The 72,089-nt window shown below is 41.6% G+C and overlaps 3 protein-coding genes across 12 annotated transcripts in view; 2 read left to right on the top strand and 1 right to left on the bottom strand.

Moving 5' to 3' along the window:
- LOC307021466 (uncharacterized protein) overlaps positions 1 to 6,182 on the top strand; it is a 13,062-nt gene extending 6,880 nt beyond the window's left edge. For 6 of the 10 annotated variants that reach the window (XR_013803159.1, XM_079653600.1, XM_079653598.1 and 3 more), the window contains 3 exons: positions 692 to 820; positions 3,863 to 3,981; positions 4,978 to 6,182. Coding sequence is in view for 1 of the 10 variants with exons in the window: in XM_079653602.1 (XP_079509728.1) it covers positions 722 to 820; positions 3,863 to 3,981; positions 5,682 to 5,727 (264 nt within the window). In the remaining 9 variants the exon portion in view is untranslated. Of the gene's footprint in view, positions 1 to 691; positions 821 to 3,862; positions 3,988 to 4,977 lie in introns of all 10 variants that reach the window. The other 4 variants (XM_079653602.1, XM_079653597.1, XM_079653601.1 and 1 more) reach the window with 3 other exon arrangements.
- Positions 6,183 to 14,635: 8,453 nt separating this feature from the next.
- LOC307022235 (uncharacterized protein) lies at positions 14,636 to 65,369 on the top strand. Its single transcript, XM_079654924.1, has 4 exons — positions 14,636 to 15,198; positions 62,823 to 62,951; positions 63,044 to 63,237; positions 63,573 to 65,369. Exons 2-4 carry the CDS (start codon positions 62,847 to 62,849, stop codon positions 63,604 to 63,606), a joined length of 333 nt encoding a protein of 110 aa, XP_079511050.1. The 5' UTR covers positions 14,636 to 15,198; positions 62,823 to 62,846; the 3' UTR covers positions 63,607 to 65,369.
- LOC307022359 (uncharacterized protein) lies at positions 50,464 to 59,228 on the bottom strand. The gene is made up of 5 exons (XM_079655142.1): positions 52,236 to 59,228; positions 51,969 to 52,135; positions 51,745 to 51,835; positions 51,045 to 51,217; positions 50,464 to 50,818 (listed from the first exon to the last, which is right to left on the bottom strand). Exon 1 carries the CDS (start codon positions 59,223 to 59,225, stop codon positions 58,074 to 58,076), a length of 1,152 nt encoding a protein of 383 aa, XP_079511268.1. The 5' UTR covers positions 59,226 to 59,228; the 3' UTR covers positions 50,464 to 50,818; positions 51,045 to 51,217; positions 51,745 to 51,835; positions 51,969 to 52,135; positions 52,236 to 58,073.
- Positions 65,370 to 72,089: the final 6,720 nt, after the last annotated feature.

Here is a 72,089-nt window from a genome sequence, read left to right as displayed (position 1 = left end):
TAAGTTTTAACTGCAATTTGCATGTCAGCACAGCTTGTCAAAGTCACACGTGCTAATACATATTAGATTGATATTAATGCTGTAAAAGGGAAATTTTTCTACTAAAATAACACCTGTCCGGTTTGATTATATTCATAATCTTGGACATTTGACATCATGTAAGTTTAAAGCACCTTTGTGGTTTTCCAACTCCTCATAGCTCTTGAACACCACGTTCACATTCACCCATTCATACACTGATGGACCGTGCCACCTGCTCATCAGGAATAACTAAAGCATAGCATCGGAATTTGGATTTTTAGTAATTTTCCCAAGTATACACACAACATGTATATGTAAAAAGTAGTCCTAGCATGTTTAAAAAAAAAAAATACTCTTTGTTGAATTCTACACATGTTAACACAAAACACAGAACAATGCATGACAACCCCCCCACAGACAGCCACACAGCAAATCCACAATTTGACAACAATTGAATGATATTAATCCTTCTCAACATAATCGCAATAATACAGATGGGTCAGATGAGATAAATGAATTAAATATTAGGTTCTGATCATGTGAGTCGTCAGAATAATCAGTGAGTAATCACAGAGTACGACTCCGGCCATTGATATTATTGTCCCATATAAATTGCATATTAGTGCAAAGTGATGCCAGTGATGTTTGTTGTCATTTACTCCTACTCTAGGACTCCAGAACAGATGATCTTCAGAAGGAGATGGAGGAGCTCACAATGGGTGTGTTTGTGATACGGAAGGAGGAGGAAGGACTGCAGGAGCCACCAGCAGACATCGGCATCATCATCGAGGGCGTGGAGGTGCTGAATGAACTGCCTTCCGTTGCCTCAGCTTGTGCCCTCCTTCTGGGTTTGCTATATGCACTCAACATAGCATATCCAAAACCCCTTCATTTCACTTTTGAAGTACTTCAGAAAATAATCATGCAGCTTGACCAACACAAGTTGTCCGCCAAAGTGCAAAGTCTGTAAGGCAGACTTCAAAGCTCAAAGTAACGACAAACAAAACAATGTTTTCCTCCTCTGGGCCAAAACATGGCCTAGTGCTGTATTAGCACAATGGCGTCTTGACATCGGATATTGCACATGTAAAAGAAAATGTTGTGGGTGCGGTAGGTTTTTGTTTCACCATTTTAGTTTAGATTCCAAGAAACGGTTATGTATTCAGAAGAACAGAAACGTTGTTAATATTGAAATATTTCTTTCTAATAGCTTTCATGCAGTGGTTTACTTAAAGAGCCTGTGACACGATTTTACCCCATCATCCAAACCCATCAATTTGAGTAAATATTGTCCCCTTGAAAACCGTTACTGAACTGATTTTGGATATTTGTACTTTGATAACCATTAATCTGCCCTTCAATGTTGACTATTTCCTGGATCTTCTCGGGGATTCTTCAAGTCCCGCCAAATTATGGGTGACGTCAATGCGGGCACAGCGCTCCAGCTGCACCGTTCAGGATCGCAGCATCTGCATGTAAACGCACGATGGCGCACACAGCAGCAAGCTCAGACAGCGATGACAGTTTAATTTTGAACGTGTCTGAGAGCTCATATGAGGCTGAAGGATCGGTTTATTTTGTATCTGTTAGAAGTTTAGGAATTAGGTGCGTCAATATGGGCGATCATACAGTCATGTAGCCAGTGGTGGACTGGGACTAAAAATCAGCCCGGGACTCTCGACCGGCCCACTTCGGTACAACTAGTAAATTGTCAACGGGGGGAGTGGGGGATGTGCTAGTGACTTATCCGACCGGCCCACTTCGGTACCGGCCCATCGGGATTCGTCCTGATGGCCAGTCCGCCACTGCACCCAGCCCAGCCCACGTAAACTGTCAACGGGGGGAGCCTCGCAGCGGGGAAACGGTGGACCTAGTGTCCCGATCGGAGTGGGAATAATAATAATAATAATAATAATAATAATAATCCGTGCATTTTATCCATTAATTTCCCCAACATTGTGGGAAAAAAAACACGTTTAATCCATGTTGGTGTACTACTGCAACCAGTGGTGTAGTGGGGATGTTTTTACTGGGTGGACGGGAGACACTATGGACGCGCTCGTGAACTATCAACGGGGGGGGGGGGGGTCTTGGGGACCTCTGTGTCGCCTGTCAGCGCAATTTACATGATGCCGTTTAGACAATATAATAATAAAGGGCGGTGCCAGCTGTCAGCGAACCGATCCGGCCTTTCTGCGCGACTATCACTCAAATGCGGGACATAATCTCAATGTGTGGGACGCGGGACAAATAATAAAAATGTTGTGTGTGCAGTCCTGCACAGTGCGGTACACCTGGTCACCCTACACACACAGTTCTGCCCCTCACACATCCATCCATCCATCTTCTCCCGCTTATCCGTGGTCGGGTCGCGGAGGTAACAGTTCCAGCAGAGAGCCCCAAACTTTCTTTTCCCTGGCCACATCAACCAGCTCTGACTGGGGGATCCCAAGGCGCTCCCAGGCCAGCGAAGAGATATAATCCCTCCATCTGGTTCTAGGTCTACCCCTTGGTCTCTTCCCAGCTGGACGTGCCTGGAACACCTCCCTAGGGAGGCGCCCAGGTGGCATCCTAACTAGGTGCCCGAACCACCTCAACTGGCTCCTTTCGACGCGAAGGAGGAGCGGTTCAACTCCGAGTCCCTCCCGGATGACCGAACTTCTCACCTTATCCCTAAGGGAGACACCAGCCACCCTGCGGAGAAAACCCATCTCGGCCGCTTGTACCCGCAATGATTTTAGATGTATTAGACTATTAAAAAAAGAAATCATGCTTCAAATAAGTGGGGGTACGGCGTACCCCCGCGTCCAACGCCCACTACACCACTGACTGCAACTACAAAAAGCTAAGGTTTGTTTTCTCCTCAGGAAATGCAGACCGGCTCAAACAAAAGATTTTTAAATCATACGCTTCAAGATCATTTAATGTATCATATGTTCGCCGAATTGACATGAAAGCACTAATAAATGTAGTTTCATCCACTTGAGTTTATAACTACAAAAATAATCGATTTGTTTTTATATCACATCCGACGGGAGGAAATTCAGCAGCTCTCACTACCGATTTTTAATCCTAATTTAATCATCATCTTCACCACGATCATTTATGTTTATGTTCGCCGAATTGACATGAAATCACTGACAAATATGAATATACTGTAGTCAACTTCATTAAAACGTTATTAACGTGCCTAAACTCAGTAATTCACCATTTCTACGCATGACAACACACTTTGTCCGTGTTTGGTTCTCTCGCCGCACAGTGAAGCGTTCCCGCATTGACGTCACTTCCGGCTTCCCCCAAAACCTCAAAATGAGTCGAAGGAATTTTCCCGCGATGTTCGAAATTATTGATATTTATCGGAACGGTATCACTTTTTCTTTTTTAAACTGACGGTTCGAGATTACTAGTAGCCCACTATTTCATTGCACAACAGTTGTTGGGTTCGTGTCACAGGCTCTTTAAGTAAAATCTCTCTGTACTTAATGTATTTCACCATTGCTTCAATGTCTTGTTAATGTCAATAAGCACTACACTGAAGTTAATGTGTTTTTCGAATGTGTTTTTGGTTATCAGCCTGAAATAGAGAGGTGCAGTGATGACGTATTTTTGTAGGACGACCCTGAAGTAAGCCGCTGGTTCCCTTGACAAAAAGCAACTGAATTTCTCCATAGGATTTTGGAATATTGTAAAAATTGGCGTCAAACCAGAGAATGATTAGATAAATAGAGAAAACGGATATAATTTGTAAGTGAATTTATTAATGTGTTTAATAAATTCTGGCTAGGACAACCACACAAACGGCAGCAACTTTCCCTCATTCTTTTCTCCTATTCAACAGGCTTATGATCTGATTACCAGCTCTGCACAGCGGACTTGTAAGACTAGCAGCAGTGGAGATGGAGCATCAGAACCTGGAGAATACAGCAACAACAACAACACGGATCCATTTGAAGATAGGTAAATGTAAATATTACATTAATAGTGTACTTTCATTGTGTGGGTGTAACATAGTTAAATAGGTTGTAAGAGAGAGAGAGAGAGAGAGAGACTCCTGTCCCACCTCCCCATTTTATTTTGAGTTGTGCATTGTTATTTGTGCTTGAGGAACATTCCACTTGAACTTTATATTTTAATGAACTTAGTAGCAGTGTTGGGCAAGTTAATTCCAAAATGTAATATATTACATATGACTTATTACTCTCTTTTGAAAGTAATAAGTTACATTACACTATTACTGTCTCTGAAATGTAATGAGTTACACTACTTTAGTTACTTTTGAGTTACTTTCACCAAAATAACCGCAAAAGAATAGCTAGGTATTTTAAATGCTAAAATGTAGTTTAGCGCAGCTCATTATGCATCCAGTGAAGGGCAATGTGGTATATTATAACAACTGTGTAGGCCCTTAAGGCTACTAACAACTTGTATTACACGGCTTAGTTGAATACTCAATTCTGATTGTAAATTCTTAACATGTGACACGTTGTTAATACAGCAGTACAGACCCCTGTCAAGGACTATAATGAAGGTTAACATATTGTAAATCAAGGCAAATATTATTTAAACCATGCTCATGGTTTGAAATGGCAAACATTGAAAGGCAAAAGTATTATTAAAACCATGTAGCCTACTACATCATCACCTTGGTCTCACCATATACGCTGGGAAGAGAATATTTACTGTGCTTGAAAACTGGTATCACATCATCATGTGAGGTTGACTTTGTGACTTGGAGAACATTTCACCTGCAACATCAGCTCGTTGATAATAAGCTTGGGATATGAGATATTTTTGAAGCCATTCGTGGTGAAGGCATCTGTGCTATTGTATGCATTATTTCTGACCCAACATTTCTACAGGCATGTCGGAATATGGTACTATTTTCACATGAATATTCCATTGTCTATTTGTATACCACGAGCTGCAAAATGACCGCCTTACCCCACTATACAGGCGGGTAGTTGTTTCGATATACCTGGCACCTGCGGGCCACAGAGGGGCGGCGTAGTTTCGGGCGACGAAGACTGCTGCTCCGGGGCCGGCGAGTCAGGCGGGAGTAAGCTAGTGTCCACAACGGAGGGTAACGTGATGTCCGCCTCTGACCTGTTGCTACTGTCTGCAGTAGATGCAGTGTTGCTGGCGTTTAGTGATGGTTGCTTTAACCATTTTCGTATAAATGATTATCCACAGATCAGGTGTGTGTCACTGCTGTGGAAGCACTTGGGAAATGATACACGCGCAGCGGAGCAGGTCACGTGCACCTGACACAATTTGTTGTTTGTATTTTTGGCTACGTTCTCTTTTTTGAATGGTTGCATAACGTTCAACTTCCCCGAAGATCTTGACGCGAAGCCTGAAGGGTAAACACCAGGTTTACTAATCTACCCGCACAATTTGTCCGGTGTCGGAATGTCTCGCTATGTTAGTACATTCTTAAAAAACAAAACACCATTTAATTTCGGGTTAAAATGTGTTGTAACTGCGTTACTGAGAATTGTAACGGGTAATATATTACCCACATTTCAATAGTAATGCGTTACATTACTTCGTTACAGCAAAAAGTAATATATTACTGTAACTCCGTTACTTTTTTAACGCGTGACAACCAACACTGCTTAGTAGTAATTATTGTCCTATATTTCTTTCGGATTTCACAGCTGCCTGGGCCTAGCAGCAAGAACCTCCGTCTGTGCCTGCCCCTAGGTCAAGATCTACCGTGGCTCAAGGGCCTTCACCAGAGCCATCACCAAGGACCAGAGGACCAGCATCACTACAGCGGCCTCCACCTCCATCTGTGCCTGCCACAAGATTAAGATACACCTCGGTACAAAGGCCTTCACCACAGCCATCACGATCAACCCAGCCAGCAAAGAAGTCTCTCCTAGCAGACGTACCTCCCACACAGCCGCCAGCATCAACCTGGGACAATCACACCTACCTCCCTCCGACACAGCCACCAGCAGCCCATGCACCATCACCCCCACCTACACAGCAGCCAGACCCACTGTCCTGGAAGACAGACCATTACACTGCTCCCCCTGTCTTCACATTTATAATGAATAGTTGGTTGAGAAAGTTCTGATATTGTAAATATGGAGATTTTACAGTTTCTTATGTTAACATAAATAGTTTGTTGAATAAAAATGTTTAATGCTCAATTTGTATTTGTACACATCACATGAACCTTGGTATGGAATATGAATCAGGCCTGATGTAACTTTTCTGTGGTGAAAGTAGAGGGATGGAACATAAACAGTTTTGAAGTTTTCCAAAAATCGGATTTCTAAGCTTAGTATCTCATAAGGTGAGTGGCTTTGCATTTCTAGCAAGACCAGAGACTACTGAAAATGTTGACATGTAACACCATGCCATGTTATAGAGAGGCGAAGTCCCTCCCCTTCCGGGAGCCTCCATGGGACACCGGAAGCGGAAAATTATACATTAAAGTCAATGGAGAGAGAAAAGTTATCTTTTGATCCTGTTTGAATTGTGCCACGAATGACACATATGCTGTTTTTCAATCTTAAACAATCATTTCCATGTAAAAAAAGTCACAGTTTGTTGTAAAACTGTTGAAATATAAGACTATGAAAAATACGCAACTAGAAAGACTACAAATCCCAAATGCATTCTGGGTCGCGTAAGTGATGTCATAGGCGATAATGCTCCAAGACTGGTTGCGAAACGCAAAGCAAAGAAGAAGAAGAAGATCTCGCAATTAAAGCAAAGAAGAAGAAGAAGACTGATTTATTCCCTCCAATAAATATAAGAGATTGCTCCAATAAATTCACTTTCACAAGATGCCTGTGTGCTTTGTACCAGGTTGTAATCGCAAAAGTGATCATACCACTTGCTCGTTCTATCGCTTCCCGTCTGATGAAAGGACCAGGAGTCGTTGGACCAAACATATCAGGTAATATACATGTTTTGCATGGAACATAGTCAAGTTAGCTACCTAGCTAGTAGCGAGCATGTTAGTTAGCATTACATTACATTACTTAGCCTTGTCTTTTGTATTAGCCTTAACATGAAGTAAACCAAAATGTTAAACAGTAAGAGTAGTCATGATGGTAAGTATTTTGTGAAACATTTGAAGAGTAGCCTATCCCCCCCTCCACCAGGTGCTAAGGGGGCAGGAGGTAGGCTAACGCCACATTAGCATCAGCGATCTTTTCTACTTAATGCTATCTGCACTAGGGATGTGCATCTCCATCACTGAGGCCGATGCGATGCGCATCTCGATACGTTGCCACGATACGATACATTAACGATACCTTTGAAACACCAGGCGATGCGATACGATACGATTCACCCCTGTTGCGATACAGTTCGATACGATTTGATTCAACATTATGCGATTCGGGGAGATACGATGCGATTCAAAATGATGCAAAAATAATGATACTTCAATATGGTACGACAGAGGATTTTTGTTTTATTCCTTATATGCAGCACATCATACATTAACAAAAAAGTGCTTTACATATTTGGTACTGCACATGCCATCATGCCGCTTATTTGTTTACCTTTAAAAGCTCTCCAGAGTACAATTGTATAACACCTCACAGTTAAACAATGTAAGGATGCATTGCTCATGATTAACAATGTGCAAATAACAGCTACCATAGAGCAATGCCCATACAGCTGCCAGCCTGATGTGCTTAACACTCAGAGGCTAACTCACCAGTGAGCAGAAAGCAGTGGTTTCTATCTGAACAATAAAGAAAACAAATAACCTTTCACAAACAGGTATTTCATAACTGCTTACAGTAAGGAAGACATTTAAATTATTATTGGCCACAGGCTGCTGTAAGCTAAACACCTCTCTCTGACAGAACACCTCACTGAGTGATTTAACTCGTATGTCTCACTTTCAGGTTTCTCTTTTCAGCCACAGACCCCACGTCGCCTCTTTATGTGCGTCGCTAAGTTCCTCGTACTACTTGTGTACTTTAATGCGGCTCGGCATCGTTAACAATTTGCGAGTGATTTTTCAAGTTGTCCGTCTGTAGTAATAGTGCCGCGCACATATACCATCAGGACGTTACTGATGGGGTGCGGCTGCGGAGTGATACTGTGTGTATGCAAGTCCGCATCTAGGACGGATCTATGTATCATGGCTGTAGACCTGTTAAGTAATAAAGATACCTCATACAAAGGTCTACGGATACCTTATTACTCTCCATGACCTGCGGTCAACTATATAGCATAAATGACTATCACACCGTCTTTCTTGAACAATCCGAAGTGTTGCCAAACGTTTGATTTGTAGGTATTTTTCGGTGCGCTGTGTTTCTCTTTCTCCTCAACTTCCGTGTGTGTTGATAACTGAGACTCTCGTTCTCCGTAGTGGCGAAGCAAATATCAAAGATCGTCTCTGCTGAGCGTTGACAAGATGAGGGGATTTTATATGAATGAATCGTTTTTTTACCGATGCAAAGACGCTACGCAATCGATGCATCGCGAGTTCAACCTGGTTGAACCCAAACTGTAGCCGATGTGCACTCTTTCAACCGGTGCACTCGCATCTTGAACGTTTATGCTGGTGCACCGATGCGAATCGGTGAATCTTAACATCTCTAATCTACACAAATGGTTAACATTGAACATTAAAAGATCAGGCAGTTCAGGGAGAGTCGAAGGAAGGAAGGCAGGCAGCTTTGCTTGACATTCTTCTGGACGTTGATGGAGATAGAGGATGTTTAAAACCAACCTCGGCTCCGCGTGTTGTTTTAGTGAGCTGGGTAAAATTATAAAAGAAGGGATTAAGAAACACCAGGATACAAGTTAAATAATAATCTGCTTTAATGATAACAGGTAACAATACAATTACAAAGGAAGTACTTCCTGCTCTTTCTCCTGTCCTACTCTCTGGTCAGCCTGAAGAAAAAAGAGACCGGTCTAAAGAAAACACAGGCTTACATCCAAAAAACCCCAGGAGGAGCTAGGCTGCTCCTCCCCGAGGGGTCATCCCTTGGAAAAGACAGCCAATCAGCGCGAGCCAAAGGGGACCCTTACATTTGAGATAACAACCCCCTCCTTGCAAGTTTCACATACTTTTGGCATTTATAAAAATAGGTTTAAGATATAGGTTGTTATAGTTGGATTATACAAATAACACATGTGAGTTACCTTAATATCAAATAATAATAACGAGAGGAAAAACTCTCAAGCAGTGAAAAAGTACCGCACACTTGAAATAATAAAACCAAGAAATCAAATAAAACACACAGTTATAATTTGAGCAGCAATCCCCTTCTAGCTGCTGCAACAGCCCTAAAGCATCTTTCACGCACACACATGGCAATAGGAACAAAAGCAAACTGTGGCCTAATTGCCAAGGCCTCTTTTATGGGTCTACAGGAAATGAATCATTAATTTAACAAGACTTTAACTACATTATCTGAAAATGTATCTGGGAACTCCCCTGTTAATTGCACAGTCTATTGATAATTAACAGAGAGACTCAAGGAGCCTCTGTTGATATCTGGAAATTGCAACAGGACTTTCTGAAGAATACTCAAAGGTAATCTTTTCACTCAAGGCAGAAGTCCGGTTATATTAAAAATGGGACATTTGTTTGAAGAGTATATATAAAAAAACCTCTCTATATCTGAGAGGAAAAATTTACTTTGTCCCTTCAAATTTAACACACACAAATATATAAGGTGACATTAAAATAAATATATCACAACGTGTTTCATTGTGATGATAGTGAGAGTGAGTCAATCTGTTTGTTGGAAAGACAGTAGTTGAGTGATTACTGAGAGAAAATTATTAAAAGAGATAATTATTCAGTGTTGTTACTTTAAAGTGTTGTTACTGACCTTTTTCTCTTTTATTTTCTTTACCTCACCTGTAACTGCTGAGACCCTGAGGTACATGCACACTGACCTGCTCTGGCAACCTGATTTCCACTGTACGTAATAGTATTTGGTTATGGTATATTATTTATATACATCAAAGGCACAATGCACCCCCCAGAGACACACATGTATTGAGTGTGATATTTTGCATTGGTCATGTGAAATCATCTTTTCATACTAGAAAAATGTAGGAGCGGCAACTTGTTTTGAATTTTTTATTTCCGATAATAAAGTCGATATGTTTTCTTTATTCTTCTCTCTTCCCAGCTCCATCCATCACCGTTCTCTGTTCCTGCAGGTCCTGCTTGCTAATCAATGCTCATATGTTTTTACACAATTACAAATAAAGTCAATGTATTGTATGACATGAAGTTGTGCTTCATTCTGAGTCAATAATGAATTCATTCTGCCTTCAACTGCAAAATTATTGTGGACTGCACCGACATCCATGTAGCTGCCCCCCAGTAAGATGAACCAAGCAAAGTTAGCACTCAACATACAGCTGTGCTCTTAAGTTTACATAAAGAATTTGTGAAATATTGGTAATAACAGGTTTAAATTATTATTAGTAATTAGTTATATAATTTTCTCATTGTAGACGAGCAGACAGGGAGCCAGATGAGAAAAGCAGAATATGCAGCTGCCATTTTCCACATGGAAAAGAGAAAGGGCCAAGTGTATTTGAGTGGACAAAAGAGAAATCCCAAATATGAAAAATAAAATTATACAATTTACAGATATGTATACAAATATATATATCCTATATACACCATGTATAATGATGGTGTATGATGTAGAAGGAAGTGTGGTAGATAACAAGTAAATATAGAGTTACATACAGATCCATGTTACAGCAAAAGATGGAATAACTAAGAAGCACGCAGTATAATAATAATTACATGCAACAATTAAATAACTGCTCAGCATCTCCACCACAATCCCAATCTGCTGTGTCCTGTGTTTCCTCCCCTCTGCATAACACCCCATCACACATACGAAACACAACACAGAGTCCGAGGGTGTTAAGAGTATGTTTATTTAAATGTCCTCCTCCCTACTGGCCAACACAGGGAGCATATGCTGGGTAGAATTGTTCCAGGAGGAGGAGATTTCCATGCCATGCAGGGTCTTTGGGGATGGGGATGATGATCGCCTCCTTCGTGGTCCACAGTAGCAGAGACTCCGGTCTGTGATTTGCAGCTGTTATATAATATACAATACATTTTTGAAAAACATTTGATCAACAAAAAAAAAGGATTTGGTCAGGATCTAGAGTCAGTGTGTAGTTTATTAATTAATCAATGCTCTCTACATTAGGAAAACACATACCAGTGTACCAGAGGGAGTCACACACAGCTGTGCCTAGATAACCAAACAAATTGACAAGATAACCAAAATCCTTGAATCTACACACAGCAAATAAACTCAAATGACACAACGAAATGTAAAAAGGAGATTACACCATATAGTCGATATAAAACTGGCCACTTCAATCTGAAGAGCAACTAAAACAAAACACGGGAGTGTATCTTGTTCTTGTGAACACTAATGTTATCCACAGCATACACAGAGACCGCAAAGTTCTTAAGGAGAAAACTAGTTGCTAAAACAAAACACGTTAGTGTACCTTGTTAGCTAATGTTAGCTAGCTGACATTAACGTTAAACATTGCACTCATATTACTCACTGAAACCTTGTAAAGCCGGTCCCACATGCTGGCTCTTACAGAACCGACTAACTCCCCTTTCGTGTATGTACAGCTCTCAACATGCCCAGACTTGTAGTGATTTTCACCTCGTTTTATACTTTTTCGAAACAGGTGAAATTTGCTAACGTGACGGCCATCTTTGTGATGGTGACGTGTATTGTGCGAGACCAGAGACCTGTAGTTCACTGAGCAGTTTCACACGACACATTTTTATTTTTTTGACTTGCAAAATGTTCTTTTAATTTGACAAACATCATATGTGTCATTCGTGGCACAATTCAAACGGGATCGAAAGATGACTTTTCTCTCTTCATTGACTTCAGTGTATAATTTTCCGCTTCCGGGGTCCCATGGGTCGGAAGTAGATGGGCGGGACTTCGCCTCTCTATAAGAAGAATATTTAAAAGTTGATTTAAGGAGACATCTAAAAATTGAGAAAATAACCTTCACTTCACACTCCAGAGGGTTAAGGAAAAGGGTAAGGCGATTTTATTTTAAAAGACAATGAAGGCAGGTTATATCGATTGATATATTTATTATATTGAAAGACAAATGAATACATAGTCCCATGAATCTGGAATAATGTACAATTCACAGCCTCACAATGTCAAGAACTTTTCATCTACAGATTGCTTTGGTCTGGCTTTACTCTTCACTGATTGGTTACAGAAACTTTGAACTCATTGGCCATGGAAATCAGAAGGAGGGGCTCATTATCATACGAAAAACCGCGTGAAAATACGCCCGTATGTCCTCTGTCATCATCCTTCTGGACCTGTCTGCTGCATTCGACACGGTGAACCATCGGATCCTCCTTCGCACTGTCCAAGAACTTGGAGTTTCAGGCACTGCACTTTCCCTCCTCACCTCATACCTCAACGACCGCACCTACAGGGTTACTTGGAGAGGGTCCGAGTCCGACCCTTGTCAATTAACTACAGGGGTCCCTCAGGGCTCGGTTCTTGGTCCCCTCCTCTTCTCCCTGTACACAAACTCGCTCGGGTCTGTCATTAGCCCGCATGGTTTTTCATACCACTGCTACGCTGACGACACCCAACTAATTCTGTCCTTTCCCCGCTCAGAGACCCAGGTCGTCGCACGCATCTCTGCTTGCCTAGCAGACATCTCTCGGTGGATGTCTGCTCATCACCTCAAGCTCAACCTTGACAAGACTGAACTGCTCTTCCTTCCGGGAAAAGATTGTCCCACTCTTGACCTAACAATCAACATCGGCACCTCTGTTGTTTCCCCGACTCAGACTGCAAGGAATCTGGGTGTGGTCCTAGATAACAAACTGTCCTTCACTGCAAACATCGCTGCTACAACCCGCTGCTGCAGATACACGCTTTACAACATCAGGAGGATACGTCCCCAGCTGACCCAGACATCAGCGCAGATTCTGGTCCAGGCTCTCGTCATCTCACGCCTAGACTACTGCAACTCCCTCCTGGCTGGTCTACCTGCATGTGCCATCCGACCTCTGCAGCTCATCCAGAATGCAGCGGCTCGTCTGGTCTTCAACCTTCCCAAATTCTCCCACACCACACCGCTCCTCCGCTCCCTTCACTGGCTTCCAGTAACTGCTAGAATCCACTTCAAGACACTGGTACTTGCGTACCATGCTGCGAATGGATCTGGCCCTTCCTACATCCAGGACATGGTTAAACCGTACACCCCAGCACGTGCACTCCGCTCTGCATCAGCCAAACAGCTCGCTGCACCCGCACTGCGAGGGGGACCCAAGTTCCCGTCAGCAAAAACACGTGGGTTTGCTATCCTGGCTCCAAAATGGTGGAATGAGCTCCCCATTGAAATCAGGACAGCAGATAGCTTACACATCTTCCGACGCAAACTGAAAACTCATCTCTTTAGACTCCACTTCGAGCGATAAAATTACTAACAAAGCACTTATATACTAATAAAGGGCTGGCTTTCTAAATGCCAGTTGAGTAGCACTTGAAATGTTTGGCTCTATGAAACCTGATGTACTTATATGATTCTGTTTTCTTAAAGGTTGTATCTTCCTGGTCGAATGCACTTATTGTAAGTCGCTTTGGATAAAAGCGTCAGCTAAATGCAATGTAATAAGTAATAATAATAATAAGTATGTTCGCCTGTTTTACAAACATACAGGTGTATTATGGCACCTTTGGCTTTCCATACTCCCCACACGCAAGCACACCCGCGACTGTTACAATGAAGGTCGATAATCAGCTCACGGTATATAGGCAGGGGTAGAGTGCTATTTTTTACGAGTGGGGAGCGGACCTCACCTTCTCTAGGGGGGTCCGGGGGGATGCTCCCCCGGGAAGATTTTTTTTAAATATTGAAGTTAAAAGCATCAATCTGGTGCACTTTGAGAGCAACATTAAGAGATCTATGGATAGCCTACATCTCTCAGCATCCATATGAAACACAACTGTAATCAGATGTTCTTTTTCTTTATAGATATTTTACAAATCACTCCCCTTTCAAACTGTATTCTTGTTTTACTGCCATATAGTATTTCATAACTGTTTTTCCTTTATTCTCTTTTTATAACGATAATGATCATATGAAGGTGTGCCATGGAAATAATCTTTTGAATAATTTGTGACCAAACCGTTTGAGACCCACTGAGATAACTATCTAAACCCTCAGAGAGTCCTTTAGCTAACCTGAGCATCTCAGTCTGAGAGGAGAGGACTCCTCCAGCTTGTTGTGGAACAAACAGCTCCTTATGTCCGTTAGTGCAGCTAGCTAACCAGATGCTAACAACACGATCCCTGCTGGCACCTCTCTCTCTCTCTCTCTCTCTCTCACACACACTAAATGCGCTATTTACACACACACACACACACACACACACACACACACACACACACACACACACACACACACACACACACACACACACACACACACACACACACACACACACACACGCACGCACGCACGCACACACACACACACACACACACACACACACACACACACACACACACACACACACACACACACACACACACACACACACACACACACACGCACACATGGGCGCGGGAAGGGGGGTGCTGAGGGCGATGCAGCACCCCCTAGCGGCAGGCAGGGGGTGCGGAGCTCCCCTGTCTGAATTATTATTTGACGGTTATTGCTGCTCCCGCTGTGCATAATCTGTGTAATATGTAGCCAATAAATTCCACATTGTTGGTAAAATAATATTTTGGCCTGCCCCGAATGTTTTTCTGTAGCCCCGGACAATTCTACCTCAATAATATAATACATTAACCGTGCTTTACGTGAACCTCATCAAGACACTAGAAAGGACGGCAGGACTGTAATTTCCCGTGTTCAGTGAATGCAACAGAGGCAAGACACCAGACCAATCAGAGAGTTGCATGGAAATAAAAGTGTGCTTGTGTCATTCAAGCTCGCGGCTCTGTGTGTGTGCGGAAATAGCGCATTTAGTGTGTATGAGAGAGGGGGAGAGAGAGGGACCGGTGCCAGCAGCAGGGACCGTGTTGTTAGCATCTGGTTAGCTAGCTGCACTAACGGACATACGGAGCTGTTTGTTCCACAACAAGCTGGAGGAGAGCTCTCCTCTCAGACTGAGAGGCTCAGGTGAGCTAAAGGACTCTCTGAGTGTTTAGATAGTTAACTTTAGTCTAAGTGATCTCAGTGGGTCTCAAACGGTTTGGTCAAAAATTATTCAAAAGATTATTTCCGCGGCACACCCTCACATGATCATTATAGTTATAAAAAAAATAAGAGAATAAAGGAAAAACAGTTATGAAATACTATATGGCAGTAAAACAAGAATACAGTTTGAAAGGGGAGTGATTTGTAAAATATCCATAAAGAAAAAGAACATCTGCTTACAGTTGTGTTTCATCTGGGTGTTGAGAGATGTATCCATAGATCTCTTAATGTTGCTCTCAAAGTGCACCAGATTGATGCTTTTAACTTCAATATTTAAAAAAAATCTTCCCGGGGGAGCATCCCCCCGGACCCCCCTAGAGGAGGTGAGGTCCGCTCCCCATTCGTAAAAAAATAGCACTTTACCCCTGCCTATATGCCGTGAGCTGATTATCGAGCCTTCATTGTAACAGTCGCGGGTTTACTGTGTGTTTGCGTGTGGGGAGTTTTTTTGTGCGTGCTCTATGGTGCCCGTAATACTGTTCACTGGAGTCCAGCACCTCAGCACCCCCACTCAAAATACCTTCCCGCGCCTCTGCACACACACACACACACACACACACACACACACACACACACACACACACACACACACACACACACACACACACACACACACACACACACACACACACACACACACACACACACACACACACACACACACACACACACACACACACACACACACACACACACACACACACACACACACACAGAGCCAGGCTTGAATGACACAAGCACACTTTTATTTCCATGCAACTCTCTGATTGGTCTGCTGTCTTGCCTCTGTTGCATTCACTGAACACGGGGCATTACAATCCTGCCGTCCTCTCTAGTGTCATGATGAGGTTCACGTAAAGCACGGTTAATGTATTATATTATTGAGGTAGAATTGTCTGGGGCTACAGAAAAAACATTCGGGGCAGGCCAAAATATTATTTTACCAACAATGTGGAATTTATTGGCCACATATTACACAGATTATGCACAGCGGGAGCAGCAATAACCGTCAAATAATAATTCAGACAGGGGAGCTCCGCACCTCCTGCCTACCGCTAAGGGGTGCTGCAGCGCCCTCAGCAATGAATATCTTAAGTGCTTTGACAAAAAATTCATAACAAAATGTCCTCTGTCGAAGCCGTAGTACTGTAAAAACAAGACCAATCATTTTTGCCAGCCCGACTTATCTCATGCCCTCATTGGTCATGTGCGTGTGTGTGTGTTGGAGGAGGCGCTCTGTAAGGAAGTGGCAGATTTTTTCCGGCTGTGTATTTTCAAATTCTAGCGCACTCGAGCTGGTTTCTCCAAAATTACCTACCCCACCTTTAAAGTACTGGATCGATAAGCAGTAATTGTAATTGTTTCATTAGGCCTCATAATTTCACAGTGGCACAGGATCATCTGCCAATAAAAGCAATTTTGTTCATGTTCAATCCGTAATAAAATATAAAATTATAGTTGGATCTTTTTGTCAGAGAGAGTCAAAAGAGGAGAGAAGAGCGTTTTTGGAAGAGTTGGGACTCATGGTTGAAAACGAATCAGCAGCAGGGAGGGCTGAGAGCACAGCACAGAGGAGAGAGCGAAGGTTGCGTGTTAGAAGAGAGAGGTTTGTTGTGTTTAGAAAGGGGAAGAGAAAAGGATATGTAGTAGCCACCGGAAACGTGAAGCGGGGTTACAGTGAGATTAGAGGTAGAGCACGGGTGAATACTAGATCAAGGAGGTTGCCAGCTCTGTCAGTAGGTGGAGAAGGAGAAAGTGAGAGAGCAAAGGAGTTCAGCATGAGCAGTAGGTCTGACGACTTCTTTCTTGGGATGTTAAAGTCACCTAGTAAAGGACCAGTATCAGGGATGTTAGAAAAGACGGCATCTAATTCCTCCAAGAAGTCACCAATGTGTCCTGGTGGGCAGGAGAGAACAACAATGATTAATTGAATGGGCTGAGTTATTGTAACAGCATGAAATTCGAGTGATGTAGGAGTAAAGTGTGGGAATAGGTAGGGTGAAAAGCTCCATTTGGGGTAGATAAGAAGTCCAGTGCCGCCCCCTCTCCCGGAGGGTCTGGGTGTATGGGTGAAGCACTGCAGTAGCTTGTTTGGGAGGCGTAGCCTGAAATTGACTCAGTTTTTTTTAGTGGCAGACTGGCAATTCCACAGGCCGCCTGTGAAAATATATTGTGTGTGAGAGGAGCTAGGTGGAGGATAGAGAGAGAAAAATTGCGGTGATATGAATCAATGGGAGGCCTATAATAACTACCAGAAGATCCTTGTCACCTTTTTTCATACCTGATGAGTTTGCATCCCTGTATCTGCACAATCTCACTTGGAACCACACAATGCAGGCTCACTGTGTTTCACCCTGAGAGGGAGTTTTACTGCCAGCCAGACATTCTGAAGGGATGAAAAGGGGAATGACAAATCCTGGTTGAAGAAACATATGAAAAATGCACTTGAACATAATACGGTCGACTATATGTCTGCTCAATACAATGGGTGTATTGGCAGGGAGCTTTTACTGCAGGGACATTAGCTTTCCTTAAAGTGTTCACCTCTACCTCAGAGTGGAGTGGAATGTTTTCAGGAGTTTGCATGCCACAAGTGACCACAGAAAGCTTGACCTTTGTATGAGGAAGAAAATATCCAGATTGCAGTTCAGTTGCCTGTCCTCTTTGTTTGTCTCAACTAAATCCTATGAATGTCACTGAGAAACTTTTTGCTGAAAGATTTCTTTATATTGTAAATCCAGGTATGATGTGCCTGAAATCACAACACATTTGATAAGCAAGGGACGTGTAATGAAATACATTGTTGAAGAATTGCAGATTATTTTATATTTGACCTGTTCCAGGTCTTATCCTATCTCAGCAATCTCTTACACTTCAAAAGCTCCCCAGTCCCAATATTCTTTCTGATTGCAGACTCATATTTCATTTAAATGCTGATGGGTTTAAGGATCAGTGTAAATTGAAAATCCAAACCCATTTTACTTTTTCTTGTGTGTTTGTGGAGGAGAGTAATTGCAAGAATTGTTGTTCTCTGTGATTGTTGTTGGCACCCGATTGCCATGAATTTAAAGAAGGTCTGAAATTGCACTGCCCAGCATTAAAGTGCATCATATTAGTTCAGAGGTCAAATTAAAGTACTGCACTGGACAACCCATAAATCAGGGTGAAACTGTCATTTAAAAATGTGCTTCTTGGTGTGACATACTGTCACCTGTGTGACCTGCGTGACCCGTCGTCCGTCAAATTAAAAGTTGTTATCATTAACATTTTTCTGAGAAAGAGCAGCTCTGGAGACAGGAGTAATTAGGTAAACTCAGTGGGCAGGGACAAAAAGAATAACTTGTTAACGCAGGTTAGGAGAATCACAAAACGGCCGGTAGTCCAGGGCTGCTGACGGCCGGCATGCATGAAGTTATAATTATGTTTTTTCCCTTTAAACGTCATCATATAACATACATATATACTGAAAGGTGACAGCGCTTGGCAAATGTTTGGTTCTTACTTGCCAAGCAAAGACATCTTCGATACGAGGTTAAGATTTATGGCATTGTGACGCGGCTGCTGCAGGCTCCTTCGTTTCCGTGTGTAATGCTGCCAGAGCGCACCAGAATAAAACGTTTTCTTTCTGAGTAAAATCACAAGCAGTCGTACACATGCTTGTTCTTTTACGTGCTGAAGTCCACTGTTGTCAATGTATACATGCCTATTTTGACCAAAAATCAATTGATGTAACACTTTACAATAAGGTACACAAAATGTGCTTAGTTACTGCGTAGTGAATAAGGAACGACTAGATAGTTAATGAGGAGTTCCTGAGTGACGGCGATTGAAGAACTGATGGTTAGTTACCGTTTAACAGACTGGGGGGTACTGTATTAATGAATAATTTGTTAATGTTTAGTTAATGAGTTCCTGGGTGACTTTGATTGAAGCAATGGTCCGCTGCAGCAGGGCACTTTTAAACCTGTTAAAGGTCCCATGTTTTGGCCATTTCTACTGATCATAATTCCATGTTCCATGTTCAAAAATCACATTGGTTTCTCATACAGCATCTCTGTATAGTATGTGTATTCACTCTTTGTCCTACACAACTTGTTGGAGCTCCTGTCCCCCCTCCCTATGAGCCCACTGTGCTCTGATTGGTCAGATCGCTGTAAGAAATTAAAATCAATATTGAATGACGTAATTAAGCTTAAAACTGTTTTTTTCTGAAAACATTTCCGGTTACGTTTACTTTGAAAAGCTGTATTGAAAGGATCTGCCGTTGTCAACAATGACGACTTCCGGTTTTACGTTAACAACGATTGCAGCCGTTAAAATGTATTAAATAAAAAGTCAAGACTGAATGTATGAAGAGAAAAGGCGTGTGGAGTATTACCATGAACACACTACGTCTAAATCCTCTGTTATGCGCGATATCGGACACAGAAGAAAGAGATGGGAGGATCCCCGTCAGCACGGCCGCCATGGAGAGGAGGAGCGCTGGATGAGATACGGAGGAAGGATCAACGCGATCTCGCTCTTCCCACTGGATCAACTTCGAGACAACAGCTGATTGTGTCCACTACTCCCTCTGTTTGTTTCATTACCAAGCTACTTAATTAAAGTAACCAATTTGCCCCTTTTCAGAGACTCCATTGTCTCTTATTTATTTTTAACTTACTCCTGGACGTGAGAGAATCAACACAAATCAACATCGCCCACTCTGTTCTGATAAGTTACATCTGTTACAGCTGAACATCAGTGTTTATGTTTTACAATGGCGTTTGACCAGAAAATGACACCAGTTATGACAAACAGATGAGAATGCTGCGTGGGGCCTGGGTGCCGTGTTAGCGGGATGTTGCTTGGCTCGCTGGTCCACCCTGTGGGGCTCGAGGAGCGACCAGAGTCCAAGTCAGAGTCACCTAGGGTGAGTCGGAGTCAAGTCCAAGTCCGAGTCACCCAAGGAGTGTCCGAGTGGAGTCCGAGTCATCATTACCTGTGTTCGTATCCGAGTCCAAGTCCGAGCCACCCAAGGAGTGTCCGAGTCGAGTCGAGTCTGAGTCATCATTACCTGTGTTCGAGTCCAAGTCCAAGTACGAGTCACCCAAGAAGTGTCCGAGTCGAGTCCGAGTCATCATTACCTGTGTTCGAGTCCGAGTCCAAGTCCGAGTCACCTAAGAAGAGTCCAAGTCAAGTCCGAGTCACAAGTCTTCATGTATTAATCTTCGTGGATATATGTGTTGAAATGTAGCTGCTCCTCTACATTGCTTTTATCCTGTCATGTTATACTAATGTGTCTATTGACCTGCTGTGAAGCCAGTTTGGCTACAATTCTTGTATAAAACCTGCTATACAAATATAAAGCTCATTACTAATATTAATATTATTATTATTATTATTATTATTATTATTATTGTAAATGAACTTTAATATGTCTAACTATATTTAAAATTTGTTACCTTTTAGAGAAGTGATTATATGTGTATGCCAATATTTTTCTATGTTAAAGTTTTCGTTTTACACTTTTATTTTGATAGTAATAAGATCGGGAACCTTTTACCGGAATTTGACGGACAACGGAGCAGTGTAAACATACATGTATAATGACGGATAAATGAACATATACTTAATAGTTGCGTTCGGTTTTTAGCACCTGGCTGATAAGGGCACAAGCTCTTACGTTGGTAATGAACAAGCAAGGGTGTGCAATAAACAGATACCATCAGTTGGAGAGTCTAACCATCATTCAGCCGGGGACGCTACAATTATTATAGTGAATGTTTAAATGATATCAATAAAGATGAAGCCCCAGAAAGCACATGGCTATTTAGCATGCAAAATGACGACATTCTGTATTATAAGTTGCACTGTGCTTTTGGCTGAATCTTTATTTATTGATTTGATCAAGGGCTGTCAAGGCAAAAAAAAAAGAACGCCACTAATTATTTTAACGCGATTAACGCATGTGTATTTTTTGTCCTCGGCCGCCCCGTAGTTTCAGAGCGCATCGAGTTTAAAATACCATCTACAAGCTGATGCTGACAGCCCCGCTCCTGCCGTCCGCTTGCGGCAGACCACACTTCCACGCTCACCGGCAGGCACCGACTGGCCATCGGGAGGACCGGGAGGGTATGTGTATATGTGGCGCGAGAGACAAACCTTACGTGTATTGTTGTTGTTGTTAGCATCTGGTCATAGCTAGCTGCGCTAACGGATATAAGGAGCTGTTTCAATGAAAACAGAGGAGTGACATTTCGCCGACAACTGCGCCGAGCACTTCACTTTATGCAGGTAGCCAGACAGTGGGACATAGTACGAAAAGACACACACACACACTTTGTATTGTATTATTTTATGAGAGAGGTTCCAGATTGAATTGAGGCGAATATTTTGAATGTTCAGAGGTTGTTGTGTTTAATATTCATGAGAATATTTGTCATTGTTCAAATGATAATAAACATTTTCATAAAGCATATTTGTCCACTCATATGTTGATAAGAGTATTAAAAACTTGAAAAATATTCCTCTAAGGAACTTTTAGAACAGATAAAAAATGTGCGATTAATTTGCGATTAATCGCGATTAACTATGGACAATCATGCGATTAAATATTTTAATCGACTGACAGCCCACATTACTCTGATGATAGTGTTCAAGACAGCCTATATGTCTGAACTCGATCCTTAGAGTAATGTGTTATGGAGCCTTCTCTTCAATCTTTTTTCCACATAACGAGCATTTTGCGCTGCTCTTTTCCAATGTGGAAGCAGAATGTGTGAAAGCATACAGCCCGATGCGGGGTGTGTCTCTGGACATCTTTAGACTGGAATAGCAGGGACGCGAACTCACCTCACAGGTGCACATGCCAGAACAGAGTACAGCTGACTTGAGACAAGACTTGCTCGAATCCGAGTCCAAGTCGGAGCGTCAATGTACTAGTCGAGTCCGAGTCATCGTGGGTGAAAAATTCACGAGTCCGAGACGAGTCCGCGTCAATCAGTGTGCGAGTCCGAGTCGAGGACTCAAGTACTCCATCTCAGGCACTCAACTAAAATGTAATTAAAGTCAGATCCACTCGTGTCTTAGATGGGGCAGTGATATCATAAACCTGTTGTACGCTTTCAAACACTCTGTAGTTTATTTATTTTTTAACCAGTTGTTCTATATTCACCTTGCAGGTGCAACTATGTGGCTTGTATCCTGGATTATATGTTTAAATCATGGATGTTTAAAGTCCATATTTGTCTAATATTTATTTACTTTTCATTAATGAAGTATGACGCTGCGCTGTCAGTACACTTGTCCCTGTATGTGATTGGTCAAATGTAGCTAACCCCGCCCCTTTCACGTGAACGCGCTCTCAGCTGGAGAGAGAAACCCTGGCTTGATTTACCGAGTTGAAAACCAGCGTCCTAGGACCGCTTAGCGAGATCTCGTTTGTTAGGGTTAGTTAAGATAACTCAAACATATCCAGGGTATGTTGAACTGGCTTCGTAGTACAGGGCACAGGTGGCTGCATAGCAGCGCTAATGTCAAAGACACAAACATTATATATTATATTTTTATTTTACCAGGATGCGACAAAAATATTTGGGAAGGCTTAGCTTTGATAGATTCCGCTGCTGGCAGGGAACTGCTGCGCGCAGTTCCCTCCCCCTCCTCCCTACGAGGGAACTCCACACGCGTCAATGAAATGCGCGCAGCGGAATCACAGAGTTATCCCAGAGTGACACAGAATGGAAGAAGGAAATGCCAGAAGTGGGAGACTAAATATAGTACAGGGGAAACGCAACGTGCCTTATATGCACAGAGAATATCGCCGTATACAAGGAGTTTAACGTCAAACGTCACTACTCAACTAAACATGTAGAGTATGCAAAACACCTGGGGGACGAGAGAGAGAAAAGAGTCACAGAGCTAAACAAAAATTCTATGGAAGCAACAAAATCTCTTCAAGAAAGGAAGCAATGAGGCTGATTTAGCAGTTGAAACTAGCCAGATCCAGGGGCTTAAAGCACCGCCAGTTCCGTGCTTTTTTGGAGGAAATTGAGTCAGAATATGAGGATGTGCTAGTTCACCGAGGTACGTTGGCTCCGCAGGGTAAATGTCCTGAAGAGGTTTTTTGAGTTGAGAACAGAACTGAAAGCCTTCATGCTGGAGAAGGGTGGGATGGCTGTTCCCGAGCTGAGTGATCCCAAATGGCTCATGGACTTAGCTTTTCTTGTTGACATCACGCAGGAGCTGAATGCTCTGAATAAGAAGTTGCAGGGCCAGGGCCAGGGCCAGCTTGTCAGTGTAGCATATGACAATGTCAAAGCATTCTCTACGAAACTGGTGTTATGGAAAGCCCAGCTCTCTCAGAAAAACCTCTGCCATTTCCTAGCATGCAAGGCTCTCATGGACAGGGGCACAGCATTCAGTGGTGAGAAGTATGTTGATGCCATTGTGAAGCTACAGGAGGAATTTGATCAGCGGTTTGCAGACTTCAAGACACACAGAGCCACTTTCCAAATATTTGCAGACCCCTTCTCCTTTGATGTGGAAAATGCCCCTGGTGTGCTTCAAATGGAGCTCATTGAACTGCAGTGCAATTCTGAGCTCAAAGCCAAGTTCAGGGAAGTGAATGGGAAAGCAGACAAGCTTGGGCAGTTCATGAGAGAATGGCCCCCTTCCTTCCATAAGCTTTCCAGGATATTCAAGCAGACCAAGTGCCTTTTTGGGAGCACATATACAGTATGTGTGAAAAAGCTCTTCTCCACCATGAACTTCAATAAGTCAAAGTACAGGTCCAGACATACTGATGAACATATTCAAGCCATACTAAGGGTTTCAACTACTTCCTCCCTCAAACCAAATGTGGCTCAGCTGTTTGAGAGGAAGCACCGCAAGGTAGGACTAGGCAAGAGCAACTGTAAATAGTTATGTTGTGAAGAACCGTTCATGTTCACTCCACCTGCACACTTGACCCAATGCCCTCCAAATTTGTTAAAGAGAGCCTCCCTGCCATCTCCCAGCTCATCGCCACCATCATTAACTCCTCCCTCAGATCTGGATCAGTTCACCCCTCTCTCAAACTGGCTGCTGTCACACCCATTCTCAAAAGACCTGGACTCACACCTGACATCATGTCCAATTTCCGGCCCATCTCAAATCTCCCCTTTCTGTCAAAAATACTTGAACGTGTCATTGCCTCACAACTAAAATCCCACCTCAGCTCCAATGACCTCTTTGAGCCATTTCAATCCGGTTTCTGATCAAAACACAGAACAGAAACAGCTCTTCTGAAAATCACAAACGACCTCCTCCTCTCCTCTGACTCCGGCAACCTGAACATCCTCATCCTCCTCGACCTCACGGCAGTATTCGACACCATCAACCACACCATCCTGCTGTCCCTCCTCGAATCATCACTCAACATCACTGACACTGCACTCTCCTGGCTGAAATCCTACCTCACCGACAGACATCAGTTTATCAACATCAACAACTGCACCTCCTCCACTGCTCCTCTGTCCCAAGGCGTCCCCCAGGGTTCGGTGCTTGGCCCCCTCCTCTTCATCCTTTGCATGCTCCACCTTGGCAAAATAATTTGTCGCCACAACCTTCAATTTCACTGCTACGCCGATGACATCCAACTTTATATCTCAACAAAAACCATCACCCCCACAACACACACCACTCTCCCCAACTGTCTCTAAGAAATAAAAGCATGGATGCAAACAAACTATCTCCAACTGAACAGTGCCAAATCAGACATCATCATCATCGCCCCCCCATCCCGTATCAAAGACATCCAGAATTTCAACTTCACCATTGACAGCCACACTCTATCTCCCCCCCTCACATCCGCAACCTCGGAGTCATTTTCGACAGTCAGCTCAAATTCAACCACCACATAAATCACATCACCAGGACCACCTTTTTCCACCTCAAAAACATTGCCCGTCTCCGCCCATCACTCTGCTGCTGAAACCCTGATTCATGCATTCATCACTTCATGACTTGACTACTGGAATACCATCCTCTATGGCAGGGGTCAGCAACCTTTTGGACCAAAAGACCCATTTTGCTCCTTTTTCCAAAACATTTTTTTGTCTGGAGCCGCAAAACATATTTCATAGCTTGATAGCTAATAAAGTTGTATTTATTGTTATATCAGACAAAAACTACAGTTTTTTTGCATTTATTAAGCTATTTATTACATTATATAAAACTGTTAACCTCTAATAAGAAACAAAGAACCCCTATAAGGAGAATTAAAAATAATACACAAGCCTACTTTAAAATAAATTAAACACAGCACTTGGGGAGTCCTCTGCACATTTGAAGGAAATATTATAAAAATGGGCCCACTTTGAAATAAATAAAACATATAGCTCCACCCTAAAAATAGTTAAAGGTAGGGTAGGTAAGAATGGAGAAACCAGCTTGAGTGCGCTAGAATTTGAAAATACAGACTTCGAAATCAGACTTCCTCACAGAGCCCCTCCTCCAACACACACGAACGCGCACATGACCAATGAGGGCACGAGATAAATGTGTGCACAGATGGAAGGCTGACAGGCCGACAGGCAGGTAGGCCATCCAGTTATTTTAGCCGGGCCGGCTCAGATGATTGGTCGTGCTTTTTACAGCGCTACGGCTTCCAGAGATTAATTTTTGTATGTATTTATTGTCAAAGCATTTAATATATTCATTGCTATCGGGATGTTAAGAGCATTCCATGGAATATAAAAAAAAGTGTTTTCTGAAATAAATTACATACCCCATTGAATTATGACTGAAGATCGTCAGCTGTCTGCCTCTCCGTGTTGTTCCCGTTGTTTCTCGATACGTAAAGGTTGCAGTGCAGCACCTTTGACAACTTCTCTCTACCATACCGGTAAACCAGTATCGTTTGCTGTGAAAGCATATAACTCTGTCCACACAGAATTAAATCCTGTGTTCCTCCGGTACATTTATTTGATTAATCCATAGTTCGCTCATCGAGCCGGGGGTCAGGTTATTCACCCGCAGGAAAAGACGCTCGCGCGGGACCGTAGCAGAATGTGACGCATATTTTAGTTGACCTAATTAAAACCGTTTTGTTTTTTATTTATGTGTCACAGTATCACCTCAAAATACAAGATACGAAACATTTTCAACCATGCAACAAAATATAAATAGTCCTACAAATACTTTTATTTTATTTCCTTCTTATTTTTCGTCTAAACTCAAGGGAGCCAGAGCAGAGGGCTTAAAGGGTTGCCGACCCCTGCTCTATGGCATACCATCCAACCTCCTCAATAAACTCCAACATATCCAGAACTCTGCTGCCCGCCTCCTCACCCACACCCGTTCCCGAGACCACATCACTCCCATCCTCCAGAACCTCCGCTAGCTCCCCGTACGTCAAAGAATCCACTTCAAAGTCCTCCTCATTACTTACAAAGCCCTCAACAACCAAGCCCCCCTACCTCACAGACCTGCTGCACCACCACACCCCTTCCCGCTGCCTCCGCTCATCAGAAGCCAACCTCCTATCCATCCCCGCCCGCACCAATCACCGGACCTGGGGGGACAGAGCCTTCTCCGTCGCTGCCCCCTCCCTCTGGAACTCACTCCCACAACCCATCAGAGACTGCACCGACCTCACCACCTTCAAAAAACTCACAAAAACTCACCTCTTCAATCTGGCTTTTCATGTGTGATTGTTTTTGTATTATTTGACTTTAACTTTAACTATATATTTATTTGTTGTTCCTTTCTTCTCTTTTCTTTTTTCTTCACTATTATCTGTAAAGCATCTTTGAGCACCTGTAAAAGCGCTAACAAATTAAATCTATTATTATTATTATTATGTTGAGAAGATGTTAAAGAACTGTTAATGTTGTATTTTTTTATAAATTTTTTGTGGAATACTTGAAGCGGCCCAGACTTTCCCAGACTCTACGTCTAGCAGCCCCCAGGTAAATGGAGTCTGAGACCCCTGCTCTAGATAGACCTTTTAACTAGTTTAGCGAGAGTAATCAACATTCTTGGGCCAGATAGACTAAACAGCCGGGGACACTGAATTACTTAGGTCTGGCGCTTATGGCCTTGAAGATTTAAGCCCTTGAAGTCCACAAACCCCAAGAAGGAAGTGTTCCAGTGTACCCACAACAATAAACCATTTGAGACAGAGAGTTGCCCGGTCATAAACTGGTAACAACAACATATGGCTGAAGCAGCCCCTTCCTTAAGGGAGATAACAGACGTCATGGTTGGTCATAAAACGTCACAGGGCAAAAGGTGGATATCTATAAGAATTATTCCCCAACACTTATTATATGTTATAGTTTGGATTCCTAAAGGTTTTTGTCTACTATCCCATCATTCAAGGGTGGTTTTCACTATAAGTAATGTTTTTTTTTAAAGACAGAACCTATCATTTACCTTTCTTTATTATGTTCAATCTGAATTTAATTTAAAATAAAAACATCTATATTGATTTTGACACTTCTACAGCCAACTGACAGGTGTATCATTGCTTTAAGAAAAAAGATTATTCATTTACCCCTTTTAGAAGTGAATATATAGTCCTTTGTTCTGGGCATGTCATTTTCGTGCCTGAGGCCTGAAAAACAGGCTCAGGGCTTAACAGGTTAATGGGTAACTACTGTTTTTGATGCATTACTTTAATTTGGGGGTCATAAACTGCTTAAGTAACTGTAAGGTAATCATTAGGTAATTGGTAACTAGATAAGATAAGTATTTATACATAAATCAAATATTGCACCTTCCCTACTGCATTCATACACAAATCAATATTGCATGTTCCCTATTGCACCTATGCATAGTGTCCATCAAATTGCACATATCCCTATTTTGTCCATACCTATTTACTAGGGCTGTCAGTCGATTAAAATATTTAATTGCGATTAATCGCAAATTAATCGCACATTTTCGATCTGTTCTAAATTTACCTTAGAGGAATATTTTTCAAGTTTTTAATACTCTTATCAACATATGAGTGGACAAATATGCTTTATGCAAATGTTTATTATCATTTGAACAATTACAAATATTCCCATGAATATTAAACACAACAACCTCTGAACAATAAAAATATTCGCCTCAATTCAACCTGGAACCTCTCTCATACAATAATACAACACAAATGGTGTGTGTGTGTGTGTGTGTGTGTGTGTGTGTGTGTGTGTGTGTGTGTGTGTGTGTGTGTGTGTGTGTGTGTGTGTGTGTGTGTGTGTGTGTGTGTGTGTGTGTGTGTGTGTGTGTGTGTGTGTGTGTGTGTGTGTGTGTGTGTGTGTGTGTGTGTGTGTGTGTGTGTGTGTGTGTGTGTGTGTGTGTGTGTGTGTGTGTGTGTGTGTGTTGTGATGCCATAACGAATACTATACTAAATTGCTGCCCTGTAGAACATTAACATGATACATTTATTGTTACGCAGAGTGAAGCAGGTAGGACCCAAACGCAGATTACACTTGATGATACCTTTATTTCAAGGACTTTAAATAAACTTGGACAAACAAAACACTCTTCGGTGAACTGGGTCACATACAAAAGAAGCACCAACACTGAACACAGGAGGAGACAAGACTAAATACAGGGAGGGATAATCACAAGACGAGAAACAGCCGGGCAGGGGAGGAGAAACACAAGGGCCACAGGTGAACACAATCAAACAACTAGACACACCAGGGAAACTAACGACGGGAGGAAAAATACAGGGAAAAGGACCAGACAATAACCCAGGAGGAAAACATGACAGCAAAACACCCAAACCTAGACAGACAACACTAAAACCGTGACATAAACGTGGGAGTGTGACAGAACCCCCCCATCAAGGGACGGATCCCAGATGTCCCAAAAAACAAAGTCCAGCAGGGTGGGTGGAGGGGGTCCGGAGGATGGGTCTCGGGCGGACGGCCCGGGGGCAAGGCAGAGTTTGAGGAGGGGGTCTCGGGCGGACGGCCCGGGGGCAAGACAGAGTTTGAGGAGGGGGTCTTGGGCGAACGGCCCGAGGGCAAGACAGGGTTCGAGGAGGGGCGAAGACCTCCGGCAGAAGAGTAGTCGGCGGGGCCTCCAACGGCACAGAACATAGGATTGGCAGGACCCCCGGCAGAAGAGTAGTCGGCGGGGCCTCCAACGGCACAGAACATAGGATTGGCAGGACCCCCGGCAGAAGAGTAGTCGGCGGGGCCTCCAACGGCACAGAACATAGGATTGGCAGGACCCCCGGCAGAAGAGTAGTCGGCGGGGCCTCCAACGGCACAGGGCATAGGGTTGGCAGGACCCCCGGCAGAAGAGTAGTCGGCGGGGCCTCCAACGGCACAGGACATAGGATTGGCAGGACCCCCGGCAGAAGAGTAGTCGGTGGGGCCTCCAACGGCACAGGGCATAGGATTAGCAGGACCTCCGGCAGAGGAGTAGTCTGCGGGACCTCCAACGGCACAGGACATGTGGTTGGCAGGACCCCCAGCGGAACCTCAAACGGCACAGGACATTGGGTAGGGACTTGAGAGGGAACTCGAGAGGAGCCTCGAGAGGGAACTCGAGAGGAGACTTGAGAGGTGACTTGAGAGGGAACTCGAGAGGAGACTTGAGAGGTGACTTGAGAGGGAACTCTAGAGGAGACTTGAAAGGTGACTCAAGAGGTGACTCGAGAGGTGACTTGAGAGGTGACTTGAGAGGCAGGGTTCGTACGGGTGCTTGAAATCCTTGAAAATGCTTGAATTTTTACGAGGTGTTTTCATGACTTGAAAAGTGCTTGAATTTTGGGAATGGTGCTTGGATTTGAGATAAAGTGCTTGAAATTGTAAATGCTTTACTTTTACAATAAATTGCTGTCTGACTGAATAGTTCGCTTTTTAGATTAAAAGAAAATAAAGAAGTCGGAGCGAGCTTAGTTGCTTCGCTTCTACATAAAACAGCTCCGCTCCGGCCTTCCCGCGCTATGCGCGCGACCTGCAAGTGTTTTATTTTGTGGGACCTGGGCATTCTAATGAGAAAATGATAGTATGCCACGAGGTTACCGTTTTAACGAGCGTTGGCTATCCGAAAAGAAATACAAGCTGTGGCTAAAACGAGGATCAACCCAACGATTCGCCTTCTGCACAGTTTGCCACCAAGAATTTCAATTATTCGCGATGGGAGAGTCTGCGCTGACGAGCCATATGAAAGGTAAGCCGTAGTAGAGCATTTTGGATTAGGCTAACGTTGCATGTTACGTTTGTTTAAGCTAGTAACGTTAGCGAACTCGATGTGGGATAATTGCTTATACAGGTGACAATAATAAAAAGGAGCGTACCTATGTCAGTATGTGCGACAGTCGCCATCCTGTGGTTTTCAGAGGATGAAGCACATAAAAGCAATGTATTTCTACTGGTAGTATTTTTCGTGCCTAAACTTGCTCCATCGAAATCAGTCACATTGACCCGAAGACACATTTTGAGTTATACACTGTTGGAAAGAGGATATTCCTAGCTTTCTAACGGAGGAAACATAGTTTCGTTTGTATTACTGGTCTGGGGGAAGCTCGCGAGTGTGTCAGGGTGTCTGCGGGGTCTTAAAAAGTATTAAAAGTTGATAAATCAATTTAGCGAAAATTAAGGCTATTAAAAAGTATTAAACGGCATTTTCCAAGGTATTAAGAAGTCCCACAGCAACGACAACATGAAACACCCTTTAATTTACTGAAACGACATGTCGGGAAACCCCCTCAAGGCGGCCCCATGCATAGCGCGCCGTAAAAATGCTGCTTCTTATTTTAAGTTTCGTTGCCTTGCTCCGATCTGTGGGGGGGGGTCCCAAGGTGGGGTCCCAAGGTGGGGTCCCAAGGTGGGTAGACCAGCATACGCAATGCTCTGGGGGTCCAACGGCTCCGTGTGTAAGCCCTATATGATCATTTTCTGATAACGATGAAATAGCCCGCCTCCCTCTCCCCACGTCTCCTGCTGCTGCTGGGCTGTCAGAAGAGGGGGAGGAAAAGAGAGGCAGGCACCGTTTATTAAATATTATTATACAGAGAACAGAGTCGTTATCAATTTGTTTTAAAGCTCAATAAATAACAAAGAAGACCTCAGATCGGCACTTTTCTAATTTTGTACGGAAGATTTAAACTTTAACAGACATGTTGACCGGCGGAACATTTTTTTTAACGGAAACTCTGCCGCACGGTTCCCTCGTCCCTTGGAAGAGGCCGAGAGGTGGGTGTTTTTCATCTGCTGGTCGACTACCTGAGAGATATACAGCAGGAGAACACGCCGTCCACCGCGGAGAATAAACAGAAGGGCAACCATGGCAACCATGCTCCGGGGTCTTCTTCGCTGCTTTTGGTGTATTTTTTGGCGGCAGCAGCGCCACTTACAGGCCTGACATAGCCTACAGCGTTTCCAGCGTTTCCAGCGGTCTAGTGTGAACGGACACATTAATGAATCGAATGCGTGTGAACGAAAGACTTTTTTGCGTTTGCGTATGCATTTTACCGTATGCGTCCTCGTGGGGCCGGGGTCTAAGCCAAACTATATCCGGTCAGAGAGATCTGCTATTGTCTTTTGTAAACATATGACAAATGTGTGAGGGTGATGACATCAGAGCATCGTCCTATGTGCCAGGGCTTAGCCCCGGACAGCCCCAGCCCAATTTAACCCCTGGGTATTTGAGAGGGAGCTCCTATATGGCATTACCCCGCTGAAGCTCACCAAAGTTTAATATATTTCATAGTTCAAAGTTTTGTCAATTGTTTTGTTTATTGGTCAAATACTGGTTTCTAATGGTTTCTGTGGAGTTTTACTGGAATGAAAGAGCACAGAGTCTACAGAAGCAACAAAGCAGCATACTGCATTAAACCTGACCTTCACAGAGAGGTTGAAGTTCATGTGGAGAGGAGGCTTCAGTAGTCTGTCTGCACTCTGTTTAGTTGTGCTATCTTACAATCAATATAGTAAATGTGAGGTAAAGTGTGTAGCCAATGTAACCGGTTAGAACTCAAAGTTGCGATGAGGTTTTAAAATGTATGGAAAGGGTCTTAAAAAAGGTCTTAAAAGGTATTAAATTTGACCTCAGGATTCCTGCATATACCCTGTGTGTGTGTCTGTGTGTTTGTGTATTTTTGCATTTGTGTGTATTGTGTTAGTTTCCCGGGGAAAACACTCACGAGAAACACCGGCTGTTGTTATGCCTGCTTTGACGTAAAGTTACTCCGTTCTCCGCTTGTAATTATGTCGTTACAAGCTTCAAAGTTGTATTTTGTTCTCTGGACCCTATCCCCTCAAACCTCCTTCAGACTATCGCTCCTGATATTCTACCATTTCTCACCCATTTCATCAACACTTCTCTAACTTCTGGTCACTTTCCAAACAGTCTCAAGGAGGCAAGAGTAAACCCTCTCCTTAAGAAACCCACTCTCAATCCGTCTGATGTTATTAACTACAGGCCCGTCTCTCTCCTCCCGTTCCTGTCTAAAACACTTGAACGCGCTGTCTTTAAACAACTCTCCTGTTATCTCCATCAGAACAACCTTCTGGATCCGCACCAGTCTGGTTTCAAGGCAGGTCACTCAACAGAAACTGCTCTCCTTGCTGTCTCTGAGGAACTGCACACTGCTAAAGCAGCCTCCCTCTCCTCTGTCATCATCCTTCTGGACCTGTCTGCTGCATTCGACACGGTGAACCATCGGATCCTCCTTCGCACTGTCCAAGAACTTGGAGTTTCAGGCACTGCACTTTCCCTCCTCACCTCATACCTCAACGACCGCACCTACAGGGTTACTTGGAGAGGGTCCGAGTCCGACCCTTGTCAATTAACTACAGGGGTCCCTCAGGGCTCGGTTCTTGGTCCCCTCCTCTTCTCCCTGTACACAAACTCGCTCGGGTCTGTCATTAGCCCGCATGGTTTTTCATACCACTGCTACGCTGACGACACCCAACTAATTCTGTCCTTTCCCCGCTCAGAGACCCAGGTCGTCGCACGCATCTCTGCTTGCCTAGCAGACATCTCTCGGTGGATGTCTGCTCATCACCTCAAGCTCAACCTTGACAAGACTGAACTGCTCTTCCTTCCGGGAAAAGATTGTCCCACTCTTGACCTAACAATCAACATCGGCACCTCTGTTGTTTCCCCGACTCAGACTGCAAGGAATCTGGGTGTGGTCCTAGATAACAAACTGTCCTTCACTGCAAACATCGCTGCTACAACCCGCTGCTGCAGATACACGCTTTACAACATCAGGAGGATACGTCCCCAGCTGACCCAGACATCAGCGCAGATTCTGGTCCAGGCTCTCGTCATCTCACGCCTAGACTACTGCAACTCCCTCCTGGCTGGTCTACCTGCATGTGCCATCCGACCTCTGCAGCTCATCCAGAATGCAGCGGCTCGTCTGGTCTTCAACCTTCCCAAATTCTCCCACACCACACCGCTCCTCCGCTCCCTTCACTGGCTTCCAGTAACTGCTAGAATCCACTTCAAGACACTGGTACTTGCGTACCATGCTGCGAATGGATCTGGCCCTTCCTACATCCAGGACATGGTTAAACCGTACACCCCAGCACGTGCACTCCGCTCTGCATCAGCCAAACAGCTCGCTGCACCCGCACTGCGAGGGGGACCCAAGTTCCCGTCAGCAAAAACACGTGGGTTTGCTATCCTGGCTCCAAAATGGTGGAATGAGCTCCCCATTGTAATCAGGACAGCAGATAGCTTACACATCTTCCGACGCAAACTGAAAACTCATCTCTTTAGACTCCACTTCGAGCGATAGAATTACTAACAAAGCACTTATATACTAATAAAGGGCTGGCTTTCTAAATGCCAGTTGAGTAGCACTTGAAATGTTTGGCTCTATGAAACCTGATGTACTTATATGATTCTGTTTTCTTAAAGGTTGTATCTTCCTGGTCGAATGCACTTATTGTAAGTCGCTTTGGATAAAAGCGTCAGCTAAATGCAATGTAATGTAATGTAATGTATTTATCATATTTAATTTAATATTTAATATTCTGAAAGCCAAGACTTTGTTTATTTGAAATCAGATGAAAACAAACTGTAACGGACCCTGCCGTGTTATCTATGATTACTATACGCCATACATTCATAATGTCAGCGGGAGGGAGGGGGGAGCATCGCTACGTAAAAGCATTAGTGCGAGGGAGAGCTGTCATCTTCCCTTTACAAGCTTCAAACATGTATTTATCGGGAGATTTTGGCAATAAAAGTTTCATATTCTGAAAAAAATTCCCTGGAAACCTCCAAAACTCTTACACAGAAAGAGGATCTCTGCACACGCTTTTTTTTATATCAGCTTTGTGTTTCAATGGTTTTGTCCTAACCTTGGAGAGCCGTATGTTTACTGCCACCCTAAAAGGACCTCAAAAATGTTAAAAATGTTAATAAAGAATTTATTGAAAAGTTAGTTGGCTGATTGTTTTATATTGGCTAAGCCAGGTTATATGGGATGCCCAGTCTAATATATATGATATGGGTCACTCATTTTACAATATTAAACTTTGTTTTCTTATCTTTAATTGTTCATCCTAATGTAAAATGCTATTACGAAACACACATTTGGTTGTTTATAGCATAAAGAACATCTGATTTAATGTGAGGTAGGGAAATAATCATTTGAGTATAAGTATGTGCATATAAATATGTAATTTACAACAGCTGTACGCTGCTTGAAAATGCAACTTGAAAATGCTTGAAAAGTGCTTGAATTTGACTTTGGAAAAGGTGTAAGAACCCTGGAGAGGGCTCTCGAGAGGTGACTTGAGAGGGAACTCGAGAGGAGACTCGAGAGGTGACTTGAGAGGTGACTTGAGAGATGACTCGAGAGGGGACTCGAGAGGGGACTCGAGAGGGGACTTGAGAAGTGTCTTGAAAGGGAACCCAAGAAGAGACTTGAGAGGGAACTGGAGAGGAGACTTGAGAGATGACTCGAGAGGAAAAGACAGGGTTCGAGGAGGGGCGAAGACCTCCGGCAGAAGAGTAGTCGGTGGGGCCTCCAACGGCACAGAACATAGGATTGGCAGGACCCCCAGCAGAAGAGTAGTCGGCGGGGCCTCCAACGGCACAGAAAATAGGATTGGCAGGACCCCCGGCAGAAGAGTAGTCGGCGGGGCCTCCAACAGCACAGGGCATAGGGTTGGCAGGACCCCTGGCAGAAGAGTAGTCGGCGGGGCCTCCAACGGCACAGGGCATAGGGTTGGCAGGACCCCCGGCAGAAGAGTAGTCGGCGGGGCCTCCAACGGCAAAGGATTTGGCAGGACCCCCAGCGGAACCTCCAATGGCACAGGACATGGGGTAGGGACTTAAGAGGCAACTCGAGAGGAGCCTCAAGAGGCAACTCGAGAGGAGCCTCGAGAGGGAACTCGAGAGGAGACTTGAGAGGTGACTTGAGAGGGAACTCGAGAGGAGACTTGAGACGTGACTTGAGAGGGAACTCGAGAGGAGACTTGAGAGGTAACTCGAGAGGGAACTCGAGAGGTGACTCGAGAGGTGACTTGAGAGGGAACTCGAGAGGAGACTTGAGAGGTGACTTGAGAGGGGACTCGAGAGGTGACTCGAGAGGTGACTTGAGAGGTGACTTGAGAGGTGACTTGAGAGATGACTCGAGAAGGAACTTGAGCGTTGACTTGTAAGGAGACTTGAGAGGGAACACGGGAGGAGACTGGAGAGGGGACTTGAGCAGGGACCTGAGAGGAGACTCGAGAGGGGATTTGAGAGGGAACTTGAGATGGGTCTTGAGAAGGGTTTTGAGAAGGAACTTGTGTCGGTCGGTACGCCGACAGGACACAGGGAGCTGGCGTTGGCTGGAGAGCCAGCAGGAGACGAGGTGCCGGAATCGGCCGGTACGCCGACAGGACTCGGGGAGCTGGCGTCGGCTGAACAGCCAACAGGAGACGAGGTGCTGGAGTCGGTCGGTACGCCGACAGGACACGGGGAGCTGGCGTTGGACGAAGAGTCAACAGGTGACGAGGAACCGGAGTCGGTACCGTGGCTGCTGGGCCCGTTACTTGAGCCAGAACCATGGCTGGACCTGGGGCTGGAACCATGGCTGTGGGAACCGGAACTGAAGCCTGGATCATGGCTGTGTGGGCCGGTTTTGAAGCCGGAAACATAGCTGTAAGGTCCGATTCTGGAGCAGGGACCATGGCTGTGGGACACGGAGCAGAAGCCTGGACCCTGGCTGTGTAAGCCAGGTAATGGCGCACGGAAACATGGCTTTGTGAGCCTGTACTGATGCACGGATACATGGCTGTGTGGGCCGGCACTGGAACCGGAACCACTGGAGCATGGGCTGGAATGTTGGTCTTGCGTCTCCTAAAGATTCTTTGGAGGATCCGTGAACCTCCCAAGGCCTGCTCATGCCAAAGGAAAGGGTGCGAAGCTTCGGACAAGTCCTCAGGAAAAGTTGTAGCCACTTGGGCAACATGCTCCTGAGCCAGGGCTTGCGAGCAACCTCCTGACGTGCCTCCTTCAACGCAGCCTCTCTACCCCGTCTAGATGAGGCGCCAGTCCACGTATAAAAAGTGTACTCCAGAGAGTACCCAAGACGCTCCACCTGTAGCATCAAAAAGGCTGAGTCTGCTGGGTCCATAATGGTTGGTGCCTTCTGTTATGCAGAGTGAAGCAGGTAAGACCCAAACACAGATTACACCTGACGATACCTTTATTTCAAGGAATTTAAATAAACTTGGACAAACAAAACACTCTTCGGTGAACTGGGTCACATACAAAAGAAGCACCAACACTGAACACAGGAGGAGACAAGACTAAATACAGGGAGGGATAATCACAAGACGAGAAACAGCCGGGCAGGGGAGGAGAAACACAAGGGCTACAGGTGAACACAATCAAACAACTAGACACACCAGGGAAACTAACGACGGGAGGAAAAATACAGGGAAAAGGTCCAGACAATAACCCAGGAAGGAAACATTACAGAAAAAAACACCCAAACCTAGACAGGCAACACTAAAACCGTGACATAAACCTGGGAGTGTGACATTTATCCACTCCATGAACCCTGAGTCTACGCAGAAAATTCAGGCGCTGGCTTATCTTTGAGCATAGCTGATCCACCTACTCTTTTTAATGCATTACTTTACTTGAGGGAACACAAACTGCTTAAGTAACGGTAAGGTAAGCATTAGGTAATGGCTAACTACTATTTTTGTATGCGTTACTTGAGTTTACGGTAATGGTAAGTGTTAGGGTTGAGCAGCGCAGGGAGGACCCAAGTGCAGACAGACGATTGTTTAACTTTATTAAAGGCAACAGTATCAACAAAAACCCAGACAGGAACTCAATCTCCCTCTAAGCCCAAAAAGGAACCCACATAACCCCAACAGAAAACAAGAACTTAAATACACACATGGCCAATCAAGACGACAAGACACAGCTGGGGAGGGGAGGGAAAACACAAAGACAAAGGTGAACAGAATCAGGCAATCACACAGGAGGGAAAACACAGACAGGAAACAAATACACACATGACAGACAGGGGGTGAACATCCTTGAATGAAAAACAGTAAGCCGACAGTCCTAGACAATTCCAAAATAAAACATAAAATAAAACAGATCCTAACATAATCCCCCCCTCAAGGGACGGATCCCAGACGTCCCTAAAAAGTCAATAAGGTCAAGAAGGGCGGATGGCTCTATAAATAAAGAACTACGGCAGATCTGTAATATGTAATGCAGCCGAACCGTGTATTACAATGCCGTTATGTGATGACTTTCAAAGAGAAAAGCAAGAACACTCGGAATTAAGTATTCTTTTATTCTTTTAAAATGTTTTCCGGATTTCATATCATATAAACACCAAATCCCAGCATGCATTGCGGCTAAACCATCCAATCAGCAAGCTTAAACCATAGCTGAGGATCTTGGGTAATCACTCGAAATGCCTACGTCTGTTTCCGGTTATTTTTATTTTGAAATTCCGTTCCTGAAGGACGCCAAAAAAGCCCGAGATTATGGAATCAAACCAATAAATAAAAGCAAGGATAATTGTGTGTTATTGGTGAGTAAATAACAGTGTGTTATTTTGAAAAGAATAACAAATTAGAAGAAAAAAAGATTTAAAAAATACAGATTTCAGTGTTCTGAGGCTCTGAGACCCATTTATTTTTCTCACAGACGGAAACAAAAGTCCGAAATTATACGATTTAAAATAAAAGCAATAATTGTGGCTTGATATTGGGTAAGAACATGTTTTTATGAACCACACAGCTTCCGGTCTTCCACGACCCGACCGGAGAAAAAGACGTGCTGCAGGCACGAAACACATGACCAGTAGAAATACATTGCTTTTAAAATCGTGCTGTGCAACACGAAAAAAGGGGGGAAATCGTGTTGGTGAACACAAATCAATAGATTAAAAATCGTGTTGGTGAACACGAAATGCCATGAGACTGGGTTGTACATAATGCATGTTTTTCTGCTATCTTTGATTAATGATAAAAATATAATTTTACCATTAGTTCTTAATGAAATTGATACTGTTTGCCTACTACTAACAATACATTGAAGTAATTTTACTGTGTATTTTTTGAGAAATACTCTGTCAAAGTCCCCTGCTGAGAACAAAATCAAGCCACTTCTTCTAAGTTTGATGAGGGAATTCTTTTTTGTTGCCATTAGTTCTTCGTGAGATTGATCCTGTTGGACTCAGTACTGGTGAAACTACCCCCACAAGTAGCCTAGCCTACTATGAAGTACTTACTGTGTACTTTTTTTCGTACTCCTCTGTCAATGTCCCCTCCTGAGTACAAGAATGCATGTTTCTCTGCTATTTTGAATAAGCGTTAAAAAACCTTTCTTCCTGAGACTTATATTGTTGGACAGAGTATTTTTAGAGGATATGGTGGACATGATATCAGCAATACTTCCGGTCAGTACTCCAGCAGCAGCATTTTTACACCTTGGAAAGTCTTTAGAGTCTGGCCTGGATAGCTGGTCTATCCTTCAGCACACTGACAAACTCTGTCACATGGTTGCCCTCTTATGATGCTGCTGTCTTTTAAGATTATTTCTCAGCCGCTAGTTCATTCCTCGCAGATTCTTCAGTCTCATCAGCCTCATCCTTCCATCAGTCCCAGTCAACGCCTACAGCACACTTCCAGTGTCTGACTCCATATGATATTGTCCTGATGCTGTAAGGGTGATGTCCCATGATCACAAAATGACCCCTCTAAAGTCTAAGTGCCAACTTCCAAGGACCTCATATTATGTCTGTCATTAATGTTACATCACCCATTATAACAGTTTTCTTTCCTTTTTTTTCTTCTCTTAACTGCATAGTCCTGTCTTTAAGTATAATACAATGTAAAGTATTTTTCCTGCACCATTTTAAGGCTTCAAAACAGGCATTTTTAGTGTATTTGTTTGGAGAAATGACACAATCAATTGCCCAGAATTGTACTTTATAAACTGTGAATCTTGTGGTGCTTGGAGAAATACAGACTGCTTAAGCCGACCAGGTTATATGCCTTTTTTGGAGCCCTTTTTTGTAATACGATACGATACAATATACTTTATTGTCCCCGTAAGGAAATTTGTTCTGGACTCCGTCCTGCAGTTCCGCATACATGTACATATACAAACATAGTGGACATTAAGAGACATACACATATCATCAGTCATACACCGTTTGAGCAAACAAAATACACAGACGCACATACTGACAATGGCGACCTATTGCACTACCTCTCATGGCCAACATTTAAAAAGTACATTTCATTACATTTGACTACATTTCATTTCATGTGAATGTTAAGAAGCTTAATCGACATAGGTGGGAATGAGTGCTTATAGCGGTTCAATAATATTTATTCAAATGTCACTAGTTATTTAAACAAACCACTATCTGAGGATAATACAAGCAACCATAAAACACCCTTTATCTAGAGAGCCATTGAAGCCCATGAAGAATGTATCCTTCCACAAATCTTTTCATCTGCTGTATTAATAATGTTGCCACGTGTTTCCAAAATCAAGTTAAGGCACTATCTGGGCAGAAAATTACAAATATTCTTAATTTGCTGCAATTTTAAAAAAGTGTTCATAAAGACTGCATCAATTATATGCTATATATCTATATTTATATATATAATATCAATATTTGTATGAACTAACCATAGTCAATTTAAATAGCGGGCACAAATGGGTTAATTGCCATGCATGTGGTGTTTGATAGTTTACGTTCAATTTCAACTATTTTAGGCAGAAAAACGTTTATTGACTAAACCTTTTTTAATAATTTACTATAATTTAGAAAGGTTTTTGCGCGAAATCCTTTCAAAATTAAACTTTTTTTTCATTTTATATTTAAATTTGAAATGTTTGCACACAACATTATTGATTTATACATTTTTATCAATTTTTTTAAAATTATGAATCCATTAATTGTATTGTGTTTCCTTGAGGCTGGGGAAGATATCATGTAGTTCAACATGCACACGTTCTAATGCAAGTAAGTATAACATGGAAAAGGAAATAAAATAGGTTTCATATAGGAGGATTTGGATTTATTTTCTCTCACCTTGTAATTAAACAATCAATCTATAATTTAGCTCTGGCCTTCACTCACAAAAAAACATTTTGTTGAATTGGACACATTTTTCGAAGCTCTATTGAATGACATGCAATGACTGGGACTGATGGAATAATCTGTGAGGAATTAACTAGGAGCGGAGAAATAATAATATTTTAAAAGACAGCAGCTTCATAAGAGGCCAACAAGAGTGACAGAGTGTGTCAGTGTGCTGAAGGAGTTGGGACCAGCTATCCAGATCAGACTCTGAAGACTTTCCAAGGTGTAAAAATGCTGCTGCTGGAGTACTGACTGAAAGTATTGCTGATATCATGTCTACCATCCTCTGAAAATACTCAGCAATATCAGTCTCAGGAAGAAAGGTGTTTTAACGCTTATTAAAAGAAAAACATGCATTCTTGTTCTCAGGAGGGGACATTGACAGAAGAGTACTGGAAAAGTACACAGTAGGTCTAAGTACTTCATAGTACTTGTGGGGGTAGTTTCAATAGTGCTGAGTCCAACAGGATCAATCTCACGAAGAACTAATGGCAACAAAAAAGAATTCCCTCATCAAACTTAGCAGAAGTGGCTTGATTTTGTTCTCAGCAGGGAACTTTGACAGAGTATTTCTCAAAAAATACACAGTAAAAGTACTTCAATGTATTGTAAGCAGTAGGCTAATACAAAGTCAAACAGTATCAATGTCATTAAGAAGTGAAAGCAATTCTAGAACCCTGAAGGCAAGAGAGACTGAAAAGAGTCAAGGGAAGCTTATAAAAGTTAACAGCATTTAATTACACAAAAGATGCGGTGGTGTACAAAATGAAATGTGCGAGTGGAGGCGCTCTCCACATCCAACGACCGGTCAGTACAGGTCAGGGGGTAGAAGAGATCAATTCTTGGCTTGCTCTTCCTGTTGCCATCTGAGGTCTTCTCCTATTGGCCGGCGTTGTCGGGGGGCGGGTCCAATGCAATTCCTGCCTTTTTCTGTAGCTAAATTGCATCATTCTGGCGTCTGTGGTTATTTACACATTATTCAGCGTCAATAAATGAGTGCTAATCCCAGTGTGCTCAGTGTACAACATCAAATGTAATTTCACCTTGGTTCAAGGTTTGAAATCGTATGATTCCGCCAGATGCTAAATGCTAACCGGAAGTGACGCATTTTCAGAATAAAAGTGTTAAGCTAATAGTGAGAACTTCCGGTTTTTCAGAATAAAACAGATTTAAATCAAATAGTGTATTTAATTCAAATTACGCCATATCAACATTGATTTTAATTTCTAACAATCCCTCCTTACATACCATTTAAGGTATGTAAATAATATTGAAATCAATGCGTTCTTCATCCGAACATTGCATGGTACATAACTCATAAAAGTAAAAAATACAAATAAGAATACATATTCATCATAAATATAAAGTTTTTCATTTGTGCATAACTTCTATCTTAAACCTTTAATGTCACTTCTCAAAATAGCAGCAATTAGCTTGGTATGGAAAATGTCTAACGCCCTCCTTTCACATCATAAATCACCTTCATACTGCATCTGGTGTAAAGGCACTTGTTCCTTTACAAAGTATAAGAAGGATTAAACTATCTAAAAATAGCTAAATATTACTCTTTATTTAAACAAGTCTAGCGCCATTCTATCGATCTGTTTTTATCTAACTGTTTGTGTCATCCTTTTACTGTGTCTCTGGTGCAATTTACGAATCTCTGCTGGCTCCAGTGGATATAGTTCTCTCCATCCACATTCTTGTTGGTTCTGGGACAGAGGAATAATAATTCAGAAACTGCTGATATTTGAATCTTACTACTTGGCATATGTTACAAAACAAAAAACATCTTCTTGGTGAACTAAATAAAATAAAATCTTTCTCAAATCTAATATAACAATTAACTATTCCTGTTTGTGGTAAAAACACACTAACGTTATGTAATACAATTTCATTATGATTCAAAAACAACTAAAGTCATGATGATGTCAGAGTGAATGATTTCCTGAGTGTGTCTGTCCTGTAAGGTACGTCATTCTCTGCTTGGATCGTGTGCAGAAATCCCATCGATTGCACCTGGCAATACTGCTTCTACCTATCTATTATCAAGCTGACAAATGAATACAGAAATCCAACATACTGTCATCAAATGTCTTTCTATTATGAATTTAAATGAAATGTATATCCCCATAATGATAATAATAACCTAAACAATAAAGTCTATGGCCTTTACTTCTTTTACCAGGCTAGTTACAAGATGTTGTCAAAATTAAATTCTGTCTCATTACATTACTATGTTTTAGCTTAACTGTAATATGTTCTTTCTACATTTCAAACCTCAGGTACTTTAATATCTGTTGAAATATTACAAAATTGTTTCATTATCACAGGTCAACTTCTTCGGTATTCCATTCTGGAATTAGATCTCTCACAGTAGCCCCTTGGCCACTGATTCTGCATCTGTGTTACCGGTTATAACTCAATCAATATTAGAAACATGTCAACATTCACCAAACAGTATATTATCCCTAGATATGGAGCAGGTTAATCCTAAAACTATCTTCAATGCTCAGTTTGAACATCTGGTTTGGGGCAGAAAGTTTCTTTCAATCCTTAAAGAAAACCTTTAAATTGTGATTTTACATTTACATGTTGACATTATACATTATACACACACTCCCCCCTATTTACACATGAACTCATGTGTAACAAAATCCTGTAATGGGGAGGGGGAAAACACTTCCAGGTAAATATTGGTTAGGGACATAATGAACATTGTTTACAATTTTAGATCCATTATTATTATTTCCACAGTAAACACTTCAGTGAAAATAAGTGTTTCTCTCCGTCTTTCAGGCCCAAAAGAAACAGAATCTTCAGATTTTAGATTGAGTTTTACATTTGCAAACCGCCAACTCCTGTGGGAATAAAATATCATCAAGTAGATTAGAAACGTGTCCGGTTTCCCCTTTTTATGGAATTTTTAGGAAACCTCTCGTTTCCCTTGGAGCTCCAAAATAATATGTTAGTCCAAAAACATGCTTGGTTAGTTATTGTTTTAGAATCATGCAGTTACACTGATCACATGCCGGCATTCATTCACACTCACTCTATCTGGTTGTCAAGTCAGGTTTGGTTTGGTGACTGACCTCAGGGTCAGTCATTGACAGTGCTTTTGTCACACTGTCAGTCAGGGTCAAAGGTAATTTGGTCTCAGTCTTTTGGCCATGTCGTGCTCTGCAGAGTCTTTTCAGAGGTATTTCAGCATAGGCGGGTTCCCTTTATCTACAAAAATATGTCATATGTGGAGCGCCATTCCTTATTCATTCACGATTTCAACTATGATTTTCAAGATGGTTCTAACTTTCCTTTTGGACTTCTGCCTCCCATCTTTCCTGAAACTTGGTACAAAACTCACTTCCTTATAGTACTACTGCTACTGCAATTCATTTACACCTAATTAGTATTACAATGTCTAATAGATTTAATTCAGAAACTTGTGTACATAACTATTATCTTGAGTCAAACCATTACTAGGATCTGTGTAGCTCTGCTATGTATTTCATAGCTCATCTATCTTCAATTCTGGTCCACTTAAAAAACAACGTTAAACTCTTTAGCAGTGTGTGGAACCTTGGGTGTCCGAACATGTAACAATTACTCCCTCCTTTATCAAGGATTTTATATTTCCATCTGAAAGCCCTCCTATGGTAATAACTATGCTACAATGGAGAAATCAACACTTCAGATTGGAATACTATATTTGGCTTGGCACGAGCTCTTCCTTTAACATGATCCATACAAATACAGATGTGTCTTATAGAGTGGTTCCTAAAACTATCCTTTTAATGGTGATCAATATTGTAACAAATGAGATCACACGTGAATAAAAATCTCTAAAAGAATAATTTGTTAACATGATGAAAAGATTGAAGCATATGGTTCTACTCTGTACTCCAAAACACCCACTGCTTAAAGTGTAGAGAATATTTCCATCATGTCTCCCTCAGTGTGATTTTCTCATTTTACTTTAATAGTTTCCTCTTTACTGCTATTTTTAATTTACAAATTGATTAATTCATGGTTAATAAATCTGTTTGTCTTTACGTATTTATCAAGTGAATTCAAGTTATTTAAATGTGGTCTCTTTTATGTGCGTTTGTGAATAAGTGTGTTTATGTGTAAACTCACTCATTCCCGTTCTCCTTTTCTCCTCCTCTGGTTGTCTCAAGCCGTGACCCCGGCCTCCTCACTTCTAATCGACCATGCCAACTCCTCTGATTCTGTCTTCTCTTCAGTCCATCAGCTCTTGAATCCATCCGCTGTAACTCTTTTAGGCAGCCTTTGGCCCAGTCACATCTGCAGCCCACATCATGCCACTGTTCTTGCACTGCTTTTTATATGTCATCTCCTCCTTTACAGTCTCTTCGCTGTTTATATGGAGGGCGGATTCTGTCTCAAGTTTCACACTTTGCTCTTGCCAAATCTCGTGGCTCAGCTTGGAACTTCATGCCCGGTCTGAGGGACTGATGAGAGTATCTCTGTATGTCAGCAAGCCGTTTGGTTCTGGATGCCTCAGGTGGAGATAGTTCTGGCTGCAGTTCTGTTGTTCTTGTTGTTTCAGCTCTGGTTCTCTGTCTGTTTGATGGAGAAGGAGGAGTCTCCTGTTGGGTTAGGTCTTTTGTCTGCTTGGAGGGTCGGGGTCGTAGCCTTTCTGACTCAGAGGGGGAGTCCAGGTCTCGGGACGCATTATCTATAAGAAATCTAGCACACTGAGGTTAAATAAATCGAACCCTTTCCACTCTGTCCCTTTCTAATCATACTATCCGTCTTAGTTGTTAAATGACATCTAAACAACACCATTAATGTCTACTAATGATATTACAAATACTCCCTCTAAAAATTGTTTCATCCATTGCTACATATTTACCCAACCTGACTCTTTCAGGAAACCATTTTCTCCTATAAATTGAAACACCTGTTTCAAGCATCACATATTTCACACACTAAGAAAGAACATCTCCATATTTCTCCAATATTTTAAATCCCACTGTTACTTAGAACAATAGTAAACCTGCAGAGCACACTAATCAGATTACAGTAATGAAATTTGACCCAAGTGTAGGCCTATGTCTACTTTCCATTATACTTATTACTTTTAGTGAACATTTATTTATATTGTCTAAATCCCTTGTCTATGATGTGCAAACAGTTCGAGTGTAAAAATGTGTTTTTCTCTATGTATTTACACTCTAAGTATTCTTGAGTTTACTCATCTCCTGGTGCTGTCGTTGTAAAAATGTTCGATTCCTTATTGTTTTGAACCAGTTTTCCAAAGTCAGTTCTAACTGCCATGCCGTTTCAGGAAAGGTGGCGGTACGGCTACACAATGTGTAAGTGGGTGCCAACATGTTCCTTTTTTAACTTTGATCCGGAGCGCATCTGCAGTGTGTTCTACAACTTTCCACGGTCCACTCCATACAGGTTGCAACAACTTCATCTTGTGGATTTTTACATTTACCCAATTCCCTGGTCCAACAGAAATATTCGTCATGGCCCTGGCATATGCTTCCGCCTCAATTTTTCTCATATCTAACACTGGTTCTCCTCTGTATCGTGAGGGGATACCTTGTGGTGGATATTGCTGAGTGGGGCAATCTCTGGCCAAATGTCTACAATCACCACATATGAAGCAGCCGCTATCTCTTCTTCCTCTTGAGCGTTGCTTTCCTCTCCATTGTCCCTTTTGTTGATGCTGTATGGGAGTGTATAACTGTGCTTGCGACTGTACTTGGGTAGGAAGATACACAGGCATTTGCTGTTGCTGGAATTGTGTGGGAAGATACTGCGGTGCTTGTGGCTGTACTTGCGTAGGAAGATACACAGGTGTCTGCTGTTGAAGACACTGCTGTGCTTGTGGCTGTACTTGCGTAGGAAGATACACAGGTATCTGCTGAACTTGGTTTTGTGGACATACACTTCCTCCTCCGCTTTGTTGGTTCTGCATTTGATTCTCTGGTTCTTCCTGAGTTTGAACTGTTGGAGGTGTCCACCCTGCCTTCTCTGCTAGTATGGCCATCTGATTAGCTTCAGTATCTTTCTCAGCCACCTGCATCTTCAAAAGTTTTTTTTCCAGTTTCTTTGTTTCTTCATCATCTTCCTTTGTTATTTCCTGGCATTTGATGTCATGGTGAATGAGATGTAGTCTCCATTCTTCTGGGATTTTAGCTTCTAACCCCACCACATCTCTAAGGCGTGCCTGCACTGATTGGGGAAGGGCTTTAATGACCGCGTCCTTCCACAGCATTATGACAGCCGGCGAAACGTCATGTCGTTCTCCAGTACAGTCCTCCCACACTCCTTCGCATCTCTTCAGGAAGGCATGCATGTTTTCCTCCATGCCTTTCCTCAGGCCGGTGAGGGCATGTAAACTGTGTGTTGTCGGGTAGATTTGACGAATAGCAGCCCAATAATTCGACCTGATGTAGTTGAATGAAGTGTCATCTGGGTCGTGCGTGCAATTGGCCTCGGAATCTACTGCTCTTGCTTCCAGTCGTCTTTCAATCCGTCCGAGCAGGGCCCTCATGTCTCCCAAGCACAGGTGGTCTTGGGCTGTGTATCTCTCCAGATCAGTCACCCACTTCTGACCTCCTTTCGTGAGTGGAGGTAGTTTTGCCACTAATGCTTCCATGTCCCTGTGAGTCCATGATTGGTATTGAAATCCTCCTCTTCCAGCCGCTATCAATGGCATGGAGGTATGTGCACCGGTCTTGGATCTTTTAGTTTTCTTGGTTCTTCTCGTTTTGGGGCATTTCCCAGGGTAATGTTGCTCATTTTCGTCGCTACTATTATTCTCAGGAGGAGATGCAAAACCGCGTTGTTGCTGTGACTGTTCAAGGTATGGGGAGTGTCTACTGGTTTCAGATGTGTACCGCAGGTGTCATCTTCACCTCCCTGTCCTTCGGAATAGTCAGGAGAGTAGTTTATTCTGCATTTTCTTTGAGTTCTTTGTTCTTCTTGTTCTCTCCTTTCTCTCTGTTGTCTATCTGCCTTCATGTCCTGAAATCTTACATCTTCTTGTCGTCTTTCCGCCAGAAGTTGTTGGTATTTATCTTCCTCCCTTTGTCTTTTGGCAATAATGTCATTATGGGCTTCAACTGCCTTTCGTCTCTCTTCAATAATGTCATTATGTGCTTCATCTGCTTTTCGTCTCTCTTCCATTCCTCTGTTGAGCTGCTCTTCCATTCTTCTGTTGAGTTCCTTTTCCATTATTCTGCCGAGTTCTTCCATTCTTCTGTTGGATTCTTCCTCTCTTCTGCAGAGTTCTGCTTCCATTCTTCTTCTGAGTTCTTCCATTCTTCTGTTGGATTCTTCCTCTCTTCTGCAGAGTTCTGCTTCCATTCTTCTGTTGGATTCTTCCTCTCTTCTGCAGAGTTCTGCTTCCATTCTTCTGCTGAGTTCTTCCATTCTTCTGTTGGTCTCCTCTTCCATTCTTCTGCTGAGTTCTACCACATGTAAGCTGTTTGTCAATCCTTGGCTGGCATCTTCCAGATGGAATACCAGACTTGCAACCATAGCTTTTCTTTTTTCAGCTCTGTTCATAGCAATGTTTTCAGGTCCATACCAAGAGGGTTGTCCGGCTTTGATCCATGCTTTTTCCTGTTGTAGGTATTCAGCATTCTCATGTTCAACTACAGCTTTTCTATGGGCTTCCGTTGGTCCAGGTTGATCATCTGCTGGAATCAATCCTCTTGTTTGCCACTGTTCTAACAGTTTCTCCATTTGGTTCCATGTCCTCTGTCTTTTACTTGAAACTGTTAAAGCATCTGATCTGATTTTTACCCTTTCCTTGATATCTGCAGTTGAGCCTGGCTCTGCGACTGGTCTCAACTTGGTGTCTTTTGGCGACATGTTTAAGTACTTGGATAATATTATTAAGTTATCAAAGATGAAAAACTAATCCTCTGAATAGTACCTTTGTATTCTTTACAAAGATATCCTATGTCACCTGAACTTAACTTTAAAATCTGGTTGTGGTTTTTTTTGTTTGTTTTTTTCAAATAAATTAAAATGTTGTAAAACTGAAATTGTTAGAAATTAAAATCAATGTTGATATGGCGTAATTTGAATTAAATACACTATTTGATTTAAATCTGTTTTATTCTGAAAAACCGGAAGTTCTCACTATTAGCTTAACACTTTTATTCTGAAAATGCGTCACTTCCGGTTAGCATTTAGCATCTGGCGGAATCATACGATTTCAAACCTTGAACCAAGGTGAAATTACATGTGATGTTGTACACTGAGCGCACTGGGATTAGCACTCATTTATTGACGCTGAATAATGTGTAAATAACCAGGGACGCCAAATTGAAAGCAATTCTAGAACCCTGAAGGCAAGAGAGACTGAAAAGAGTCAAGGGAAGCTTATAAAAGTTAACAGCATTTAATTACACAAAAGATGCGGTGGTGTACAAAATGAAATGTGCGAGTGGAGGCGCTCTCCACATCCAACGACCGGTCAGTGAAGGTCAGGGGGTAGAAGAGATCAATTCTTGGCTTGCTCTTCCTGTTGCCATCTGAGGTCTTCTCCTATTGGCCGGCGTTGTCGGGGGGCGGTTCCAATGCAATTCCTGCCTTTTTCTGTAGCTAAATTGCATCATTCTGGCGTCTGTGGTTATTTACACATTATTCAGCGTCAATAAATGAGTGCTAATCCCAGTGTGCTCAGTGTACAACATCAAATGTAATTTCACCTTGGTTCAAGGTTTGAAATCGTATGATTCCGCCAGATGCTAAATGCTAACCGGAAGTGACGCATTTTCAGAATAAAAGTGTTAAGCTAATAGTGAGAACTTCCGGTTTTTCAGAATAAAACAGATTTAAATCAAATAGTGTATTTAATTCAAATGACGCCATATCAACATTGATTTTAATTTCTAACAGAAGTAATGGTAAAATTATATTTGTATCATTCATCAAAGATAGCAGAAAAACATGCATTATGGAGGGAACTATGACAGAGGATTACTCACAAAGTACACAGTAGATAGAACGAAGTACTTCATTTTATTTCTGGTAGAAGTCAAACTAGAACCGAGTCCAACAGTATCAGTTTCCTTAAGATCTTGTGTTAACAAATATTTGTATCACTCGTCAAATATAGCAGGAATAATGAAGAGCAGCTAATTTGAAAAAGCAAACTCGAGAGACGGCGGAGTTGACCGCAGTGCAGAACCGCTGTATAGTTTAAATCTCCTAACAATGTTGTCCATTTTAGACATAGGCTTATTATATTTACAGCCCTTAATAACATCCATTCTCTGGGCTCAATATGTGTCTTGGCCGTTTTTGTTGTGATCGCTAAATTCCCCTTGTTTATAATAATCACCGTTCCTTCAGCAGGATACTGTGATTCAAAGTGTGATTTTAGCAAACGAGTGCTTTTGTTTTGAAATCACTTCCGTGAGTTTGGCCCCGCCCCTCACTCCAATGACCATTAGACCATTTAGTAAGGTAAAAAGCAAAAAGCAAAAAGGCCTCTCAGACGCTCTTCCGTTTACGTGTTTAATAAAGAGAAACAATTGGATGTTAGATACACGGATTACGAAGAATCCGTGTATTTACCGTCCAATTGTTTTTCTTAACAACGGGGCGAAACTCACGGAAGAACGTTGGACACGCAATCAAACAATTTTCCATTTATTAAACATTGCAGATGAACAATTAACAAGTCATAGAGCTAAAGAAAACTACAACAATAATTTTCTGTAAGATGATATCATGGAACCTGGAATTTGAACACACACCACTTAACAATAAACAATAAACTTAACAATAAACGACTGAACTGCTGTCCACTTTAGGGCAGGGCCCTTAAAGCATCCAGTGCTGCAGACAGTCCAGCAACCTGGGTAAACACTGGCTCCTGATCCCTGCACTTAAGGCATTGGGGAGATGTTATCCTCCACTCCTCCACACAGAGCCTGCATCCCACCATGCTTCGGCAGCAGGAGGAAAACATGGGTCCAGTCATTGTGTCTTTAAAAAGAAAAAAGAGAGGTTTTTAAAGATATGCTGATAGTTACTGATTGATGTCATGGACTGTATTTCTGAAGCATGCACTCAAACTGAGAAAGATACTGTTCAGAAATAGATTTGAAAAGATTAACTTAGAATAATATGAAAATCCGGCACCTATATGTTTTATTTTTTAAATACTGTTTGTTACACTGAGCATTATTCAAAGAGAAGATGAAAACAATACCTCTGCAGATCAAACAGCTAAATGCCTGTTTGACTTCTGGCCTTGGTACTACCAAGTCCTGGCTGGCTGCCACTATGTCAGAAATCTTCCTGGTGACTTCTTCCAGGCCTTGGGATGCATCCAGCAGTTCCTCCACCTTGTTGCTCAGTGTGTGGACTTCAGAGAGCTCATTCCTGTTTTTGTCACATTTTGAAAATAGTTTAAGTATTAGCAGTCATCTAAGATTTTTTCTTCATTTTATTAGAGATTAAAGAAAGTTATGTATTCCATGGCAAATGAGATTATGCTAAATAAACAAGAGCATGTGGAAACATTTCATTTCTTGAAATTACATTTAAAGGATATTGTTTATAAATGATGATTGTTGAACAGATGTTGACTGTGACTCTTCATACCATGTGCTGACCCACAGAGTACTGAGGTGTGCTACAGTGAAGCCCATGCTTATGCATGTCTGCCCCAGATGGCAAACGTATATAGCCCTTGAGCTGCAAAAATGCTAAATGGCCAGAAAGCAGCCTTTTTCAAATAATGAGAGAGTTTTGCCAGTCTGTTGTTAGCGAGTAAAATAGTGAAGTGAAATGCTGCATATCGTGACCCTTCAGTTTGAGTGCTAGCCCTTCTTTACACATTAAATTATTTCCCCTATTGATAGACCAGAACTTCTCCAGACAAAATCAGTTTTGTTATTCAACCACACCTGCTTCTTGAGCCTCTTCAACGCCATTGCCTGAAAGCAGAGCTCTCAACAGCATGGATCTTTCTTGCATTCTGCCTCCAGTACAAAGACCCTTTATGAGAGAAATAAAGAGTAAAGACACGTGAAAATAAAATGTTAAAAGGGGCACATTGTTGTACTGATAGCACTTTCAGACCCTTATCTTTTGCACAAATGAAAATGAAATATAGAATAATTATATTTACTAATTGTCCCTTCAGACTCAACGATTTCATTCCCAACGGTGTCTCCCATGGCCACATTCACTTTTCCTGTGATCAGTGGAACGCTTGCCTCTGATTCAACAAATCTGATCATGACCACCCTTGTGGAAACAATCTTTCCATCCATTATTTCTGACACATGTATTGACCTGTAATGCAAAAAGAACAGTGACACACATTTAGTTAGCAACATGGACTAAAACGTAACATTCTAAAGCATGCCAACGTATGAAATGGGCATCTCATTACCTTTGAAATGACCGAGGGGTGCTAATTGATCTAGTCAACTGACTCATGTTTGCAGTAGACATTGGCTGACTATGACGAAAAGCAAACGGCCCTGACTCAGCTTGCTCTGTCTGGATCCTTTGAGTCTCCCCAGGTTTTTCCCCATGAACCTCATAATGACCGTGATCAGAGAGGTCCAGGGAGCAGAAACACCCACTATCCAATGGAAAAACCGCAACGTTGGCGGCATCAGTGATGAAAAGGCTACCTGCGTTGACCTAAAAGAAAATAAGAGGTTATATATATTTCACAATTTCCTTTTAAACAATCACTACATTGTTCTTTGTCTTTCCATGTGTGTCCTTGCATAATTTATTCCTTTGTGTCGTTTCTTCAATGGTGGTAGTGGTTTATTAATTGTATTAAAAAAACATGCAGTTAGTAGTTAATCCTCAAGATTATTTGTATGCCCATATCAGACCTCAGTATCAATCTAAATGTCACTGATATAGTTTATAAATAAATGTCATGCTGGACTATATGACTAAATTGCAGTAGGGCCTGACTCATTTTGTGGCATCTGCAGGCAGTGGCAAGTAATTCCGGCATATGCCACAGATGCCACAACTTGCCGAGGCATCTGCCGCTGCTCAACGGGAATTGCCACAAGATGCCAGAGTAAGAGAAGGTTTACTGTAGCTGCCACTCGCCTTCCGTGGCAAATGCTGCTATTTAAACCCGTATTCATCGTGTAACATGTCGCTGTTTAGGCATGACTTTATCGAACTGATCTGTACACAGGACTGATGTGCGATCTCTATTTTTCAAAAATATTATACATTATCATTTCTATTCAATTTTACTTGGAGCATGGTTTGCTAAAATAAACAAACGTGCTATATTTATGATGAAATATTGGCGAGTGAGGGTTGCAACGCCCTTGGCAATTGTCGCTTCTTGAGGGGAGTTTCCACTGCTTGCTACGATAAACCAGGTGTATTATGACTAGTAAAGACAAATAATTAACAAATAAATATCTGTATTGACACAGCAACGTGTACACTGGTGTTTTTAGACTTGGCTACAGACTTAGTGCAGCTGTAACTGATTGCAGTTGCCACTGCTAGTGAGATGCTAAGGTTTACTTTATAAATTAGACAAAGGACAGTTATATTTGCACCATGCCTTCAGCAGCAGCAGGCCATTCACTTTGATTTTATCCCGTTAAGAAATGTCATCATTTCGACAATAAAGAAATGCTACATAAACGTTATCTTGCACGTTTTATTGAACCATCTCCGTTTCTTTTTTCCCATTTTCTTTTTTTATTAAAGTAAAAAGAACAAAGAACAAAGGGATGTAACATAGATGTACATGGTATGTTGGGACATCAGCATCTGGGTTTCTCGATACAGCAGCAATAACATATTATACATATATACAGAACAGTGAGATCTCAAGAATCAAAATAGCCTAAATAAATAAAACTAACAAAGGTAAATAACACCATCACAAAAAGACAAATCTAGCAATTACTTAAGTCCACGAAATCTGGCCGTGACTGTTGTACATAGGAGACCCATACTGACCACAGCTTAATAAATCTGTCCATTTGTAGGCAAAGTGAAAAGGTAATTTTTTCCATTATGTATACTTCATTAACTATAACCTTCCATTCCTCTATTGTGGGGGAGTCAGGATGCAGCCAGTGCCTCGTGATGGTTTTTTTACAAACAGATATCAGAATACTAAATAAATAATTGTTGAAGTGCCCTGGGTGAAAATCATTTTTCCCTAAAATAAAAATGCAAAACTGGAAAGGTATTTTCACATTAAATATACTTTCCAATATTTTGTGTATCTCTAACCAGAAATGTTTTATGACTGGACAATCCCAGAATATATGCCAGTGATTTGCATCCTGACTCCCACACAGTCTCCAGCACTTTGAATCCTCTCCTGTGAAGTGTGATTTTTGCTTTGGGGTAATAAAGAATCTAATTAGACATTTCCATCCAAATTCTCTCCATGTATGCGAGTTGGTGCATTTCCACTGAAAGATGCAATATTTGTGCCATTCCTCCTTCGAGATCTCAAAATTACCTTCATTTTCCCATTTATTTTTAACATAGTCTGTGGAGTGAGATTTTTTTGCCATGAAGCCTTTATACAGTCTGGATATAATACCTTTGTTTAACTTTGACATATAGGCTCCTAAAATTTCTTTCAGCACTGGGTCATCCATATCTGGTGGGTATTTTTTAATAGTTTGGTCAAAATAATGGCGTAGTTGTAGATACCTATAAAAGTCTTGCTTTTCCAGAGCATATTTTTCTCTTAAAGTTTCGAAATCTTTTAATTGTCCCTTATCCGTTATTGAGTAAAATGTTGTTATTCCTTTGGCTATCCAGTTTTTAAATCTTGAGTCCAACTCATTAGGCTTGAAATCTTGGTCATAGGCGCACCATCTGAGTATTCTTAGTTTATCTAATAATTTATATTCCTGTCTAACAGAGTTCCAAATTTTAAGTTGAAATCTTATCCATGGGTTTTGAGTGCTGTTTATAAATCTTTCTAAATCCTTATTGCCTAATATTGCCTGAATTGGGGGGTCCTTGATCAGTGACAATTCTATATCTTTCCACCTGGCATGGTAGTCTTGATTGCATAAGTTCAACAATGGTCTAATTTGAGCCGAGTAGAAATAATCTTTCAGATGTGGTACCGCCATACCTCCTTCCTCCTTCGGCAGTTGTAACGTTTTGAACCTAACCCTGGGTTTTTTCCCTTGCCAAATGTACCTGGAAATCATTTTATCTCACTCAGAGAATTGCTTTGTGGAGATTTCTGTGGGGAGAGCCTGAAACAAAAAAAGAAGTCGTGGGAGAATGTTCATTTTTACTGATTCAATTCTTTGGGTAAGACTCATGAAAGGGTTGGAGTTCCATCTCTGTATATCTGCATTTATTTTGGTCAAAAGGGGATCATAATTAATCTTTGCCAGTGTGGAGACATCTTTTGGAATCAGCACACCCAGGTATTTCAGTGAAGTCTGGTCCCATTTCAGATTACATTTATCTTGCAGTTGTTTAGGGGGAGTATAGTTTAATGTTAAAATCTGGGTTTTCTGAACGTTTAGTTTATATCCTGCATATTTACCAAAAGTGTCCAATAGCTTAAACAGTTCAGGAAGTGAGCTCGAGGGTTCCCTTAAATATAGCAAAACATCATCTGCGTATAACGCGGTCTTGTGTTGTTCTCCCTTTATGATGATGCCTTTAATGTCATCGGTCTGTCTTATCCATTGGGCAAGGGGTTCAATATAAAGTGCAAAAAGCAATGGCGACATTCCGCAACCTTGTCTTGTGCCTCGTTCTAATTTAATAGTGTCTGATAGGTACCCATTTATTTTTATCCGTGCAGTTGGATTATTGTATAGTGTACTAATTCCTCTAATAAACTCTTCGTGGAATCCAAACCTTTCCAAAACTTTATATAGAAACTTCCAACTCACAGAGTCGAAGGCCTTCTCCGCGTCCAGGCTGACCAATAAGGCTTGTAATTTATGTTCCTGGATATGACTCAATATGTGTAACGAACGTCTAATATTGTCATGGGTCTGTCTCTGTGAGATAAACCCGGTCTGGTCAGTGTGGATAAGCTGGGGAAGAACCTTTTCGACCCTCCTGGCAAGAATTGAGGTGAATAGTTTGTAATCGGTGTTAAGAACTGAGATTGGTCTATATGACCCGCAATCCAGTCTGTCCTTTCCTTCTTTTGGTATAACAGAGATAGTAGCCTCTCTCCACGATGGTGGGATTTTTCCCTCTTTTAAAGCTGTGTTGAATGTCCGGAGGAGGCTCGGTATTAACTCAGACCTAAAGGTTTTATACCATTCGGAAGAAAAACCATCCGGGCCAGGTGATTTGTTTGCTTTTAGTCTAGAGATCGCCATATTCAACTCCTCCTCTGTTATTGCAGTTATTAATTTTGTATTTTGGTCTTCTGACAAGGTAGGTAAGTTGAGAGAATCTAAAAATTGTCTAGTTTGCTCTTCACCCTCCAGGTGTGGCTGTGTATATAATCGTTTGTAATACTTTTGAAAAGTCATTTTTATTTCGTTTTGCTTATATAGAACAGTTTTAGAGTCTGAGTCTCTAATTTTGTAGATCGTGCTATCCGCCTGTTGCTTTTGGAGTTTCCTCGCCAGAAACTTCGCAAATTTTGAACCGGATTCATAATATTTTTGTTTTGTATAGATCAGCTTTTTTTCTATTTCTTGTGCGTACAAAATATTTATCTCATTCCTAACTTCTTTTAGTTTTGAGATGAGAGTTGTATCTGGCTCCTTTTTATGTTTTGTCTCAAGCTCTTTTAATTTTCTGTTTAATTCTGATAATTTTAATTGTCTTTCTTTCTTTTTATACGCACAAAAAGACATAATTTTGCCCCTAAAAACGGCTTTCAGTGCATCCCACACCATTTCTGAGCCGACCTCCCCATTATAATTTTCTTCTATGAACATTTTTATTTCTTCTTTCATTCGTCTATTAAATTGTAAATTGTTTAGAATATTTGAGTTTAACCTCCATAGTGTATTTCCAGGGTTATTACTGATTTGTAACGACAACGACAGTGGAGCGTGATCAGACAAGTCAATATTACCTATCTCACAGCAATGTATCCTATGGCGATCTCTTTTAAAAATGAAAAAGTAATCGATTCTGGTATAGACTGTATGTGGATGAGAATAATGGGTGTAATCCCGACCTGTTGGGTAGAAGTCTCTCCAGAGGTCTATCACACCCAGTTCTGACATGAGAATCTTAAGTTTCTTGTGTAGGGAGGTCTGGGTGGATCCTCTTGAAGAGTCTAGTCTAGGGTTAAGGCGTACATTCCAATCCCCTCCACATACAAGAATACCTGTTGCTTCTGTCATTAGTTCAAACAATTTTCTATAAAAGGTTAGATCACTTCCTGGGGGGGCATAAACATTCAGTAGTGTTATTTGGACCCCTTCTATCTTTCCTGAAATTAATAAATATCTTCCCTCCTTGTCCTTTATTTCTGAGAGATGTTCAAATGAAAGTCTATGAGATAATAAGATGGCTACACCTCTCCTGTGGCCTGTTTTATAAGATGAATAATACACTTTAGAAAAACCCATTCTTTTCAACTTTTCATGTTCGGTAGAGGGTGCGTTTCCTGTAAAAATACAATGTGTGCATTCTCTTTTTTCATCTTACTCAAAATCTTACTTCTCTTGGTCGGATTTAGAACCCCGTTTACGTTAAATGAAATAATTTTAAAGTTATGGTTATCAGCCATGGTCTCCTATGGGTGTTGCAGTTGTTAAGTTTCTCCCTGAACAGTGACCAGCACTCAGAACATTGTACATCCCTGTAACTCTCGTGAACATCGAGAAATTAACATAGTAATATAACAGTAACAGAATAATATGAACCAGAATGTCATTACATTCCTCAAAGTCTTTTGCTTCCAATATTGAGGCTCGTTCTAGGTGAGCCTTTGAGGGGCTCGAGATGTTAGAGCACCCATAAAGGGAAAGCCTGCTCTTTAATAAGAGTAGGGCCCCTTGAGATGGCTGCATAACGGTCACAGTCATAACTGAAATAACTAAATGTGTCAAAGGTGGAAAATGTCCGTTATTAATATATTGGCATCCCAACAATTTTACATAGTTTAATAATAAGATGTAGGCGTAGTAACACTTCAAAACAAACCAACTTAATCTGTAAGTAAATAGTAGTATAGTAATATAATGTAAACAGGTGGTGACTGGAGTAAATAACAGAAAACCACAGACTTATCTGCATCTCAGTGATTCAAAAAACGCTGTCATTCATCTGCAGAGGATCTCCGTTGGAATCCCTGCAGTTTGTCTTTGTACCGGGACCGGGAGGTTTTCTCTCTGTTATCAGCCTTGTCCGGAGCTCCGGAGCGCCGGCTCCCGGCCACCTGCCAGGTGGACAGGAGTTGAAGCTCCCTCTGGTCCGGGTCGGTCGGGGCAGGTACGACGGTGACTGGAAGTCCCCGTGAAGCCATGTCTTCTGTCGCCTCTGTTGCGCTCTGATACAGGCGGGTGCCATCACTGTAGAAAACCCGGAGTCTTGCTGGATAGGGCGTCTGGAACTTCAGCTTTCTCTCCTTTAACATTTTCTTCACTTCAGCGTATTCGATGCGCCTTTTAAGGATTGCAGGCGGGTAGTCGTGGTCCACATAGAAGCGGGCATTATTGTAGAAAACCTCTCTTTTCTGCCAGGCTTTGCGGATCACCTCTTCTTTGATCCTGTAGCTCGCGAGCTTGGCAATGATGGACCGGGGCTTCGTCTGTGAGCCGGTGGCTCTTGGTGCCGGCACCCGGTGTGCCATCTCCACTTTGAGTTCCGTATCATGTGGGAAATCCAGCGAGTCCCTCAGCAGATTTTCCAGGAAACCGGGGATGTTGTTACCCTCTGCCTCTTCTGGTATCCCATAAATCCGAATGTTGTCTCTGCGAGCCCGTCCTTCCTGGTCTATCAGTTTAGCCTCCATGTTGATCTGGCGCTGTAAAAGCCGTTTCAGGAGCGTCGTTGCTGCTGTTAGTCCTGATTCTGCTTCGCCAATTCTCCCCTCGGCTTCATCCAGTCTGTTGTTTGTTCTACGTAGCTCTTGTTTTATCTCTGTAAGCTGTTGTTTGTTGTCCCGTCTGAAGTCCTTCAGTTCGTTCAGTATGCTTCGTAAGCTAGCATCAACCGGCCCGTCATCCTCGCTACTGTCCTGGGTCGGAGAGCCAGCGACACTCCGGCGATCTTGCAGTGTCCGTTCATCCATGTTTTCGGTCATAGACATAATTTTCCTACTTCTTGTAGCAACCCTGTCTTCCATCATGTGCAAAAATACACTATTTGATAATATCTCAGTTGTCTTCAGGGTTATTTTAATAAACCGTTGGGGAGCGCGAAAATCAAGCTGCCATCTTGAGCGTGACCCGGAAGTCGAATGAACCATCTCCGTTTCTAACTTTCATTATAATTTTAAAAAGAGATCTCTCTCTCATCTGCGTGCGGGGGCGGGGCCTCACAGATATGCTGCGCTGTGCACACAGTTCTGCTGGTAATAAATATTACATTTTGTGAGGAAACTTTTCCACCAATAATTCCAATAAGTATTCCAAAATGTATTCACTTCAGGTTTACGAAAGTAACTGTAATCAGATTAGTTGTTTTTCAAATGTAACGCGAGCTGAATACAGTTAGGCTACTTGATTTTTGTATTCTGATTACGTAACACCGTTACATATATTCCGTTACAACCTATGGTGACAACCCAACCCTGTGTACAGATCATCAGTCCTGCGTACAGATCAGTTCGATAAAGTCATGCCTAAACAGCAACATTTTACACGATAAATACGGGTTTAAATAGCAGCATTTGCCACGGAAGGCGAGTGGCAGCTACAGTAAACCTTCTCTTACTCTGGCATCTTGTGGCAACTCCCGTTGAGCAGCGGCAGATGCCTAGGCAAGTTGTGGCATCTGTGGCATATCCTGGAAGTACTTGCCACAGATACCACAGATTAGCGGCCTCTGTGGCTGTTGCCGGAAGTACTTGCCACTGCCTGCAGATGCCACGAAATGCGTTTGCTGTCTCTCCTAAATTGTCTCAGGGCTGTCACCAAGTAAATGCTGTTTTTAAGTTATTGAAGTTTCTTCTTGCTTCGCTTCTGAAAAGTTCAATTATAGTTATTGTTGGGGCAGAATCTCTGCTCCGCGCCGTTCCTATATGAGCGGGTTCTCAAAAGAAGGAAAAATTCAAAGCAGCCAGGATAAGGGTTAAACAATAATCTGCTTTAATGGCAAAAACATACAATACATCACCTAATCACGAAGCACTCTGCAGAGTGCTCAGGTTCTACCACTGTGTGAGACACGCAAGTCAAAAACAAGAGCGCCGATCTTCAAAATGATCACAACCTTTACACACAGAGTTCCCTTCTGAGCGAGCTAGACAGTGAGTTGGCAGTGTTCCATTGGTCGGTTTCCCTTCTGGGCGGGATCCCAGGTAGTAAGTCAGTTTGTTGATTCCATCTGTTGCTTCACATTGTATGTGTGTGTGTTTGTGTGTGTGTTTCTGTCCCTCTGCCCTCAGGCAGATCCCCCAATCAATGATTTGGAGTCATGACAGAGGACTCTTTGACAGGACACATACTCATTCCCCCTAAACATCTTCAACACACACAAACATCCTATCATGTATCTTTAACATAAGTTAATTGTTCTTATCGCTTAATGGCTTCCCTGAACTTCCCTTCACCCCAAAGTCAGCTTACTAGGAATGAATACATTTTATTGATAAGCTCAAAAGGACCTTTATCTCATTTACTGCTGGGTGACCCAAGTCTCAAGGCCTCTTTTGGGGTCTGTAGGAGATAAATCATTAATTCTACAAGACTTTAACTGCCTTATATCTGAGAATGTATCCGGGAATTCCCCTGTTGATTGCAAGGACTATTGATAATTAACAGAGAGACCCTAGGGGCCTCTTCTTGGTATCTGCTAGGCAGAAGTCACTCAATGCAGAAATCACAAGTTTAACACACATTCTATGTAAGGTGACATTCAAATGAATATACCACATTGAACTTTCCTGCCATAACACGTTACTTTAATCCTTCAAATAATTCAAATAATACTTCATTATGCAGTTATTTGTGCAAAACAGTTCATATAAAATAATTATCATTGAATCTTTTCACATCTTTTCATGCCATGTCTATTTTGTGCACCAAATTAAGGATAACATCCGATAACATCCTAATAATATCCTTCCCCATTTACAATGTGATATCTAAATATTGTTTTGTTTTTAAATTGAATGATTAACTGACTCTCTCGTCCAGATGACTCGTAGCTTTATTGCTATTGAAACAAGGTTAGCTTGTTACACACACACCATGTGCCTGTTCAATCAATAATTAATCACGGATCTCTTAAAAATACCCGAAAAATGCGGCTGATTCTGTCGACGCGCATGTCGTCTATTTTAAGAGTAACTCGCTTGCTGCCTCTGAAAAGAAAGTATGACTCCATCTCCGTGTTTATTGTTAACAATATATTGCTATCGCCGTGTCCGACAAGTCGTTCTTGGCGGTAATGTGTGCATTACACAGGGTGCATTTACGGCATGGTGCCGTAAATGCACCATCAATTTACACCAGGACTGCTGTGCGCACGACAGGAAAGTTTGATCGCGGGAAAAATATAGTCACCCTCCTTATTAATAATAATGGAGTCCAGTTTGTTGGCATATAGAGAAGTTATACAAAGTATGATAAAAGATGGTTGTACTGATCAAAATATATCAAATCATCTCCAGTATGAATGTGGCTTAACAAAAGGGTTCTCCCACAAACATCCGTCGCTTTTGTACCCAAAATGGCATAGGCAGAGAGCGAGTGCACGATTCCCAACTGGAAGTAGAGGTTGCTAAAGCAGCTGTTGAGGTGAGGTAGGCCTATGGCTTAATTCAGTGATGTAAAGTAATTACGTAGATATACTCAAGTACTGTACTTATTACTTCATAGTAATAGAGTGGTGTAGTGAAGCGTCCTAAAACCCGGAAGTAAGTTTCTTCTGGTTCCATCAACAAAAAAGCTATGCAATTTCGCCATAGGATTTTGGAAAATAGCTCGAAATAATGTCTGCGGTTGACACACATTTAAGAGACGGATCACGTTTTGTTCAGTCGGATAATCTCCACATGTCTACCCTACTTTTATAATTGTATAATCATAAATCGAATCGAAAGATTTATGATTTTAGGACGTGTCACTGCACGACTCTATAGCCTACTGTTGGGTTTCGGAATGCTGGGAGGAGTAAATGGCCAGAAAGAATCCAAGAAACTTCTTGTAAAATTGATAGGGTTTTAATTATAGTAAACATGACGTTCCTCTGAGGCTGCGACGGGAGAGGGGCCGTATAAACGTTTCAGCTCCGATTATAAACTCTGGTACTTCCAGTCTTCTCCCATTGGTTGGCGGCGTCATATTCCGTTGCCCTCTATTGACGTAGCTAAACATCCATTCATAAGCATTTAAATAGCTATATACATGATAGTTAACCATATAGTAACAGTTGATATGTTAGCATCGATGAGTGGCAGTTGGAGACGGTGTGTTTAGTATGTAACTACACACGTTTTTATCCATCTCTTCACTAATGCTGCTTGATATGCTACATCCTACTGGGAATGCTAAAAAACAATGCAACTTCCGGTTCCGGAAGCTACTACCCCCGATATTTGTCCGTGGGGGAACAATACATCAGTGGACTAAAGTTCCGGTTTAATTTGTATATTGATTATTCTCACAATACAAACAAATGTAACGAGCCCTGAATTATGGGTTTTCTTTGAGACGTAGGAGCTGAGTTGAGGCTTAACAATGATGTGACAGAAATACTCACTCATAACTTTGGACATAATTGTGTAAATAATAATGAGATAACTATTCTGTTTTTTTTTGGTTTCAATTAGAACTAAAAAACAAACGGTTAAAACATACCTTGGTCCTATTTAGTTTTTGTTTTGTGTTTACAAATTCAGACTGGACCAACATATGGAAGAAAAATGATGACTGGTTACCTGGCCTCAAAAGGAATCCGAGCATCAGAGGGACGTGTTGGTCGTGTCCTCAGAGAAACTAACCAGCCATATCATGCAGATCGGTATCGTGTAGGTATTATTAAAAAACATCTAGATGTTCCTGTATTGTACATTGCTGTGAACATATTGTGAGAACAATAACATTGTGTTTAATTCCTCAGAGATTAAGGAATTTAAATCCAGTGCCATACAGTGCAGAGTACATGGGTCACAAATTGCACATTGACCAAAACGAGAAACTGGTGATGTATGGGGTGACCCACGTCCTTGCCGTGGACGGATTCTCCAGCAACATTGTAAGCCACTCCACCATGCCAGTGAAAAACCACCTGACCATATATCAAGAGGTTTACCAGTAAGTTTCAGTGCCCTGTTTCTGTTATAATAATATAATAATAACCTAATAAAAAGGTTGCAAACAGCAGACAGTAAATAATTTAGTAAACGTTTAGCTAAATAAAAACACAATGACTAAATATAACTTTATTTGAACAGTTTTATTTTAAGAAAAATATTTTAAATCGAAAACTACTGACAGGTAACCACTGTATATTGTACGTTACTTGGTAATTGATTGATGAGATCAACATTTTAACTGCATACAAAATTCGCTTTAGCAATGCTTAGGTTGTAACGACAAACATGAAATTCTGTTACATGTCATAAGACTTTTGTATTGCTGTTTTGCAGGAGTGCTGTCCTACGATATGGAATGTGGGACTAAATCTGAGTAGACCATGGAAAAGAATTCTACTTGACTCTTTTCATGCAGGAGAAATTGGCAGACTACCGGAATAACACAGGCAGACAGCCATACATGCAAACAAAGTCAACACAGGCGAGTTGTTTTTTTATCTGAATTGCAATCAACGTGTTCATACATTACATTACATGTCACTTGTTAGACGCTTTTATCCAAAGCGAATTACATACTCAATACTGTGGACAATCCCCACATAGCCATTTTTGTCTTTTATTCCTCACTTTATCTGCTGTAATCATGTAAATTACCCTGTGGCGAGATCTCATTCCATTATTCACCCAACTGCTAGCTGATAAAGCTGTCAATAGACCCATGGCGTTCACTAAACTTCTCTAGGGGACTGCTAGCTTTTTCCTATTACATAGGAGAGATACACAGTACACGACCCGTTTCTGCTTTTTTTTTTTTTAATTAGAACGAAAAAACAAACGGTTAAAACGTACCTTCGTCGTGTAAAATTCGTGTATCTACCGTCCAATTATTTTTCTTTATTAAACACTGAAGTATTATTTGAATTATTTGAAGTATTAAAGTAACGTGTTATGGCAGGAAAGTTCAATCTGGTATATTCATTTTAATGTCACCTTATATATATTCATGTGTGTTAAATTTGAAGGGACAAAGTATATTTTCCCTCCCCAATATATTGAGGTGAAGTCTTTGTGTTTAGAGAAGGATGTGAGCAGGGGACATCCTTATTTGGGGATAGCTCCAACACTCTGGAATGTTTCCATCATAAAAGAAGAGGCTGCGTTACACATGCTTAGGGCAAATGTGTGTGTTTTCATTGCAGTAAATATATGTGCTGCATGATTACTGTTCAACTATACCTCTGTTTTTATTCTTTCATCTGCGGGTACTAAATGGCTACAAACATTGTGGAGAAATTAGCTTAAACATGTTTTATTACTCTATATGAAATGGAAGCAGCTTTTATGACAGGGACGAGAGAGCAGGGGGAGGGGACATTCTTCTTAAGATTTTCAGCATGTAAATTGTCAGGAAAATCTACTTGTTTTAAATAGATGTGTGTGGTTAATTACTTTGTATTAATAATAACAGTATGTGTAAAGGAAGCTGGAAATATGCAATGTGAAACCTTTTATTTGAAGTAAAGATGTGAACAATAGCTCAAATGGCTGGAAAGGCTGCAGGACAAATGAGTGTGTTCTCTATATTAGGCCTGTGTGAAGTTTGACTATTTGAAAAGCATCTCTAATACTGCTTAAGAGCATAGGGAATGTGTTCCTCGTTATTATTGATATGAAGGTAATTTACATGTATTACGTATATTTAGCCAACTATAACAACTATATCTTAAAACATACTTTTAACTTGTGTGTGGTAACCTGAGGGGGGAAGATGGACTCAGGGACAAAGGGCCATAAAGGGGATGTGTGTGTGCTGGCTGCAAGATGTGAAATAAGATAAGGAAACTTGTTGTTTATAGCAGGTTCGTTCCAGACACCAAAAGGTATCTGGTTTTCGTCAAACTGAAAGAGACTTTTTGTTTCCGGATTTCTTCTGCTGTGTCGCACTGATTGGGTGCGACAGGCCATGTGTTGGTCTCTCCCAATAAGATGACCTCTGGGGGAAAGCACGCACACACCTCCTCCTGTGTTTTTAGTATGAAAGCCTATGTTTTCCTTTGGTTCGCTCTCTTTTTCTTCAGGCTGACCAGAGAGTGAGAAAGGAGAAAGAGCAGGAAGTACTTCCTTTGTATTTGTATTGTTACTTTGTATCATTAAAACAAGATTATTGTTTCACTTGCATTCTGGTGTTTCTTAATCCCTTCCTTTTTACGAATTTACCCAGTTTACCAAACGACACGCGGAGACGAGGTTGGTTTTAAACATCCTCAAATCTCCAACAACACGTAAACGGAAGAGCGTCTGAGAGGCATTTTTGCTTTTTACCTTACTAAATGGTCAAATGGTCCTTGGAGCGAGGGGCGGGGCCAAGAAACATGTTTCTCTGCTATTTTGAATAAGCGTTAAAAAACCTTTCTTCATGAGACTGATATTGTTGGACAGAGTATTTTAAGAGGATGGTAGACTGCACACTGACACACTCTGTCACTCTTGTTGGCCTCTTATGATGCTGATTTCTTTTAATATATGATTATTTCTCAGCCGCCAGTTCGTTCCTCGCAGATTCTTCAGTCTCATCAGCCTCATCCTTCCATCAGTCCCAGTCAACGCCTCCAGCACACTTCCAGTGTCTGACTCCATATGATATTGTCCTGATGCTGTAAGGGTGATGCCCCATGATCACACAATGACCCCTCTAAAGTCTGAGTGCCAAGGACCTCCTATTATGTCTGTCATTAATGTGACTACAGACCAATAGCCCTCACCTGAGTGATTATGAAATCACTAGAAAGAATTCTGCTCCGATTTCTTATCAGTACAACACAAGACAAACTGGATCCATACCAATTTGCCTATAAACAAGGGTGCGGCATGGAAGATGCTGTGGCCACTCTGGTTCACATCATCACTTAACATTTAGATAAACGCAACACCTATGCAAGAGCCCTCTTCCTAGACTTCTCATCAGCATTCAACACAATACAAGCAGACATCTTCGTGTAAAAAATTGCCAAAATGGAAGTAAATCCATACCTTATTTACTGGTATGCTGCTTTCCTCACTAGTAGAGAGCAACTTGTGAAGGTTAACAAAACCCTGTCATCTGCCATCACAACCAATGTAGGTGCCCCCCAGGGCTGCGTGAGTTCAGCTGTGCTCTTTACTCTATAAACTGATGATTGTCGTACCAACACACCAAATCAAGTGATCATTAAGTACTCTGATGATACTGCAATAATATCTCTGCTCAGTAACACAGACGACCCTGAGCTGCACCAACAGGCTGTAAATCAGGTGGTCTAGTGGACTGATAGCAATGCTCTTGAGATCAACACCAAGAAAACTGAGGAAATCATTTTTGGCTCACCATCTGACTCCCATAAAGTCCCCATTGTCCTCCATACAGATGAAATCAAGCAGGGAGTTTCATACAAATACTTGGGTGTAATGATTGACCATCTGCTGTCATGGAAGGATCACATTGAATATCTGTGCAAAAGGACAAAACAAAGAATTTATTTTCTCCGCCGTCTTAGGTCTTTTGGGGCGAGCAGAGAAATTCTTCTGTTGTTCTTTACATCTGTGATCTTGTCTATTCTGCAGTACTGCAATACTACCTGGTACAAATGTTTGTCAGCAGCTTTAAAATCAAAACTGCTCCACCTGTTAAAAATCTGCTCAAAGATTGTTGGTCAACCCTGTCAGAGAACCCTGTCAGAGACTCTATGACTCAGCCTATCATAACAACCTAGTGAGGCTGTCCAACAACATCATCTCTGACCCAAACCATGTTCTGAACAGTGAATATGAACTGCTACCATCTAATCGGAGATACAGGGTCCCAAGATTCAATAAAGTCAGACTGAAGCATCCTTCGTGCATCAGTCAATCCTCACAGTAAATACAGAGCTAAATCCCAGGTCAAATGCACGCTAAAGGCTCTTTGAGCATGTTTTCTCTCACTGATTGTGCTGTTATGTTAAATGTTTGTTGTTTTTGTTTCATGTATTGTGTCTGGATACTTGTCTGTTGATGTTGGACATGGAGCTGCTGTGACGCAAGTCAAATTTCAGACTTGATCTGACCAATAAAGTATTATCGTATCGTATCATATCGTATCGTTACATCACCCATTATAACAATTTGCTTTCCTTTTTCTCTTCTCTTAACTGAATAGCCCTGTCTTTAAGTATAATACAATGTAAAGTCCTTTTGCTGCACCCTTTGAAGGCTTCAAAACAGGCATTTTTACTGTATGTGTTTGGAGAAATGACACAATAAATGGCCAAGAATTATTATAAACTCCGAATCTTGTGGTGCTTGAAGAATTACACACTGGTTAAGCCGGCCAGGATATATGCCTTTTTTGGAGCCCTTTTTTGCAATATTTATTAATAAAATGTATCCTTTCACAAATCTTTTCAATTGCTGTAAGTTAGGGCACTCTCTGTGCAGAAAATTAAAAATATTCTTCATTTGCAGTATTTTTTTTTAAAAAGTGTTCAGAAAGACTGCATCAATTATATATGTATATACAGTGGGGCAAAAAAGTCTTTAGTCAGCCACCAATTGTGCAAGTTCTCCCACTTAAAAAGATGAGAGAGGCCTGTCATTTTCATCCTAGGTACATTTCAAGGTCCTGGAGTGGCCTAGCCAGTCTCCAGATCTCAACCCCATAGAAAATCTTTGGAGGGAGTTGAAAGTCCGTGTTGCCCAGCGACAGCGCCAAAACATCACTGCTCTAGAGGAGATCTGCATGGAGGAATGGACCAAAATACCAGCAACAGTGTGTGAAAACCTTGTGAAGACTTACTGAAAACGTTTGACCTCTGTCATTGCCAACAAAGGGTATATAACAAAGTATTGAGATGAACTTTTGTTATTGACCAAATACTTATTTTCCACCATAATCTGCAAATAAATTCTTTAAAAATCAGACAATGTGATTTTCTCTCATTTTTTTTCTCTCATTTTGTCTCTCATAGTTGAGGTATACCTTGGATGAAAATTACAGGCCTCTCATCTTTTTAAGTGGGAGAACTTGCACAATTGGTGGCTGACTAAATACTTTTTTGCCAAACTGTATTTACAGTGGGGCAAAAAAGTATTTAGTCAGCCACCAATTGTGCAAGTTCTCCCACTTAAAAAGATGAGAGAGGCCTGTCATTTCCATCCTAAGTATACCTCAACTATGAGAGACAAAATGAGGGGAAAAAATCCAGAAAATCACATTGTCTGATTTTTAAAGAATTTATTTGCAAATTATGGTGGAAAATAAGTATTTGGTCACCTACAAACAAACAAGATTTCTGGCTCTCACAGACCTGTAACTTCTTCTTTAAGAACCTCCTCTGTCCTCCACTTGTTAACTGTATTAATGGCACCTGTTTGAACACTTTATCAGTATAAAAGACACCTGTCCACAACCTCAAACAGTCACACTCCAAACTCCACTATGGCCAAGACCAAAGAGCTGTCAAAGGACACCAGAAACCAGAAACAAAATTGTAGACCTGCACCAGGCTGGGAAGACTGAATCTGAAATAGGTAAGCAGCTTGGTGTGAAGAAATCAACTGTGGGAGCAATTATTAGAAAATGGAAGACATACAAGACCACTGATAATCTCCCTCGATCTGGGGCTCCACGCAAGATCTCACCCCGTGGGGTCAAAATGATCACAAGAACGGTGAGCAAAAATCCCAGAACTACACGGGGGGACCTAGTCAATGACCTGCAGAGAGCTGGGACCAAAGTAACAAAGGCTACCATCAGTAACACACTACGCTGCCAGGGACTCAAATCCTGCCGTGCCTGACGTGTCCCCCTGCTTAAGCCAGTACATGTCCAGGCCTGTCTGAAGTTTGCTAGAGAGCTTTTAGATGATCCAGAAGAGGATTGGGAGAATGTCATATGGTCAGATGAAACCAAAATAGAACTTTTTGGTAAACTCAACTAGACGTGTTTGGAGGAGAAAGAATGCTGAGTTGCATCCAAAGAACACCATACCTACTGTGAAACATGGGGGTGGAAACATAATGCTTTGGGGCTGTTTTTCTGCAAAGGGACCAGGACGACTGATCCGTGTAAAGGAAAGAATGAATGGGCCCATGTATCGTCAGATTTTGAGTGACAACCTCCTTCCATCAGCAAGGGCATTGAAGATGAAACGTGGCTGGGTCTTTCAGCATGACAATGATCCCAAACACACCGCCCGGGCAACGAAGGAGTGGCTTCGTAAGAAGCATTTCAAGGTCCTGGAGTGGCCTAGTCAGTCTCCAGATCTCAACCCCATAAATTATTTTTGGAGGGAGTTGAAAGTCCGTGTTGCCCAGCGACAGCCCCAAAACATCACTGCTCTAGAGGAGATCTGCATGGAGGAATGGACCAAAATACCAGCAACAGTGTGTGAAAACCTTGTGAAGACTTACAGAAAACGTTTGACCTCTGTCATTGCCCACAAAGGGTAAATAACAAAGTATTGAGATGAACTTTTGTTATTGACCAAATACTTATTTTCCACCATAATTTGCAAATAAATTCTTTAAAAATCAGACAATGTGATTTTCTGGATTTATTTTTCTCATTGGGTCTCTCGTAGTTGAGGTATACCTGGGATGAAAATGACAGGCCTCTCTCATCTTTTTAAGTGGGAGAACTTGCACAATTGGTGGCTGACAGAATACTTTTTTGCCCCACTGCATATGTATAAAATATATATATATATATATATATATATATATATATATATATATATATATATATATACAAAACAGGCATATATATATATATAATATCAATATTTGTATTAACTAACCAAAGTCAATTTAAATAACGGGCAAAAATTGGTAAATTGTCATGCATGTGGTGTTTGATATAGTTTACCTTCAATTTCAACTATTTTAGGCAGAGAAACATATATTGACCAAACCTTTTTTAATAGTTTCCTATAACTTAGAAAGGTTTTTGTGATAAATCATTTCAAAAGTAAACTTATTTTTCATTTTATATTTAAATTTGAAATGTTTACCCACAACATTATTAATTTATACATTTTTATCAATTTTTAAAAATTATTAATCCATTTATTTTATTGTATTTCCTTGAGGCTGGGAAGATATCCAGCATGTATAAGTATAACATGGAAAAGGAAATAAAATACGTTTCATATGAGGATGTGGATTTATTTTCTCTCACCTTGTAATTACACAATCAAACAGTCTATAATTTAGCTCTGGCCTTCACTCACAAAAAAACATTTTGTTGAATTGGACACATTTTTCGAAGCTCTATTGACTGACATGCAATAACTGGGACTGATGGAAGAATCTGTGAGGAATGAACTAGGAGCAGAGAAATAATCATATATTAAAAGACAGCAGCATCATAAGAGGCCAACAAGAGTGACAGAGTGTGTCAGTGTGCAGTCTACCATCCTCTTAAAATACTCTGTCCAACAATATCAGTCTCATGAAGAAAGTTTTTTTTAACGCTTACTCAAAATAGCAGAGAAACATGCATTCTTGTTCTCAGGAGGGGACATTGACAGAGGAGCAGGGCCGGCCCTAGACTTTTGGGGGCCCTAAGCAAGCTTTGGCTTGGGGGCCCCCTCACTCTAGCGCGTTCTCACTACACACAACACGGAACCAACTTTTGTCTTATGATGTTAGCATAAGCACACATATTGTATAAATAAGCATGTAAAATCCGTGGACCTAACATTGTCTAAGGGGGTCCTCACCTCCTCTAGGGGGGTCCGGGGGCATGCTCCCCCGGGAAGATTTTTTTTTAAATATTGAATTTAAAAGCATCAATCTGGTGCACTTTGAGAGAAACATTAAGAGATCTATGGATACATATCTCAACACCCATATGAAACAGAACTGTAAACAGATTTTTCTTTATGGATATCTTACAAATCACTTAAACTGTATTCTTGTTTTGTCATATAGTATTTCATAGCTCTTTTTCATTTATTCTCTCTGGCTGTCCATCATATAATGTTCACATAGAAACTAGCTGTCAATAGGAATATCATTCAGAAGAATTATAATTTCTTGCAAAAATCTGTCACAAAAAGAGGTTGCACATTTAAATTCAGGTGTTGTTATGGCAACGTCAGTGGCCAAACAGCCACATTTACTGCTGCAAATACATTCAAACATGCTGTTGACATGTAAAGCATTGGCAACTATGCCACCATTTCAGCTGACTTTTTCTCAGAAATACTGTCACATAACATCCATATATTTCAGTGCTAGGTTGATGCTTAGCTAAGCTAACTGTGAAACACTTTAACTGACAGGACTCCGGATCAAATGTGTACTGTAAGGTAGCTTCTAGCTTCCTGTCGAACAGTAAGTCAACATTTCCCAGAGAGCTTTCTTTGAAATCACCAGGTAACGCTAAAAAACATTACATTTAGATTATATGACAAAGTGTTTATTTAATATATCTGGCTAGCTATAGTTACTTGCTAACGGTTTAGCTTACCCCCGCGATTCAAAGTAACGTCAACGTAGCTGTAATTTATGCTTTGCTTACATGTTCGCATAACTTGGAAGTTTACTGACATTTACATACCTTGTTTACCTGGCTCAAGTGGTGGCTCTGGGGTTGTTGTGTGAGCCACCACTTGAGAATTGTCGTATTTTTTAAGAAAATGTTTTCTTATGTCCATCTTCGAAAACTCTGAGTCCGACTGACAGTTTATTTTAAACATTGTCACAGCTCACATGATAGGTACCTGTCAGCCAATAAGACAGATGTTTATTTCCATTCAACCCTCTGGTTGGTCTGGTGTCTTGCCTCTGTTGCATTCACTGAACACGGGAAATTACAATCCTGCCGTCCTC

Source organism: Notothenia rossii, assembly GCF_949606895.1.
Source record: "Notothenia rossii genome assembly, chromosome: 10".
In the NCBI taxonomy this organism is placed as follows: Eukaryota; Metazoa; Chordata; class Actinopteri; order Perciformes; family Nototheniidae; genus Notothenia; species Notothenia rossii.
Note: the sequence above shows the minus strand (reverse complement) of the source record. Positions and strands in the feature narration are given on the sequence as shown.

What these genes read in the sequence shown, in the direction of transcription:
- LOC307022235 (XM_079654924.1), top strand. Translation starts at nt 62,847, where the DNA reads ATGATGACTGGTTACCTGGCCTCAAAAGGAATCCGAGCATCAGAGGGA. An exon ending in ATCATGCAGATCGGTATCGT is followed by an intron (nt 62,952 to 63,043) that starts GTAGGTATTATT and finishes TTAATTCCTCAG; the next exon opens with AGATTAAGGAATTTAAATCC. An exon ending in ATATATCAAGAGGTTTACCA is followed by an intron (nt 63,238 to 63,572) that starts GTAAGTTTCAGT and finishes GCTGTTTTGCAG; the next exon opens with GAGTGCTGTCCTACGATATG.
- LOC307022359 (XM_079655142.1), bottom strand. Translation starts at nt 59,225, where the DNA reads ATGGTTCATTCGACTTCCGGGTCACGCTCAAGATGGCAGCTTGATTTT.